The sequence below is a fragment of the Athene cunicularia genome, assembly GCF_003259725.1.
Source record: "Athene cunicularia isolate RWA chromosome 1 unlocalized genomic scaffold, athCun1 chr1_part2, whole genome shotgun sequence".
Taxonomy (NCBI): domain Eukaryota; kingdom Metazoa; phylum Chordata; class Aves; order Strigiformes; family Strigidae; genus Athene; species Athene cunicularia.
This window is the reverse complement of record NW_020799092.1, coordinates 58,915,505-58,987,593: the sequence shown is the minus strand read 5'-3', so window position 1 is coordinate 58,987,593 and position 72,089 is coordinate 58,915,505. Positions and strand designations below refer to the sequence as shown.

General features: G+C 39.9%; 1 protein-coding gene and 1 pseudogene across 1 annotated transcript; both read right to left on the bottom strand.

Annotated features, from left to right (window-relative positions):
* Positions 1 to 14,504: 14,504 nt before the first annotated feature.
* On the bottom strand, positions 14,505 to 20,058 carry LOC113491528 (annotated as a pseudogene).
* Positions 20,059 to 32,463: 12,405 nt separating this feature from the next.
* Positions 32,464 to 54,375, bottom strand: LOC113491527 (hyaluronidase-1-like). Its single transcript, XM_026868509.1, has 4 exons — positions 54,003 to 54,375; positions 42,654 to 43,607; positions 35,864 to 35,953; positions 32,464 to 34,712 (listed from the first exon to the last, which is right to left on the bottom strand). Exons 2-4 carry the CDS (start codon positions 43,569 to 43,571, stop codon positions 34,284 to 34,286), a joined length of 1,437 nt encoding a protein of 478 aa, XP_026724310.1. The 5' UTR covers positions 43,572 to 43,607; positions 54,003 to 54,375; the 3' UTR covers positions 32,464 to 34,283.
* Between the last annotated feature and the right edge of the window lie 17,714 nt (positions 54,376 to 72,089).

The window sequence follows — 72,089 nt, the reverse complement described above, 5'->3', positions numbered from 1 at the left end:
CTGGGTTGTATTATCTGAATCCTTTGGAAATAAGAGAACATAATTTCTGGAAAATGCACTTGAAAATTAAGATCTCTCATAGCTATTCCGAATATTTTCTTTTTTTTCCCCAAGCCTTGCCTTTTGCCTGCAGGTTTCTTTCAGAAGCCCTGATGCTGGCCTGGCTCCGAGGGTCAAACCTGGCCCAGGGCACCGGCACCTCACCCTTAGCAGAAGGAGGATGAACTCTTCCTCTGGGTTACACCTCTGCAGCTGGTGGGTGCCCTGAGCTGGGGTCATGCCATGGCCAGAGCCTTTCACTTCAGGGCATTAATCCAAGGGAAAAGAGACAGAATTCCTAACCCATTGCCTGCATTTCTACCTTACCTGTTGCACTTTTATCTTTTTTCTACATAATCTCCCTAGGAAAAGGAGGAGGTATATTTTGATAAGTGACACTTCATTTATGATTTAATTAAAAAAACCCAAAACCCTTTCATTCTCATTTCTATGATCTTGTTTTGTTGATTCATCTTATGGGCTGCTTTGTGTTGAACTAATGGTAAAAACAGATTTATCATAACCTACACCCCCACCAATGTATTGATAAACAGAAAGACAGCAAGCCCTGCTCAGGCTGTAAGGTGTTTTCTTATGTCAAAACCAGGTTTTGTTTTAACAGCCGAAAAATTCTATTTCATACATTGTTCAACTGCATAAAAGATGATTGTAGTACCTTGATATAAATACTTGCAAATGACAGCACTTTCTTTATTGCCATTAACATGTGCAAACACAATGAGCTGGCAAAGATTAACAGGCTCTAACATTTTGTACCAACAGAGTTTGTCTACCTGCCAGCATCATGTTCTTTCATTAATTGTGTCTCTCTAGGAGAAGAACATGACTTTTTGAAATCTCACTACCATTACTATTGTCATTAATTTAGTAGGAAGACACCATCTTGACTATGTGTCAATTCTGAGAGTTATTTTTGGTTTTGTATCCCCTACTTATGGTCTCTTAAATAGATATTTTAATGCATACAGTGCCAGACTGGTGGGAATTAATGTACACAATAAAACTCAAACACAGTCTTGTTATCAACACTAACACTGTTAAGAGCAGTAACCAGTGCTGTAATGTTTATAGCAGGCCTGGCTGTGTACATGTAAGTAAATTTGACAGACTGAGCAATATATTTGTGAAATGATGCTCAGTATCCTCCAGAACATCTTTTAGTAGATATTCCTCACATAGTTCAGCTATTTTTTTCCAAAGGAAACAATTTATTTTCAGTTGCTTGCCATATCTGTGCGTAAAGCTCTTGATTTTTTTTTTTTTCTGGCTGTTTAGAATATTAGAAGCTTTGTGCTAAAATGTGCTAAAAATGAGGGGACTGTACATTAAAAAAGTGGAATTTCATGGGTTTTAGATGCTAAGTGATTTGGAGGGTTTTCCAAACTTGTCAGCAGAGAATCTGTGTGGTAGAGCTACTCTCTTCCTTCGTTTCACTTGTTACTGAAGGAAGTTCCCTCAAATCTATTTTCATTTTCCTTGTACTTCTATTTCTCTACATTCCTGACCTCTCTCTGTGCAGTCCTAAGGTTTAATGAGGCAGACAATGCTTTAATAAATATGTAAATTCCAGTCAGAAAAATAAATTGTATTAGGAGTAATTGGTGCTAATATTTCCAAATCAGATCTTATGAAGATGATGAATTAAGAAAATTTTTGAAGGTCAAAAATAATCATAGACTTTTGTATGCCTACAAAATATGTTAAGGACTGAAGCAGTTTCCAAGATGTTTTAATCCAGCACTTCATCCATGGTCTGCAGAGCTCTCACCTTACAAGAAGGTACTTGGTCTTGAATTTATTATTTATAAGCTTCAAAAAAATCTTGCCCTGCCTTTCTTAAAATAAACACCCAGTTAGGGCACACTGCTGGGAATTCAGGGAATTTGAGCCTTTTTCCTGCTGCACCAAGGTGTTAGCAAAAGTACTTATGTCACAGTGTCCAAAGCTTCTCACGGATATGGCTCATCTCATGCCTGGAGCCCTTATCTTCCACGTTTTGGTAATCACAAAAAAAGGTGTAATAACAAAAAAAGGTGTTCAAACAGATCTCTGTCATGGCCCAGAAGGCACTGATGGCCTTTCCATCCCTGCTCAGTCCCCTGGGGCCTCCATCCTCCCCAGCCCATGGCCCAGGAGCCCCATTTCAGCTCAGCCTGGGGCCCTTGGCCCTTGCCCCAGAAACATTGCAGGGGTGCCCAGCTCCATCCCTGTCCGGAGACGTCTCCAGGATCTAAAGATTTGTTAGAAGTTGCAGGAGGCCTGGGTTTAAGTCTCTGCTCCCAAACAGGATCAACAAAAGGTCTTTCAAACACATTTCCTACAATACTAGCCTGTTGAATAAAATGAGATAGAGTTGGGGTTTATCAGTATTAGCTGACTCTCCCTCAGATGTCCTGGAGATACGTTTTAAGGACACCTATCAAATCACCCTTTGGCAGTCAGACAGATGAGACTTCCAGAGAACCCCACCAAGACGCAAGCATGAAATAGATCTCCAGGTAACCAGGCTGCAAGAGAGGTCAGGTGATGATGATACATTACTAGGAAAGCCTCATGTGCTGAAGGAATGTAGAGGTCTAGAGACTGCTAGGAAATACCTGAGCAGAGGTTTTTTAGTTCAGTAACATCTGCATGCTAAATGTCAGCATCTTAGGGCACTGTAGTTGCTACCAGTGCACATCTATTAGTAAGCATAGCAAAACAAACCACCTTTGTGAGTGTCCCTATGCATTAGGACATATTTTTATTTTCTAAATGCAAATTTATGCAGGCTAACACCCACCCCCACCCCCCCCAAACAGCGGAAACAGTTGTAAAAACACTTGGTGATGATTCACTTGTCTATATATAGTACATTATAACTGCCCTGTTCTTTCACAGGTTATCTCCATGGGGTTGGCAGGTATGACACAGGATGCACAGGAGTCCCGTGTCCCTCTGGGACAGCAGCTGGAGGCCATGTGGGATATACCTGAATCCCACCCTTAGCTTAGGAATGACCCAGCTTGAATAGTAGCAGGCTTAAACTAAAATAAGCAAATTCATGCAGAGTTTTTTTTTTTTACCTGATTCTGATGAGATCTGCTGCTTACAAGGCTCTACAGGAGAGAGCTACCAGAACTGCCTGTTCCCAGGCTACCTTACCTTTATACTGGCTGGCAGAAATCCAGTTCGTCCAGTCCTTCCCTAAGTGGCACAGAGTGAAGTTTGTGGCACACCACTTGTGCCCGCATTCACTTGTTACAGCATGTACTCTTTGGCACAGTAAACAAAGCGATCCCAACGTCCTCCCAGTGTTTGAAATCAGGAGGGGTGAGGGCTCTTGGTATGCAGACGGAAGCATTCAGTGCTTTGTAAAAACTCAAGTCCCTGATCAGAGATGTAAAGAGAATGAAAACAGGCCACTGGAAAAGCTGCAAGCTTCTGAAATGCTGGCATGCATCAGAGGTGTGACAGACAGCTGGAGACTTGAAGTGAGTGTGTTTGTACCTTTTACCAGACTCTTCTTGAACTAGTGCACCAGGCCTCCTTAGTCAAGTAAGACATAGCTCACTAGTAAGCAATGCTATGTAGCAGCGGGCGATGGGGATGCTTGGGCAGCCAGAGCACATTTATGAAAGCCATGCCCGAATGCCAGTGTGCTGCTGCAGACCCAGAGATGTTCTTTTCTGGTTACGCTGAAACCCCGTCCAGCAGAAGCAGGGCAAAGTTGCAGAGAACCTGCACAAATCCTGCTCTTCACAAGCAGGAGTGAAGCAAACGGGTGCCCATGTCTGGCAGTGTAAATGGCCTGCATTTCTGATTCCCTCACCCTGTGTGGCCAGGCTAATTGCATGGAGGAGTTTGGTTTGTTGACCCTGTTGCTGTGTGGCTTCACCAGGACCCAGGCTCCTGCTCACAGCACTGTAGCACAGGAAGGGACTTGGAACCATTCAGAAAGCAGAGCCCTGGAAACCAGAAATGGGACACAGAGTTACCAAGGCAAATACAGTCAGAATTTTTTTTTTTTTTTTTTCCTATCCCTTGAGTCATCCTGGAAAAAGATTTGGATTGCTTTGTCTAAAAATACATACTCAATAGTGAAGTCTGGAATAAGGAAAGGCAATGTCACTCTTCTATTTTCAATCACCAGAAAAGGTTGCCTTATTTTGGAAGTGGTCCTTTCCCAGGAAATAATATTAAAAAGTCATAACTCTCGCTATATTTGTTCATTTCTATACCATCAAATCTTCTGCTGAGCAAAGAGAAGATAAGAAATGTTATCTTGCCATGTTTTTCAAAGCAATGAATTGATCAGTGCTACAAAGTCTATTTGAGAAACTAGGTAATCACATTCCTCTAGGCAGATTTCAATAGATATGTGACTCTGTTCATGACCCTTTTCTGTCTGTTTCCAATTAATATTTTAATGAGAAATTTTTCTTTTAACAACCTCTTGAGGAAACCACAAATTTTATTTGAAAGGAGAGAAAATTTCTAAAAAGTAAATTTTACATTTTTGCCCATTAACAATTGCCTTGAAGCTTGATTGAAGGAATTTGATTGATCTAGTCAGAGAGATCAGGTCACTCAGATATGATAAAATTGTGGCTATTGTTCATTAATCTCTCCCAAAAAAGGACAGAACATAAAAATATAAAGATTTTAATGTAAAATTCAGGTACTGAATTATATTCAAGACGTAGGCAAACCATGTAAATAAAGCTAATCTACTGCAGCTAAAGGAGATTTCTATTTCATAGGTTTTGTGGCAACATAAAGAAGTACCTTTTCACAGGCTGTAGTTCCTTTATGTTGAATTTGGTATATGCAGTAACATTTTCAGCAAGTAGACAAGACAGTTCCCAGAGTGCTTCCATGTCTGTAACTCTGTTTTAATACTGTGAACGAAATAAATACGTTAACCAGACACCACACAGGAGGTTCATGGCTCTCCTCCCAGTGGTGCCATACTCCCAAAGGTTTGTGCCCAGGGAGGTTTTGTTCCCACCACTGGCGAGCACGCTGTACAAGAGCAGCGCTGGTCCGTGAACAGCCTGTGGCAGTGAGACTGGTCACCAGAGCTGCTCCTTTACAGAGATTTTAGAGATGCTTTTCAGTTAAGTTCCTTCTTGCTTTCTAGATCTTGAGCCTGGGGACCATCTTTTGCAGCTTGCTTCCACAGGCTTGGGATTTAGTAATTTAGGACTTTTCTATTCAGCAGCTGAAACTGGGAGCAGGCAGACAAGGAGAGCTGGGAATGGTGCTGTGAACTAGGCAAAGGTGTGCATTTAAAGTGAGTGGGACTGACTGTATTGAAACCCTCATGGAGCACTTTTATTTAAAAGTAAAGGGCCCTTGCTCAAGTTGGTTTAAGAGTAAAGGGAGACTGGATGAATTAAAGCTACTTTACAAATTAAAAAGCATTCAAGAAAGGGTATGATCTTTATTTAAACCAGTTAAGACAGATAAACTGCTCAGAGCTTCACTTGGCAAACTCTGAAAACCCTTGCTGATTGGAATTTGCCTTTTTAGTTCTTTTTATTCAAGTCTGTTTGTTTTTTTTTTTTTTTTTTTTTTTTTTAAAATGCATGAAAATACCAAGGAGAGATAGACCATAGGTCATTTCTGGTACCATTCCTCATGTTTACTTGCTTTTGCTGGGAACAGATAGCATCAGGAGTTCAAGAGATGTACACTGCCATAACAGCACTGACTTGGCAAGAACTATGCCAGTGATTTTAACTTCAAGCACTGAAAAAAAGCATGAGAAAGACCCCAGAGGAATCATAGGTTTCTGAAGCAAAGAAAGGACCACTTGTCCATTGGGACCTGCCTGTGCTGTTCTTTGGGATGTCTTCTTTTGCAGGACATACAGTCGCAATAGTTTGTGGTAAGGTGGGATTCTGTTCATCCTTTGGCTTTGGGGGTAGCATGTTCATCTGGCATCCAGGGACTCTTGTCCTGTTCTTGACTCAACCATCAGCCAGCTGCAAGATTGTCTCTTTGGACTACAGTTTGACTATCTATAAAATGGTTGTTTATGACCTTTGTAAAGCATTTCAAGATTCACAGGCTGGACATGCTATAAAAGAACAGGTATTTACTGTAATAATTATGCAAGTGACTTACAAGCCTCCAACTATTAAAAACAATAGGCATTAAACTCTTATTGACATTTGGCTTTATGAGTTTTCAGTCATTTCTCCACACCACATAGGTTAAACCTAGTGTGGCTTGAGCAGTGGTCCAGCACTTCTAAGAGATGTTGGCTTTCTGGGACAAAATTTTTATAGCTTATCTGCAGAGAACTTCTGCTGTGTTTGAGATAGATACATCGGATCTGCAGCATGCACAAAATAGACATGCTGTTTCTTGACAGGGTCAGATTCAATGCTCAGATGTTACTTATCTGATCTCATCTGTAGCTATGAACATGAATAGAAATGCCAGACAAAATTTTCAGTCAGAAAAGATGGGCATGCTTGGAGAAACCAACTACAAGCTAACCCCAGCCAAATGCTCTCCTTCAGAAATGAAAACCATTATTTCTTCTGTACTCTATATTTTGCCAGCCAGCACTGGAGGAAATCCTTCAGGTATTGAAAAGCAGTGGTAAATGTGCAGGGGTTAGTTAGCAATGCTGGCCAAGCCAAGGAGTTAGCTGATGGCAACCAACAAGCAGCCTAGCAAATCACCTACCAGTGCTTCACCCCACTGCAGAGCACATGCGGCCCCAGAGCCCAGAAGCCACATCTCACCCTCACCTTCCCCTTTCCTCCAGAGCTTTGTTCACTTCAGACATTCTTTGTGGACACAGCTCGGATGCATGCCATGGCCATTCCGTTCCCTGCCCAGGAGCTCACTGGCACATGGAGGGTGGCAGTGTCATGGGCCAGGGTGCAGGCAGCCCAGGGTGCAGGCAGCCCCGGAGAACATGACCTGCTTGCAGCACTGCACCCAAGGCCTGGCTCCACAGTGGTGTTCATCTCTGCCCTTGCTGCTCTGCCTTCAAATGCCACCACAGATTACAGTCCCAGCAGTACAGAGCTGAGAAGTGAATGTGTTCCTCTAAAACTCTGTCTGCCATCATTGCACAGGGCCAGTCATGCTGATAATTAATTTTAAAGCTCTAATATGTATTTAATGACACCAAATTTTCTGCAATGCCAGTTGGTATGTTAATATCCTTAATAACAGCACATATCAGTAGCAGTATTACTTGTTTGTGTAACACTCCACCTTCACTGTGCTATGCTAGCAGTAACTAAAGAATGCACATTCTAGGAAATTCATCCATCTGAAGCTGATTTTTCTGAATAAAGCTTTAACTTCAGGGAAATGGATGTGAGCTCAGTGTGGGAGTGGGTGTAAGAGAGATTTCATGATCTTTCGGAGTTACAGACCAGCTTCCAATTTCTGCTAAGGCAGAAATCAGTTTAAAAATAGATAATTACACCTGGGCCATTTGTGTGTGTGCTGCTCCAGACCCAGCCAAGAACAGCAGACCCGTTGCACAAGCCAAAGCTGCCAGGAGGTAGGAATCCAAGATGGGGAGATGCCAATGTACCATCTTTCAAACAGTCTTCTCCATCCATCCTTCCCATGAGTACAAAATTATTATCAAGAACAGATTAAATTAACAATATTTCTGGGTTACTAGATCAGGGTGTCTGATGAGAGCAGCCTCTTACATGCAGATGCTGGGGAAAAGTAGAAAAACAGGCCTAAGATTATTTTAGGTCTTCTGTTTGGCCTTGAACATTCTGCTTTACTCAAAATACCATGCAATCATAGGCCTAATCTATCAAGTCAGAAAGACAAAAAGTTAGGACTACAGCCAACAGAAGCAAGAAGAAAGCTAAATTCTACAGCTTGCTGCTGAAATTGGCCCCAGCCCTGGGCAAATGCTGTAACTATTTACAGCAAATGCTACAGATGCTTTTGAGGCGATTACTAAAAGGTGGTTGGCAGCGCTTCTAATAGGAGCCTGTACCTCGGGTGGTGCTGTGGACCCTCAGTGGGGGTAGATGTTAGCCAGACTTGTGCTGAGTACTTGTCCAGGCCGGGTAGTTGACTTTTGTTATCTATTCGTTATATACTTGGTCCACACACTGAGCATCAATACCTCGACATCCTACACAGATCATCTTTTACCAACACCGCCCTTCTTCCTGTGCCTATTTAGGAATCTGGTTAGCATCAGAGAGCTGGTGCTAATTTAGACACACTGTTATGCTAAGCAAGACCTGTTTTGTCTCATAGCTGCTCCCAGGATGACGTGTATGGGATTTCAGTTTGACACAGTCACCTGGGGTCCTTCCTTTGGCTCCACATTGATAGCCAATCCTTTGCCTTTCCCTACCCATCTGCTGAGAGAAATGATCCCATCACACAAGTCCCATAAGGCTGTATTCACATTTCACCCCCTTTCACATACTTCCTGGCTACTTCCCTCCCTGCCCCAAATTCATGTGAGGCCATAGCAGCTGCTTTGAGAAGAACCTGTAACTGCTACCTGGGCAGCCACTAAAAATGTTGAGACAATTTTCTTTGCAAAAAATTCCACCATAAAGGCCAAGGACTGAATTGGCAGTTGAATGGGTTTTTTCACATCCTGACTGAAAGTTTTTCCTATTGATTGGCAATTAGCCTGTTCTAAAAGACTCAGGGTCAAATTCCCAGCTGGTGTAAATCAGAGAAGTGTCACTGAAGTCTCTGATTTATTTTCCAAATAGTTTAAAAATTCAGCAGGAGCTTTAAACTGCCAATGTTATACATCAAACAGCTGGCTAAAATTCAGAAAGACGGCACATTTTCTGTAATGCTCTTTGACATTAAGTATTCCTAATGGACAAGAAAGATATAAGTGCTAGGGCAAACATTTTGAAGGTTTAAAAAATAAAAATTAAAACCAAAACAAAACAAAACAAAAAACCACTAAAAACCCCCAAAACAACAACAACAACAACAAAACAACTGTGGACCTGAGCAACATAAGTTTTAGGAATGTGAGTTAAAATGTTGAAACAAATTTTACATTTTGAGCTTTTGCTAGCCTTTACAGATGTATTTAAGTTATCATAATTAATAAAACTTAAGTTTTAAGAGTCTCACACTTCTCTTGGATGGAAGTTTGACACTCCTGTCAAGTGACTGGAAGGATTTTACTAGCTTTTAGTGGGAGTGGATTGCATCCCTTGTGAAGTCTAGTTCCCCAGCAGGTGTAGATACCGACTATGTACATAGCACAGTTGTTGCTTTTTTGTTTCCTTTCTCTTTTCAGTTCTACTTTTCAAAACCTTTAACGTGTTCCAGACAAAACTTCTAATGAAACTGAAGGCCTGGGATCTGAAAGGCCTTGAGAGAACTAGGCAAAAAAAGGCAAGGGAAGCTCCAGAATCTGCCTTTTATCTGGTAACAGACAAAAACTTTGTCTCAGGAGATAATAGACATTGCCTGGACTTGTTTCATAACTTCTGGGAGGTCTACTGTCAAGCCTGCCTCTAACATCTATATATTTTAGGAAACTTTTGTAAACCTGGTAATTCTGACTGCAGTTTGTTTCCTTCAGTTGCTCAACGAACCAGAACTGGTTTGGGGCTACTGTTCTTCAGTGTACATGTCTTATTTCTGGACATAAGTACAGCCATACTGTTTTCTCCATTTGCTCCACATTGTTGAAGCAAGCTGCTGCTACTGAAGTCTATATTGTATCAAGGTAAGATCATGATATATGTGATATAGGGTGGTGATATTTCATTTTACCAGACAGAAACTCTAATAACCGTTTAGATAAAGGCAAGACCAGGCTGTAAATTACACTTTTTTTTTTTCTACCCTGAATTTATTTAAAACATAACCAAAGTGTTTCCTGGCTATAATAGAATCAGATCCTTTTGTATATTTAAATACAATAAATTACAATGCAGAATACAAAAAAGTGTAAGGAAATGTGTGTTATTAAAATAAAAGCAATATACTCAGAAAGTAGAGAAAAGGATTTTACCACCTATAGAAATCCCCACTTCTTCCCTCCCAGCAGTTACAAGTAAATTTTTGTATTCGTGTTGCCTGAACTGAATGCTAGTTAAGTCTGTGTTGCTTTCTGATAAAGAGTGGTTTTCTTGGTAGCAGAGATGTGTAGTAGTCTTTATTTCAGAAAGCCAGTCTTTTAATCAAAAATGCTCGGCTGCCATCCCTTCTCCCACTCTCTGGGAGAAACAAGCCAGAGTCCTGTTTGTTTAATGTAGATGGCTAATATCGCACTTTTAAATACTGAGAAAGCCAAGTGTAGCTTAGACTTCATTTTCTGTAGGGAGTTCATAGGGTATATTAGTCTGTGAACAGTGATCTGAGTAAGGAATCCCGTTGCCTATGTTCACATAGCAGAGGAAAACCACAACACCTCTGAACATTTTTTTAAAGACAGACCTGTTCAGAAAAAGCTGCATTGAAGTGGGAGCCCAGTAGAAAATTCAGGGACTAATTCATCAGGTTAGGATTCAAGATAAATAAATATTTAAATGTAATTCTGAAATTTTTAGAAAATTACATAGCTCAGACTTTCACCAGTGGAGTACAAGGTGGAAGTATTTATGTAAGAAGATACAAGAGATCTGTAATTTGTTCTACTATTCTCAATACAATGATTAAATTATTCAATATAAGCATAAAATAATCTGTCATAACTGAGAGTACTAGAGCTCAGATAGGTAGTTACTCTTTAGTGTTGTCTACATGAAAATGAGAATAGAAACAAACTACTAATTTGATTCATTAAGTGTATTTAGGAGCCATATTCCCATCAATTTCAGAACAGAATACAATTAAAAATGAATGTGGAATGCAATCTGTACCATGTTTAAAATGCTGTATTTAACAGTGATATTGCAGAGTTTAGCCATCATCTGAAGGAGTTATGCACCTGAATTATGCCAAAGCAAATCTATTCTGCACTTGACTGTCAAACTGATTTGCAGCAAAGCCCAAACCTGGGATTAAGATCAGCATTCAGACATCTGGAACTGGTTGAGTGATAAAGAAAAATCCCTGTCTGTAAAGCCAAGCAGTAGAAATGGGCAAGAAGATGCAGCATTACCCTCCAGCTACAAGGCTAATGGGAGGGAAATAGTTTAGTACTAAGTTAGGATGACTGGCACAAGGACTGCCTATACCAGATCAGAATTTCTGGTTTTGTTTGAAACACTACTTTAACTTGTTGTCACTTGGATCTGTACCTCCTAACTGGCTACACATTCAGATGGGGTTTGCCTGGCTGGATCTAGATGAAGGAACAAGGCCACAAATTTCACTGCCACTTGACGGTATGACTACAACCAGGTGCCAGCTTCAAACATTTGTCCTTTGCCAGGATGACAGTAAATAGAAGCAAAAAGAGAAGATATCTTTGTCAACATAAAGCCAGTGCGAAATGTGGTAAAACATGCCAATGCCAGAGGATTACTACAAATGGATGTTCCAAATAACCTGAAATTCAGAATTAGTATCAGTTTTCCCATTTCAAAGCGACTCATAAAAGAGCCTGGGAGGGAGATCAGAAGGTAATAATGTCAGATCAGTTTTCTGTTTGTCCTGTTCTCATTCACAGCTGCAAACCCATTTCAATAACTTTGGTTGCTTCTGCTAAAAGACTAAATGTACTGAAAATTGTACATGGTTTCAATTATTAGTGAGATGAATGCAGATATTTAGCTGACTTAATATTTTGGCTAGGCAAAAGAACGCGAGGTTATTCTCACGCCTTATACCAATAACTATTGTTAAGTAGCAAATCACATAGGGTATTTATTGGTTATCTAAATGTTTAGTAGCTTATAAAAACCTTTAACAAATTAGATAAACTCTTTTAGATGCTCTTTAGAAATCTTTGGTATTTAGGTGCTGCTTCAAAATTTGGTTTTGCTTGTAATGCATGCCTTCTGACCTATCTTAGGAATGTTCTAGCATGGAAGACACACCTATCAAGGTCTCAAGACCCTTGTGGTGTAATTCGCTGGGAGACACCCCAGCTTGATGCAAGGCCTACTGAAACCAAGGGAAGCTTACCATTGGTTTCCTATGGCTTTGGGTCAGGCCACCAAAAGCACTGACTAAAATATTTCTGTGCTGATCATCTGTCCTCTGATTTTTATTTTCATATATTGTTATTTTCACATGATATTACTAAGAAATGTTTAGCCTCATAAAACATGAAAGGAAGAATCAAAATTTGTACTATTATAAGAGAAAATATGTTTATTATACTTAAAAGCATCCATTCTCAGGGATGTACAGAGATTAGTTCATTTTATCATTACCAGTTAGTAGGTATAATAACGCAAATTGAACTTTAATCCTCTGCAGAGAAAAGTTCTACATCCAGAATAATTTTTTCAACTGTCAGTTTTATTATGACATACTGCACTGCATGCTACATCCCACATGCAACAGTTTTAACCATGCAGCTGCTGAGAGTCCTGGTGCAGATTTTCAGGCCTGTTTAAGTGTCTAAATGCTACTGAAAGCTGTAAAATAATTTAGTCACCATAATGCTCAGTTCCAGCATACCTAAATCTTAAGGGTATGGACACTGAGAGGAACCCACAGTCTGAAGTTTAAGCAGTTTGATTCTTTATAGGAAGCTCTATGACAGTTAGATCCCAGGAGAAAAATTTGCAAATGCCAGCACATCAGTTGAGGATTGCAAAATATAGCCAACAGGAAACACAAAGAGAAGAAAACAGAAATCCAAAAAGTCGTAAAACTGGAAATCAGAAGTGCTCCTCACAGAAGAGAGCAGAATAAAGTGGTTTGATCTTAGACGTGCAGCTAATACATATTTATACCAGATCTCACAATGCCTGAGTGTCCAGCCTCAAAAGGAGAGGGATGCTAGCAGAGGAGACAGAAGGGACACCTGGCTCATCTTTCCCTGTGAAAATAGACTGTGTATGTGAGGTACCCTGATGTGGGGTTAACCTGCTATGTCCTCAGTGTACTGTCCTGCAGGTTATTGCTGCCACACAGGTCTTGGCTACTTGAACCTCACAGGATCATCTGGCCTGCCAATACTGCTGACAGAGATGCCAGCTCCAACAACAGCTGCCCAAGGACTACTTACCTCCAAACCAGCTAAACCCCACTGCACCTGAATTTGTCCTCAGGAGGTGCCCTTCCCCCTGATGGGTTAGCTTCTAATTTAGTTGTCTCACTTCAGCGGATATATTGGGTGGGAGAAATCTGGGCCTGTGTACCTGGATGCACATTTGGATACCAAGGAATATCATAACATTTATATAAAATACATTAATGTATTACACACAGTTGCTAATTTAACACATTCACAGAAGAGATTTAAATTTGATTTTATAAAACACTGGTTCTCTTTCCCATTGTTTAGTTACTATGAGCAATAAGATGTGACCTTAATGAAGACAGCAAGAAGAGTCAAAGCTAATATCTGACACAATGCTGCTCAGAAAACACTGACATTTTGTTTCCAATTAGCATGTACTTCAGTTCTACAGCAAAGCAGAATATCAAATGAATCATTTTACACCTTTTCCTTAAAAAATCCACCACAATCATCACTTTGATTTTAACAAACTGCATTTTTCTGAGAAAACTGTTCCATAAAAAAAAAAAATCAACCAAAGTAACTCTAGTTTTCTTCACTATAAAAAATATGCTTTAGAAGATTTTTAGTGGATCTTCTGCATTTATTTTTTTTTAAAAAACCAGCCAGTATTAAATTTATATTTTGTTGGGGGTTTTTTTGGTTTTTTGTTTTGTTTTGTTTTGTTTTGGTTTTGGTGGGTTTTTTTTGCTTGGGTTTTTGTTTGTTTTTTTTTAAGAAGGATCATTCTAAACTCAGTTCATTTCTTATTGATTGGCTCTGGTTTAGTCAAAGTCTCCCCTAACTTAAATGGAATTTAAAATATTTCTTTTTACAATAAAATTCTGTCATAAAAATTAATGAAAGTTCTTCTCACTTGCCTTCAAGAGCTTTATTAACATAGTGTTTGTTCACCTTACAATTATTTGTTTAACATAGTTATTATGGCAATAACTCACTGAGGCTAGATATGAGGATAATAGCATATGTTTGAAGAATGAAAAGCTGCTAAGAGGTGCAAAATCACCAAGGTCTGAACCTGATGGAATCGTTAAGGTTCTGGTACAAAAGGAATAATGGAGGCCAGTGGGAGTTGCATAGCATGTTTCAAATGTTTGCCTCAGTCAAACACAAAGAAAACAGGGAACTCAGCATAGGGCTCATAGATTCCTCATGGCTATTTGTCTATTCTTTTTCCAGCTACAGATGAACTTATATAAAGACACAATTATTTCACATATATATGTGTGCATATGCATCTTTTCATGTATATTAATAATAACCACATGGTTTGCAATTGTTTCATTCAAGTAAATTCTCTTTCAGGAATACTTAACCCCTGGGAAGCTGAGAAGCTGGCGGTTCACAGAGTGCCTGGAGCCATGCCAGTTATGCTTTCTGCTCATGGTAATCTCTAGAACATTCTTTTCCCTGCTGACTGGAAGAAGAGCCCTGGGAGCTTTTCTACCCCTCCAGAGGACAGATCTTACAATGGCACTTGGGACATAAATAAGTTTCTTGTCAAAGATGGTAAACTTGCCTGATCCTTGTTGATTGCATCTCTGTAGTAGCCATGGGGTGCTTTCATTAGCTTTAAATTTAAAAGTCATTGGAACATTATCATAGATTTGGGATGGAAGTAGACCTGGCTGAGATGGACCGCTGCTCCCAGAATTACTTATTAATTTTATTTTGAATTGTCCTGGCATTAAAAAAATTTAAAACAGGGAGACCTTTTGGATTACAATGTATACATTCCTTTCTCATTAAATATACTGATCAGCAGATTGTGGCTTGTCTTTTTCTTCCTGATCTCCTGACTCTTTTATTCCTTTCTACTCATGGGGGGGCTCAAAGCATGAACTTCTCCATCACATGGGATGTGAAAGAGGAAAATGGGGGCTTGAATTCCCTCAAAGGGAAAAGAAACTAGAAACCTCCCCTCATCTTTCATTTTCCGGGAGGATGCTCTATCCAGTATGCCACCCAGTATGAGGCAGATATGGGTATACTTTTTCTCTCTTTGCAAAGGGAGAAAGCGAACCTCACACTATTTTTTTCAGTAGTAGCAGGCTTCTGCTGTCCTGGTTGTAGCTGTCAGATGGGCAAAAACCTGGCTTCTAGCCTCCTAAACAGCCTAATCTCAGAGAATGGGATTGAGAGCCAGACATATTCCTACGACTTGTGTGGTTTTTGACTCAACCTTCAAGATGCCCCACTCTCTCCATGCCTTACAGGCATTAAAGCTTAGGGCACAGCTGCAGGGTTTGAATTACGTCTGGAACCATGACATGTCCAGTTCCCAGATGCGGAACACGTGAGACCTTTTGTTGGATCCACTCTATCATCCTTCTTGACGGACTGAAACCAGCCATTTGACTAAGCAGTAGTTAGAGAAGACTCATCAAAGGCAAAGGAAGCAATCAGATTGCTGCAAATCTCCTGGGTGAGACAGAGTCTGCAAAGCTCACTGGATGGTCATCAGCAACTTCAACTTTGCCACAGTCAGTTCCTTCATAACCCTGATAACAGTGGCAAACAAGTGTCTCTGCCATTATATCCAGATCTTCATTTGATGCATTTCCTCTCCCAATAAACCCTTGGTCCTCCAAGGCATCTATCCAGAAGCTCTTAGGTTTCAAATGTAGATCTGTCAAGGCTCTCCAGGTTCTTTGCACATGTCATCCATTGTCCTGACAAAGATGCCTGATGCACACCTCAGCTGCTGCTGTGACATGATAATGTAGGGCCTTAATTCATAATCAACAGATTCTTACACTTCTGTGCAGTTGCCCTGTTAGTGGTAGAAAAAAAAAAATTAGCTTGGGTGAAAGTAACCTCTCTATTTTTTTCTTTTACATCTGGAAAAATATGCAATATGTAAGCAGCCTGCATTAATTAATTCATTCAGGATAACTTAAATTTGACAAATTTAAAGAATTATTAGTAAGTTTCATACAGAAAATATAACCCAGTTAAGGTGCAAAGAGTTTTAACAATTTCTACTCCCCATAAAACACCACAGTCTGTAGATCTACAAAGAAGCCATGATGTATGCTAGAAACACAGGTGATGACAGCATGGTTGTGACAAGACTGTGGGGGTCTAGAGCTGATGGAGATGCTCCAGGGCTTGCCTTTGTCACTTGACCGAGTTGGAAGGAAGTTCACCCTCCTAATCACATTGACTCTGACAGAAACCACAACTGAATATTTACAAAAACTTGCTGAAGTAATTGAATTTGCTGTGGACAACTGAACACTTATTTTCAGCCATTCATTCTCATACTGTCTGTGTTTTCTATACTATCTGCCAGGAGAAAGGCAGCCCAGAACACTCATTTCACAGAGCTTTAGGGACAAAGTCTTTTCTCATGACAAAGTTTGATGTGCAGCTCTCTGAAAGGTCCAGGACATGACAGAACCTCAGAAATGAATCATTGATTTTAATGTGACTAGGTCTGATATCACATAATACAAAGCCTCTCCATTTGCTCTCAACAGCCTGCTTTATTTTACTTGCCCACACAGAGGCACAAATAGAGTTCCCATAACCTGAAAAATTGCTGGGCACCATGGGTACACCTAATCTGGCCTGACTGATGTGCTTATCAGGATCTAGATGCTTTCCTGGTGTTTTATCCAGCTGGAAAGAAATCTGACCAGGATGATAACTATTGAGGAACTGTCTTCCAAAATGCCTGATGTTAGCCATTGGCTTCCTTCCTTACCACTGGTTGCCTGTAAGTCTCACAGGACCTTGCTAGGCCAGGAAGAATTGACCATATTCCATCATCCTGACTGGGGGACAGCAAAGACTGCTTAAGCAGTCAGCTCTGCTGGTATTGAGTACTCAGGACTGTGGTGCAGTCAGACAGCGTCTATTAATAGGGTAAAATGAGGATCTTACACATTGCATTTAAATCAGGCACAGGCTTACCTTTGAAGAAGTTAAATTCATATCTCACCAAATAACAATGCCTGCAGTTCCCTGGCCACTCTCTCCAATAGTGTTAATAAGATCTTGTTACACTGAAGAGTAAAGACATCACTGTCAGGCTAATGCAGCGTTTTGAAACCTTTCTAAAGTAATCTAATGGTTTGTTATGTAGCTGTGCCTCAGACTATATTTTCATTCTGGTCCTTATGAACTATATTTTATTGTGGCTAAAGGTTTGCTGTCAAGAGTACAAAGACTATTAAACAAAAGTTGCCATGTTAGGTACTGCCTGAGATGTTGGTAATAAGCAAGTGAACAAACACTGGGAAAAAAAGCATTTTAATTTTCTTTGAAGCAAAATTTAATTATAGGTATTTGAAATCTCATTAATTACTAGAAGCAACTAAAATATTTTCATTAAAGTGGGATTTTTAACATGAAAATTCCCCCAAGCATTCTCTCAGTTCTGTTTTTGCTGATAAGGGGAAGGAGAGAGACATTCTGCTATGTCAGTCAGCTGCTTTCCACTCCCTCTCCTATTTGAAAGCTGTGATTCCAAAGGCATGCATTGTTCTAGCTGCTTTCCCTAAGATCTCAGTCAGATTCTTATAAAAATGTTAGAAAAAGTGACTGTAAATAGGCACACCCTATACGAGGCAGAATGTTGGCATTGTGCAACCTTAAATGAAAGAGAAAATGCAACACTTGGACAAACTTAAGAATTTCAGATTCAGTTTTCATGCTCTTTCTAGGTTTGTTTCAGAGAGATGTCTTTCACTCTACCTTTTCCTCATCACAGGCTGTAAGGAGAGAGTATTTGGTCCTTGGATGTTTATCCTTAATTTGAGCAGTGATTAAGGATCAGCAACAAGTGAATTATTATGCCACAAGCACTGAAGATGACAGACCATTGTTATGCAAGAAACTCCCTGGACAACATCATCCATCTAAGGGAGATTGAGGGGCACAGCACATCAAGAATAAAATTAGAAAAACTTCACAAGAATTAGTTGCCTGAAGGGGAAAAGAGGCAGAAACTGGGCATAAAATGGCAAAGAGAATGCACATCAGCTTGCAGCAGTTACTGATGTCCACCTATGCTCTTGCAAAGCTAAGGAAGGGCAATCTGGATAAAACCACCAAAGCAGGTGTCTGCACCTCTTTTAATGTCTAAGAATAGGCGTTTGCCTTCAAGGTGGAGAGAAGTGCAGCTCCTTACTGAGAAGTGTAGCGAGTGATGGCAGTTCTAGGGGAGTAGTAGGACCTAGTAAAAGAGAGAGCTCCTTCCCAGACAAGGTGCCAGCTTCAGACTCTGTACCTGGGCCTGAAAGACTGAACATAGACTTTAATAAGTGAATGCAGCTCACTTGCTAAACTCTGAAACAGAAATTGAGACCTGCTGGTAGTTCAGTCACTGTCTACAGGGGAGAATGAAGCCAGGGTTGTGACAGATAAGTTATGTTGCTTTGTCACAGGAAACCTACTGTCTTCATCCAGTTTCTGGGAGGATGTCCAAAATCACATAAAGAAGGACTAGGGTAAGATACTTATCCTGAAAATACTTGTGTGTGTGTGTGTGTGTGTGTGTTCAGGTGATGTGAACAGTTCTCCTCAGTTCTGGTGAACCTTTTGCTTGCTCCAAGGGAGGTATGGGACTAAATTAAATGTTTTTGAGATGGAGACATGCAGAAACACCACTGGTTTCAATTTCTGATTCTTATGTAACACAGAGCATGTTCCTAACATCTCTGCCTCAGTTTCCCTTGTATAGAAGGGGCAGCTATCTGGGGATTAGTGACTGCATACCTGAGCAGAAGAAAGTACATCAGGGAGGATTAATGTATTAACTGCCTCCTATGTACTACCTCAAATTGCTGAAAACCTTTTAATCCATTCAAATGCATGTTGGAGTACAGCTTAGTGATGAATTAACACAAAAAACCCCAAGTATTTGAGATCGATTTTTTCTTCAGAACATTGAGCTCTTTAAAGCATGTGGACAATTAACATGAACCAGCAGAGTTGGCCAAGTAGGAGGTTTTCCATCCTGATGCACCATCTGCAAGAATGGTTAAAGCATAAATGCAGCCCACATTGTTCCAGCAAAAGCTTACCATAGAGATAAATAGTAAAGGTTCATCTCTATAACCTAGTCAAGTATACACAAATATGAGCAAATAATCTTAGGATGTCATGGAGGAAATCCTTATGGATTCATTCAATTTAAACTGAGAAAAGTACAAAATGTTTTTGACTATTTCCAAGGGGTTTCTTAATGTAAGTGGGAGGGTACAGGGCTGCACTGATATCCCAGAGCCAGGAGAGATCATTGTTCCTCAAAACTTCACTTTTGGGGCAGGAAGCAGTGTAGTTCTGATCACAGAAACTGTAATTATGACAGCCAGGTTATAAATAGTATCACTGCAGGCCCTTCGGTCTGCTTTTTATTCCTAATGCAATTGTTTCCTTCATAAAAGCTTTTGCACTTTCTTCAAAGGAAACTGGGTAAATGTTCAATATAATTTACTGAAATATTGCCTTCCATTTCAGTTATGAGTTTTCTGGACTTTCTTCTGTAGACATCTTTTGCATCCCAGTTGTGGTCCCACTGAGGTTTCCAGTGCTCCCAGGCTATGAGAGCTAAACCACTGAAGTCCTCAGCTAGGATGTAATAGTTAATGTCATAGCCATTTTTTTCCAGATGAGTTTGCAAACTGTCGTTCTAGGGTAGGCCACCATTAACAAGGACTTCCTGTGATGTGTACCAAGGATAGTAGCTGAGCCTATTAAAATAAAACATTGTCACATTGTGCCCTCTTACGTTAGTTAATGGGCTTCCAATCATACGGAACATTTTCAGGTCCAGTACAGTGTCGCATCTCTTAAGGAGCACAGGTCTGCCAGTCATTCCAGGTGGCTACAAATGCCTTCATATCCCAAACTGGTGTTTGGGCTGGTTTCATAGCAAGGAAAGTCCAGATGAGTGCTATGTGCAGGCATGCCAGGGGCTGAAAGGTGAACAATGCATAACAGTGTCCCATTTTCAGGCTGTACTTTCACAATTAAGAGAAAACATTAGGCAGATCTCCCAGTCTGTCTGTAAAATGTAACAGAAGAGGCATTACCACTTATTTCATATATAGCTATATGAATTGGTATCAACCACTTCTAAGGCATCTATCATGCTAACACTGAAGAAACAAAGTCGGCACAATCTAACCCAGAAGGCAGGAGGAAAATTCCCAGCTGAAGTAAATCAGTGGGTCTGTGGAAGTCAGCATAACCGCAGTTCCTTGTCTCATCAATCCAGGTCTGACTGAAATCGCCAAGGATGATCCCATCACTTCAGTGGGCCCCAGGGTGTATTAGTGGCTGTGGCTGTTGCAGTTGGAAAGGTTGATGAAGAAATGGTTTCCTTACTCTCAAGCTTTCTCAATAGTAACAAAGGTAACTATAAAACCAAACCTTGGGTTTTATCACCATTTTCACAGCTTCATGAACATCCCTGACCTGTCTAGTACAGTGCCAGCCGGAGGTAGTCCAAATAGCTCTAAACAAGCACACGTATTTCACTGTCATTGTGCAGTACCATAAAGGGATACAAGTTCAGACCCCTGACAGCAATAAAGCAGATCCATGAAAGCTTGCTCTGAGCTATTTATTAGACTGGCTGCACTATCACATAGAACTAGCACCTCCCAGACCAGCTCCAATAGCTCTGCACAGGCACTACATTGTGCAACATGGACTTTGATGATAAGGCCTATGGCCACTGCTATGAGCAAAATCATTAGTTACAAGGTCCCTGCCGATTATGAGCGTATTAAGCAGAAAAGAAACCAGATATACCGCAAAACTTACACACTTATATGTAAGAGAGAGAGTCTTAACCATCCTCCAACTTCAGGCTCCCCCCTGCATTCAAAACCCCGGGGAAATCACACACAGCTGTACAATGAACCATCAGGGATGATCATGGATTTGTATTTGAGTCCTACTTGTTGTTCTTCTTCCTCAGTCCTTACTTACTTATCTCTCCTGGGACTGTGACCTACTGGAGATGAGGGTCATGGGTGTCATGTGCGCAGCCAGACCATTACATATGCCAATGAGTATAGCGCATCTGTGTTATCCTTCCTTTCTCTCAAAACAGAATGGTCAGGAATATCTATGCACATGAGGTACTTTTATGGACCTCCCCACACCCCCATTTCTTTGCTATTTTAGGGTGGAACTAGCATGGCCTAATTTCAGATACACGCAGCAAAAACATCAACATCCAAGGTAGCCAATCTAGGTACTTTTAATAAGACATGGATGCTTTTAGGATGCAGTAATCTGATAGTTTGAGACACCAGAGTACTCTGAAGTGTCCAAGATGTGCCCATTCCTCCTGCTGACCAGGCAGGCAGTCCACAGGACCGATGCACTATGGTGTAGACACTAGAGAACTCAATGTTTCATCAGAGAAATCTAACCCTATGAGACTCACAATACTTTGTGTTTAATGGAGGCCCAGGTTTTCAAAACTACTATTCACATATCCATAAGTTCCATACTGGCATTAATGAGCCTTTTAGAAAATGTTGTTAATGAAAATTAGCCTGATTTGCTGAGTATCTCTCAGAAAGCATATACCATACCAAGAAATCAAATTCAGCAAAGCCACTCAGGGCTTGTCAGCATTAGTGGCCAAACTGAATTTTCTCTCTAGAAGGCTGTACAGCTGGAGCTGGAAGATGGTGGACTTGCTCTTGTGAGGAGACCACCAAGAAAAGGACGAGCTTTAGAGTCAAGCTTCCTGCCCTGTTGCCCCAGAGAGATGGAGAGAAGGGACAGAGCATTCCTTCCAGCTCAACAGCTCTGTCCCTGACACCAGCCCTGTCTGGGATCTGCATGTGCTTTCCAGGAGAGCTGCAGGGAAGCTGCAGCAGCGGTGCCCAGCAGTTTGCTCTGCTTTGCTGACAACCAACGGGAAAATGCAGACACCTTGCTGTGCTGGAGGATCACCACTGAGCACTTCTCTTGCAGTTCACAGAGAATCAGAGCTGTAAGAAAATCCTGCCAGAGGGCAGCAAATCCCTACAATTTATTGGTTTTTTATATTGCAGAATGTGATTTTAAATTGTGGCATGTTGTGTTCCCCCTGTGAGAGCTGTACCACCATCCTGCCTCTCTGCTCCTGTGCCTGTCACAGTCTGGTTCAGGGAGGTGTCACTCGCTGGCCTGGGCACATCCCTTGGGTGATTTGCCCCAGGTTTCAGGGAGCACTTCCCAGACAGGACCTATGTCACTGGGCACAAGCATGACAGTGGCATGCACCTCTGGCCACCCGTGCCCTGGGGCACCTCACAATATCGCTCCCTGGGGCAGGCAGGGCCAGCACTGCCGTCTAGTCCATACAAAACCCCATGGGTCTTGCCAGATGCTGCTCTCACTGGGGTCTGCCTGCTGGTGAGAAGCGGTGTGAAGAAGGTGAGAAGCTCAGCACTGCCATGGATCTGTGCGTCCCTCCTCTGGCACGGCTGGGGTGTAATTATCCTACACTTTACTGCATACTGGATATAATGATTTGCTGCACCAAGTCCCTCTGATCTGACACATGGGAAAAGCAGCATCAGCAAGCTGAAAATAGTAATAATCATAATAATAACAATAACAACTACTAACAATATCAACAACAACAATAATATCACTATAGATTATTGAAGACTGCAGGGAAGTGGCAAACCACCCTTCCCCCTGAGAAAAACTTGTCATGGGGGACTTAACACAGAAAGGTATTTATAGTTGCTCTACTGTTAATGAGGAAACAGTTACCATTTTATATTCTGTATGAGGGCAAATCACTGAGGTTTCCTGATGTCTGATTTTATTCTATCTGATGTATTTAGCCACCACACAAACACAAACATGCTCCAAGTGGGAACAGGCTCTAAAGTCACTTATTTGCAGCATTAAGAAAGGATGTCCCATGCCCAAGCTCTGCTCAATATTTTTCCCTTTCCCCAGGATTTTCAAATTTTCTTTCAGTTGTGCAGCATCGTACTATGCCAAAAAATCCTCCCCCTCTTTTTGTAGGTTTTTTCATTTGTACCTGTCATAGTTGACAAAACCCAGAACGGATGTATTCAGTTATACCCCTCTCACTAATTATATTTTTCACTGTAAACCAAGGCAACAGGAAAACAGCCCATCTTGGTGTCCAGCTGACAGTGAAAATGCACAGTGGGCAGCAGTTCCCCACAGAGAGAAAGTAGAAACCATATATCTTTATTAAACAGCAAACAACTCTAGCTAAGACTAAGCAAAATCAGCTTAAAACAGGTAGTTCTGAATTGAATAAACACAGAGAGAAGTACCTGAACCAGATCACAGGATACTGCTGAAACAAATAGCTGGCTAAATGATAAGAAAATGACTAAGCATTTATCAGATGGTATAAACCCTGTCTCCCTCTCCCCCAATTAATCTAGAGCTGAGGAATGCACTTTCAAGCTTTGTCATTTATCTTGTAACAAAAATCCTACTCCAGTGTTGTTACACTATTCATGTCAATGAATTAGAAAAATTACAAATGATGACAATGTTCTTTTCTCCTTTCTGGTTAACATTTTTACAACAGTATGACATTGATGCAGCACAACCTTGATGGGCTTAAACCAGCCTGTCTCAACAGGCAAACCGATCGCTAAATACCCTTATCAAAGACATGCATGGCTTTTGAAACAAGAATTTTCACACCCACATAGATCCAGTAAAATCCCTGGATTTTTACAGAATAATCCTTTTGTTGACTTTTTATCAGCAAAGCTAAAGCTGATACACATGGAAGTCCGATGGGCTGGAATAAGTTTTGTCCGGTTGCAGTCATGCTGTTCGCAGCAAATCTTGCTCTTTGTGCCAGATCTGGATTTAGAGGCAATATGGTTGGAGTCTGGTGACAGAGAAGACCCCAAGAGCTACAGGCCTTGCAGAAGCCTCAGGGAGGACAGTATGTGAGTATGTGTTGCTGCTGTCCTTTACCTTCCCTCATATGGATGGAGGCTTATTAGACCAGGGCATCCTTTTACGATTGGCCTCAATGAGATTCTGCAAAGTATCTCTCTTATGTTAGTAAATGCAGAGGACTGAATATGCAACATAATGGATAAAAAAATATTGAGCAGGACATCACCTCACAATTATGTGACTGACCCAGTGACATTGAGGGCTTATTATAGTCAAGATTCAAATCTCTTCAGTACAGTGCTTCACTGATACTGATGAAGATGCTAGAAATCCTGCTCATCATGAACTGCCAAGAGACATTTTAGGGTAGGGCACCCTCAAAATGCTAGAAATTAAAGCATGAAATTGGTGCAGCAAAGATATTTCACATAGCACCTGGAAGGAATAAGCTAAATAAAGCATCAAAAACTATAATTCAGAATTTTAACACACGTGTGGCAGGTTGGAAGGCGGGTACTGTTAGCAATTTTGTAGTAAAATTTAACTTATTATGATGAAAAATTCAGACTGCAGAACAGAGGAGAGCAGTTTTTAGCAGACGAGCTACAAGTCTGTGTGGAGTTAATCAGGACTGTCATCTGGCATCTATAATCTCAACTCCTTTTGTCATCATAATGGACTTTTCTTATTTTGTATGTGAGAACACTTTCATTCTAGTGGCCCACTAGATAGCTGGACTCCTGAATATGGAAAATGAAGAAAAGTGATTATGTCCTTACACTATTTACTTCTCCTCTGCTTCATGCTGCATAGATGTCTCTCATCTGTAGACAATTACACCTGACAGTGGTCCAGCCTGGGAAATTAGGCTCATGCTTAGTCCTAGCAAAAAGGTGGTTTGATTGACTGATTTAATGGCCCACAGAAACATCCATAAAATCAGTCTTTATGCTTAGCTTGTACTCCCTTGATGCTTTTGATGCTAGTGACTGGGTCATTTTCTGACTTACATTGAAATAGTGTTCCATACCACAATTCTTCCCTTTTTAAGCTTAAATTTTTACAGTACCCTCCTTTTCCAAAGAGGGTAGCCTTTGGACTAGGAGCTATATTTTGGATGCTTATACTATAGAATCAGCATAATGGCCTGAATCCTGGAATAGCATGAGTGGTCCACATTGCTACTACATTGTCTTCATGTGAATGCATATTAGAAAATTATATGGATTATACCATGTGCAAAGCAAGAAGACTCACATTCTTTGAGGGTATGTCAACCTCAAGATAAGAAGACTTCCTTCTGGAGTGGGCTCAGACTGACTCCCAGGATGCCCAGGTTTCCTGCCACACTGCTTGTTTACGTGTAGTTCAAAATACCCACACTGCAAAGAGCCATGTTTAGGATGTGCTTAGAGGACCACAATACAGTGTAGCCAGCCACCTGACTTCAGGCTGCATTAGAAAAAAGTTGGAGTCCATTTTAAGGCATCAGGATTGCTTGGACACCCCCTCTCCAGGGAGCTCCTGAGCACATGGTGCATCTATCCAGCATGGATGGAGCACATTTTTGGACCAGAAATGGCTTCATGGCATGCCATTACCACCCTTTTTTTTCCTGAATTTCTGAGGCTGAAGGAAAAAAACAAACACCAACAGATTAGTGCTGACTAGCTCTTATTCTTCATAGCATTTTAAATTGCATTGAACTGATTCTTTTAAGAAGTAGCTTTCCTCTCTGTCCACTTTCCCAATTCAATTGTATGGTAAATCTTAACTGAAAACTGAATAAGTGATGCTTGATATTCTGAGCATATTCTTCTCACAGAAATTAAACAAAAGTTTAGCCCTGCACAATAGAAAGGAGCTGTCTCTCCTCCCACTAACTTTACTGGGAGTCCAGCAGAGTTACTTTGTGTTTGCACTAGGGTAAGATTGTGCCCCCAAACTGTGCAGAAAAACACCCACACGCACACTGGAGTGATTACAGCTTGCACCCAGTACCAGCAGATTCTGGTGACATTCCTTTCTTCTTACTCCTACAGAACTTCTGTAACACAACAACAAAAAAGAATTTGATTTCACCGCCCCACCAGCTGAGTATTACATTAGAACTAAATGTTATTGTTGGAGGAAGTACAACAATTCAGTCTTGTCAGTCTAAGGGATTACTGCAATTATTTTAAGCCAGGAGTCATGTAAACCTTGGTCAGCCTCATGTATGGATGGAGACTTTGAACAAACCTAATGAGCCTTGCTCAGTGGCTATGCCCAGCGTGGCCTCTCTGTCTAGCTCTTGTCAGCTGTCATAGGACCTGCTGCTTTACTGGGGGAACAGAGGGGATATTTTGAGGAACTACTGCTTGCTGTCCTGGCAGCAGCTGGTGAGTGCTGGGAACTAATGGACTAATGCCAGCCTAAAAGGAAAAAATCCAAGGGTGAACAAAGCAAACATGAATATTTCATGCCTGCTTTTCAGCTACTGCAAATCAATAGATACACTGTTTTACAACAGATGAGGTTGTGCCCCTTTAAGAGCAGAGAAATCACAACAAAATTAAAATAGGAGATTGCATTCTGGAAAATCAGAAATCAAGTGCTTTAAGTCAAAAGTGAGGTAACCCTACCACTCAAGTCAGCATCTTCAGTGTGATCAGGTCTGTTTATTACTGGGTTATAATCCAAGAATATTCAGAGCTGAGTATTGCTGCTGAGATATGAATGAATCAGTGGTGCTTACACATCACTCTATTCATTCTAAATTAAGGAACATCAGTACCTGAATTCCTACAGAGGTCCAGGGAGAGCTTGTCTTGTTCTTTCTTACTTCTACGTTTAGAAAAATTTTTATTTGTTCAAATTCCACCAAAAAAAAATTGATGCTGAGACTTAAGAAAAGAGTAGTGGTCCATGGAGCATTCCAAAGTTTCTGAAAGGCTTTAGATCATGCTTGTGTTAATTAACCCCATGTGTTCAGCATCACTTACCATTGTAGGTACTCAAGGACTTTGCGGGATTGTTGTTCATGATTTGGTTTCACCAAGCTTGAAGAAGTTCCTGTGATAGAGGAGTAGAGTGACATGCACTGGCCCTGCCTCCATCCTGTCCGCCACAAGGCCAACTTGCATGTCACCTGGGGGCAGTACTTCCCCATCCTCGGATCTCACTGCAGTGCACTAAGGGTAAGGAGGGGTAGGAGGAAGATCAGCATCACAACCAGGGCCTGTGCTCTCCCCTGTAGGGGAGTCCTGTACCAAACAGCCCCCACCAGTGCCTTGGGTCCTTCCCGCACCCGTGGAGCCAAGGCAGCCCAGCACAGGGGAGGCAATACCTGGCATGAGCCTGTTTTAACATCCCCTTTGGGAGCCCTGTGCAGAAATGGAGACCCAGATTCAGTGAGTTAAAATGCTCATACTAAAGCTCACTTCCACTCCCTATGGGGAGAGGCATGAGCAGCCATACACACAAGGCAAAGGTAACGACACAAGGTGAATGCAAGTGTCACCTTATGAAAACCCAGCTGCCCACACCACAGTCCAGTCAAGGAGGCGCCGGTCCCATAGGGTTTCCATAGCACATTGGGCAAGTGGACACAAAGACAAGGAGTAGCTTCAGGAAAAGGAAAAACAAAATGTTTTTTGTTTTGCCCTGGAAATCCGGCATCTGAAGGAGCAGTATAAAAAATGCTCATAATAATCTGCTGTCTAATTGATGGAGAAGGTTATTACTAGCATGAAAACAAACATGATTTTTCCAAAATCTAACCACAAATGTCAGACTTCTTGACTGAGGAGAAAAAGCAGGACTGATATTCTAGGCTAATTTGCTTCTCGCAGATATTGGAGAGCACCTTAACTAAAAGCCAAGAGAGTTCTTGCTGTAATGGAAAAATAAGAAAGGAGCTCTGACTCTCTCTGAGAAAACAGGCTGCCAGCATGTTAAAATATCATCCTAGTCCAAAAACAAATAAAATGTCTGAAGAGGCCACATCTATTGTTGAAATAGGAGCAGCCACATGAGAGAAATTTAAAATATTGTCCTTTGAAATTATAGAAGTCTGCTTATTTTTAGCTTGTTAGATGCTGTTAGCTTCCTGTATAAACGTGGTTACATAATAGACATAATCTGCACGGCAGCAGAGGCTATACATGCCAGGCTATAAGGTTACGCAACTGCCGCTGAGCTTGCTCCTACCAGGCAGAAAACAAAGCCTCATGCCCCTCATAATTGTTCTGTGGCTTCTGGATCAAACTTAGAGACACATGTATTACAATATACACATGCATATGCTCATGCATATATACACATACATGTAGACACGTATGTATATTAACAGACACACATATCCCTTTCTTATTACAGCTTAAACAAGGTATTCATTGAATCAGAAAAATACTACCTTGGAATTACTCTGGTGACAATAAAGGGATAAACTGGTTTGTTGTAACTATTGAAAGCAGCCCAGTTAAATCTCAGATGCACACTTACTGTGGGAAGCTACCAAAACAGTTCTCCCTTCTTTTCTAGTGTGACCTCTAGCTGCTCCATACTGCTGCATGCTGTGGTATGTGGGAAGCATGCAGTGCCATTGTGGAAAAAGAACAATTTACAGGCTTTAATTTTATGAAGTGGTGTGTGACAGCACTGGTTTTCCTTGGTTTTTTTTTTAAGGATCAAACTTTTGTCTCTGAGAATCTGTACCTTTCCCAGCCACTATCATTCTTCGAAGTGTACAAAACTATCATTTCTGACTTATTTTTAGAGTAACCTGTGTTTGCAAATACTCCCACTTTTTGAGTCTGACTCAGATTGAGAGGAAATTACTTTTCCTGAAACGTACACAAGAAAGAGGTTGTGGCTGCCTCCGAGTCTTAAGCATATCAAAGTTTCTTCTGTAAAAAACTTTCATGTCTTCTTATTATGCATGATTTGTAGTTTTAATTCACTATCTACAACAAATGCTTTCAGTGCAAAACCAAAGTAAATTTTAATTTAAGCAATATTTTTAACTTAGCAAGGAGTTTTAACAGGAGAAATGTACACATGCATATTTGTGCACAGTGTTACAAATCCAAATTTATCTGAGATTTGATTCTGTTGGTTTTGTCTGTGAGGCCTGTTAGTACTTTTTTTTTCTCACAGTATCATTCCAATTTTTACAAAGCCACTGACACTAGCAGAGAACATTTGGGAAAAGCTGATGAAACACAAAAATGCCAGAATGTTTATGTTCAGCCAGTGAGCCTTTCTCATCTTTTTTCACTTTAAAGACTCGGTGGCAAAAGGGGACTCAGAAATATTTCAGATATCCACATCCCCGAGTTGGATCACTCCAGACAAGATTTACCTGCCCCAGCTTTGGCATGTGAGGAGGCACCGAGGTCTGGGCTGGTTATCACAAGGAGCCCTCAGTGTTGGGGGAGTCCAGCGGGTGCTGTGGCACAGCAGTACCCCCCCTCCTTGGACTGACGTGCTGCCCGCTGTCCCCCATGGAGGCACAGAGGAGGGCAGAAGCTGCTGGATGATGCCTCTCCACTGTCACAGAGACCTGGGGGATGGCTTGGGTGAGCCATGACTGGTGCTGCCAACTATTATATACCAAAGCTGCTTACTCATGATGTATTGCCTTGAGTGGCAATACTCACAACTTTGTTACCACTTCCCTATGGGTTTTGCCCACTTCCTTAGCCCTGGCTCAGTTGTGTGAGCAGCACGGTGTGAGTCAGATAGAGGAATTAATGTGACTTTAGAAAAAAAGCCCTGGAGGGAGGAACCTTTTTTTTAACAGGGAAACTTTCAACCTGGATGGTTTTCCAGTTCAGATCAGCACAAGCACACCTGAACAGCCATGCCAGCACAAGGAGGGGACAGCACACCACAGTACAGGCATGGGAGTGAGAGGAAAGGTTGGGAGTGGCACCAAAAGCTGGTCAAACTGGGACCACAGCCCCACACATCTACCTGTTGGACTGAAGTGGAACAAAATGAGTCCTAGCCTTTCCATACATTTATGAGTTGCTCAGAACATACAACATTTTATTAAGTGCAGCACCCAGCAGTGGTGACAGAGAAAAAGGAAATGAGCATGACTTTGTCCCAAATTTCAAAGTTTTGGAATTCTAAATCAGCAAATCTGAGAAAAGTTGGAAACCTATCAGTCATGCTTCTGTTGGTATTGTTTACCCTCTGACAAAAAACAGAGGATTAGAGCATTCTACAGTTCAGCATTTAGGAAGAGTAAAGATATGGGGTCTGAGTCTATTATCATCTTGAAGCAGAGGTGGTTCAGATTAAATACAGAAAATCCTTGTTCCTATTACCTCTGGAAATCAATGACCACTTCCCAGGATCACCTATGTTTTAGGAGCTGGTTCTAGCTAAGGATGTCATCATAAAGGTTAAAGCATGGTTCTCTGCTGATTCAAACTCTCTCTCATCCAGACAATTCTACCACACATAGAAACTAGGTCTTGTGTCTCCAAAGACTGGACCATACAACCTGCCTGTGAGGATCAATTAAAAAAAAAACAAAACAAACAAGAAAAGACATATTTTCCCTGCCTTCAAGTTAGCTGGGCTTTTCAAAAAAGCCTATTCACCTGAATTTAATTTCAGTATTGAGACCTGGATTAAGTGAATCAGTTCATTGCTTATTTTGAAGACTGGTATTAATTTAATGGTAACAGAAGATTTTAAAAATGCTTGTTTCCAAGGTTTTGACTGTATTTCACATTTCTCCACAGGGAAGATTAAAAAAACCCAAAACATCAGGATACCAGATAAGCCCTCCACTGGAAGGGTGACGAGTCTCCTAGTGAGGGCAAAGCACCCACAAAACAAGGGAAAGGAGCAGAGGAGCCTTTGGCCTCCTTTGCTTTCATGGCAGCTGGCCAGCTGGCCCTGCAGGGTGGTGCATGCTCCTGCTGAGCATCAGGCTCAAGACAACTTGCATGATCCCATCCTGCATCCACGCTGGTACAGGGCACTGATGCAACATCACACTATGACCCTATCCTGATAGGTGACCTAGGGCATAGTCACCTGTGGAGATAAAGGGATCAAATGCAACCTGACTTCAGTACTGCTTGGGGGAGTCAGTGGTCCCACATGGGAGCCCACAAGATGTGGGAGCCCTTATATTCATCTGTGCAACCTCTGCCTGCCCTCAGTCAGCAGCATAGCTGCCTCCAACCCCACCACTGGCAGCTATAGTTGTAAAGAACTTCCAGGAACATTTTCTAACTGTTAATCTTATTTTCTTTGCAATAGAAAGGCCTCTAATCAGCTGAAATAGAAAAAATCTGTAAAATTACAGTCACTTAGGTACTTGGTTCCTTCAATAATTATTAAGAAGCTAACCAATTTATAGTTTTGGTCTTCTACCTAAGACAACCTGGTGATGATCATGAAGAACTCTGCTTGTGGTTCTTCACAGAAATATATGAGCAAAATTTTAAAAACCTTTGTTTCCAGGCAGATGTACTACCATAGACACTCATACATTCTTCTGTGTGAAGTGGTAATCTAGACTAAAGAGCCATTGGGCAAATTTACACCTGACATAAACTGACAGAGCCCTAAGGACTTTAATAGGGCTCTGCCAGTGTATCTAATAGAGAATATACATCACAGGCTGAATCAGGAATATTGCCACTTCAACTACAGCATTTGTATAGTTTGTATACACTTCCCACAAAGTACCAGAACTTTAGCTGATGAAGACCTTATGTCAGTTTATTTGAATTATGCTATCCAAATAAATTGTTTAAGTCACAACACAGTTTATTCTTACAAGCCTACAGAAATAATGGAAACACTTTACAGAGACACATGACATTTCACTGACACAGTGCATGAGGATTACAGCATGAGAATTCACCTCTGGTTTCAGAACACAAGACAGCATTACACAAAGCAGGAGTATCCAGTTTAAATACAGACTTGCACTGGTGACAGGTGTTTAGCAAAACTGGACTAATAGTTTCTATGCTCTCAATACCCTAAAGTATGTGTAAGTTACCCCTGAAGTTTAGCAAACTCTGAACTGAATAAAGGAGATAATGAAGAATGTATATAATCAATAAAAAATATCTGAAAAGGTAAACACCCTAGCTGCAGTCTAAAGGCATAGTTCTTAAAAACTGTCAGCTTATCTAAACTTTAATTTTAATCCTTTCTCTCCAACACCATATTAATGACATTTTTTACCTTCACCTTTGCTGTCATCCATTGCTGTTTCACACTACAAAGCAAAAGGTCAGCAGCAAAGCTCTCCTGTAGCTTCCCAGCAGAACATATCAATACAGAGTGACTCACTAAGTAGCACTAAGTCTCTATTCAGCTGAAGTCTGTCCCATTTCAGTGTCTAGGTTTAAAGGGATCATTGCAGCCTTCACATATCCACTGCAGATCTGTTATGAGCTCAAGTGAATCAGTGCATCACAGTTCACACCAGCTGTGAATCTGGTCCTGACAACCCAAAGAAAGTATTTTGGTGGGGTTACCATGAAGAAAATTTTAGAGATAACAGGTCAATACAGAGAACATAGGACACCCCAGCAGATTAAAATGCATAGAGGCATGTTAATGTTTAAAGTAATTTAGGGCAGTATCAAGAAGGTGGCCTGCCTAAGGGCCAGATTCAGACTTCTTTACTCAGTTGAGTATCCTCTCCACATAGCCTTGCTGATTGACCAAACTGCTACTGTGTAATGTGAGCAATAAAGTCTGGTCACAAATAATCAATACAGACACTAGTCAGGGTAAAAAAAAAAAAAAAGTTTTAGACCCACATGTGGGTTTCTTACTAATTTCTGTGCCCATGCTCTGGAATGGTACTCAGTTCAATCCATCATACAAAAGCCTCAAAAGATAATTATTCTAGTATGTTCCCTAAGCCAGAGAGATGTAGGGAATTTCTTGTGTTTTAGTTCAGTGAAGGCATTCATTGTTACATTGAAAACCTGTGGGAAAGACAGGTAGGTCTTTGATGAAATATGTTTGTTCACACATGAACATGGACCAGTGAAAAACTGCAGATGGACATGCCACAGCCTGACAGGATGGTGTGTTGTGGATGCTAAATTAACCAGTAACCAGTAGTTCATAAAGCTATACCACCTTCAAAGAGGTCTCCATAAGAAGCCAAGGGCTGCAAGCCAAAATGTTGCCAGTGAGTAGAGTTCTTCATCTCCACCCCTGCATGAGGGAGATGCACGCTGTCACTGGGATCTGTCAGCCTGTTCCCATTTCTCATTTGCTGACTGCTCAAGAGCAGTAGGAGAGCAGAGTTACCAGACCCATGCAGTTAGCAGAGCAGAAAGCAAAGACACATAGTGGCCCCAAAGGCAGCCACGATGCCAAGCAGCAAGGCTGCCTGCTTCCCAAGGGGTCAGAGCGAGAGAAGTGCTCTGCCATCGCCTGCCCAGGCAGGAGCACTGCAGGGTGCCAGCTGCAAGCAATTCTCTCAGAGCTCAGGGTCCCTCATCTAAACATATATATGTTCTGCTGCTTGGCTGGTATGGTGGGAAAATGAACATTTGTCACAATGACTGGCAATTGCAGAGATTTTCAGTCAGACAGTACCTTTGAAACTGATGACACAAAATTGCCACTGGAAATACTGATAACTCTAGAAGTAATATGAATCAAATTAGTCCTTGAAATACTGAAATATGCATTTTTTACAGTGTGCACTGATGTATAACTCTATAGTCTTCACATCGTCCATGCAGAAGCAGTAGGATCAGTGAGTTGCAGTGGATGTGGCTCTGGGCACAGTGCTGCTGCTGCTCACACAAAGTGCCATTTGACTTCAGCAAGAGCTACAGCGAATGGTTTGCAATCCCTGGTCCATGTGAAGACTTTCCTCATCACTATATGTTACATCATCCATCCCTGAAACAAAAAGGCTGTGTCCTTTTTTAAGCCTCTGCATGGATGAATCTTTGTACAAGTTTATTCAACTTTTTACTCAGGTAAAGCTTCCACTGACACAGCAGAAAATTTATCTGTTGAACATATGAGTAAAACACAAGTTAAGAGTAAAGGAACTTGTAAAAAAGGAGGGGGCTGCTTTCAAAATGTTTAATGTCTGAAGCAATTCCAGGAGTGGGAGATGAAGAAAATAGAATAGAACTATTTAATCAACAATGCCTTTTCCCTATGCAATAAAAACTTGCTAAGGAACAGAACTCTAAGTGGCACCATTTCTTACTTCCTTGCACTGCCTCAGAAGACTTTAGTGTGTGGTACAAAGCAGAAGAATCTGCACAGCTCCTAAGAGGAAGACATAAAGCTTTTGCTTTCTTGATCTACTGAACAAAACATGAACCCAGTGCTCCATTATCCTTTGGTCAGGCAATTCACAAAATATTCCTGTCCAGCCCTGGTAACACTGACACATGAATCTCTGTCTCATGACCTCAATACTCTCCAGACTGGGTTCACCAGTCGCCTGGAACATGGGGCCCCTCTCTGAGTGACTGGCTTGGATCTTAAAATTAGTGGGTGATAAATGGAGGTAAGCAGAAGAGTCACTGTTTTTGCGGATGCATCTTCCATTCTTCTTGCACAGGACTTTGCTACAGAGTTTGGCTGCCGAGGTCACATTAATGACATAATGTCCTAAGGGTCCATCAATGTATCGTTTCACAGTTGAACAGCTTTCCTGTAGATAATAAAAGGCCATGACACATTTCTCAGTGACTTGCATTATGTCCATATTTATTATATATAAGAAGATGCTAGCACAAAACTCTTCTTGGCTGTAGTAACCTGTTGAGATAAATCTTGTTGGATTTATATACTCGAGTAATCTATTGGGCTTAAGTGATCTTACTTCCATGGGTAAGATTAGCAAAATATTGACATTTATTGCCTGTATTGTCTATTTGGGTGCTTGGTAAAAATACATACTATTAGACTAGAGAGGAGTCCCAGCAAACAGAAGGAGACTTTATATGCTGATCTGAGACTAAGTAGTTTCTTTAGAAGCGATTTCTGGTAACTGCTTACAAGGAGCAGGGCATGGGATTAATGGGTTTTAAAGCACATATTGAGTCACGACTTTGGTCCTGATCTTTCCAACTCCTTCAGTTTACAAGGAGACACATAATTTTCAGAAAACAGAACAGAAGTTGCTGTAATTGTGGCTGGAAAGTTTCAGTTCAGATTTCCCTCTTCCTTTGCCCAAGTCAGTGGTGCTTTGCCAGAGGCTTCAGGAGGAGAGTAGGCTGCATGAAAAGCAGAGTGGGCACCAAAGCCCAGCCCAGGTTTAGGAGAGGGCTAGCCTGCTGTGTCTCCTGTGAAACCTCAGTGCAGCCTCCTGCCTCCTCCATCACTTCAAGAAGGATTATTTGTGAAATCCTGAAGAACCTGGGAGGAGGAACTAGGCCTTTTCTTGTAGTAACATTATTTTTCATGTGTTATTTCAACACTGGTGACCAAAGAAAATGACCCACCTCCAGGCTCCGTTCTTTCTCTGTGGATCTGTACAAACTGCCACAGATACAAAGTAGAACACTATAACACAAGCTGTGCTTATATTTGTATGTTATTGCTTTAAATCATGCCTCTTCTAACCTGGATTAATTATTCCACAATACTGCAAATGACCTACCCAAAGCAGTGTGCTCTGAAGCAACAGGACTTCTCAGCCTAATGAAAGTATAGAATTAACAAGACCTGAAATTAATACTAAGCCATCATCCTCAGTCACTGGCTGATGACATCAATAAAGATAGATAGGTGCTATGGAGTGTGGTGTCAGGGAAGAGGCATTGAAGTGATTCCTAAATACTAATAAACGATACAACCTACCTTTGAGCTGGCATATTGCATACTGCCCCAGAGGACAACTCCAGCTGCTCCCAAAGCTGCACTTTCACCAATGGTATTGACCAGATCCGTCTGAAAAAGAAGGCCAAAACCAGACATCGGGAAACTAAAGACATAAAAATAAAATTTAAAAAAGACTAGGATATCGGCATCTTTTTTTTTTTTTTTTTTTTTTTTTTTTTTTACCCACAAAGGAGACATCGGTCCTGTGGTATATTCTTCACAATAAACTTGCTGTTTAGTTTAGAAAGCTCTTTTGTGTATCTCCACAGGTCTGCACAGGTTGCATTCATGAGTGTAACTAATAAATAACAAAATCATTATAGTTTATTCACAAGGTGTCCTCCAGCCAAGCTGGTCAAGTAAGAATTGAATGATCTATTTTATCTATCAGTCTTTGAAGTGATTGCTATACCTACGTAGGCATAATTTTTGGCAAGTGATTTTATAAACATAAGTATGATCCCATGTCATTAGATCACCCTTATAGTGTCTAATTTCAGTTGATAGGCTTTAGGCAGGGGTCTATGCTTTAGCCATGCCAATACTGTTACAAAGCTGCTGTTCCTACTAGCATGAATGCTGATATTCCAGAAAACATATCTTTGAAAAACAAGCCTCTCCCGGTGATAGATAGTGCCAAATGAGGAAAAAAAAAAAAAAAAGCATGCATGTTAGCATACTGACTTAACCACATCCACTTTTAGAGATGCACCGATAAGCGGTCAAGTTGTAGAGATAGTATCACAGCTTTACCGGAGCACAGACCATGTGTAGAACAGGAGTTACTAGTGCTTTGCCAACAACATAGCAATATACCCTGCGCGTGTCTTAAAGCCATTCCCTAAGACCATGAATACTGTGTCTAGAGAAATGCAATTAAATCTTAGCAGATATGGAGGAAGAATCTTCTTCCACTCCTAAATTTCAAGGCACTATCAATTACATCTAAATCCATTTCCATCTACAATAATTGATTGAAAAGTAATTCCTGATCAGTGTTTGTAATGACAGATATTACAATATGTCTCAATGTGATGAAGACACAAAAAATTCCTTTAAAATCTCAATGGTAGTCTTTGATACAGTCTTTTCACTTCTTTTAGGAGAAAACAATCCAAAAGACCAGCCAAATTATCACAGTATGGTGATGTCACCTTAGAAGTGCAAAATTATAGTGGAAGAACCATATTATTATTGTTAATTACTACTAAATAATTTATTTCACTATGTAAGTGGTCCTGTTGGTTTAAAAATGCATACTTAAGGACTTCCCATTCCTGAAACATTTATGGCCCAAGAGATATAAAAGAAGCACAGATAAATGCTTTGGAAAAGGGAGAATCCACTGAAGAATTGAAGACAATTACAGAGAAGTCAGAGTGAGCAGTGACTTTGACCCTTAACTAAAGGTTGGACAAAGCAGTGCAGGAAAACCTGCAGAAGTCTGAAAGAGTAGAGCTTGCCTACTGGCTTTTAGTGTAAGGTGCAGAGTGATATAAAGTATAATTGGTCTCACCTTAAGTTTGTGTTTCTGCTGATCATCCAAGCAGTCTTTTAGAGAATGTGATTTCTCTTACAAGTATATAGTCTGGTGTTAGTTTTATAAAAGGATAGTGGTGTGGGCTGAAGGTGTTACTTCCATGTGGGAAACAGTGAGGGTTTTTTTTCCCATGGGAATTAATTTATCAGTAAAAAATAAAAAAAAAATAGTACGTGAATTAAAGATCAAAATACCAAATGTTAAGAGAATGTGAAGTACAGCCTGACCTCTTGGTAATGAGGGTTCTCATGCTTTCCTCATCTGCAAAGCATTTTAAGAAGATTACCCAGATACAAAGGCTAGACTGTAGTTCTAGATTATCCATATGATGACTGAGTGATGTACCACTAACACAGTTCAGATCTAATTAATAAATTGACACCTTTTCAGAGAGCTGATATAAAAAATCAATAGATATTTAACATTGCTGGATTAATTAAGACCTGAGCAAACCCTGAAATACATATTTTTGTAAGTAATATGCTTTAGGATTTAGTGTGCTTGACCAAGTCAGTAAATCTAGTTTTTATTCCCTCATATCCCACACCTTTCTTTTGTTACTTTTAGAGACCATTTAGATTCAGATCCACAAAGGGATTTCAGCACTTCACCTCTAATTCATATGGATATAAAATATTCAAAACCAAGAGCATCACCCTTAAAGCTCACCTAGTCCTCTGGGTGTGTGAAGACCAATGGCACTGATAATTTCACAACTGAAACTCCCAAGGCAACTACGCTTCCAGTTTCCCACACACCTAGAATTACCACCTTAGCAATGCTGAGAAACCCAGCACTTTTCTCAGGCTAAGGCCAAAATCTGGCATTTGATTGGAAGGTATAGTATTCTAGGGCTGCTTAAGGGACTTTGGATGCTGGTAAAAACAGCAGTTCACTACAAAAAAAAATGTATGTGACTTCATTTAAACAATCTCCTTCCACCTTACATCTCCTCTTTTTGTATTCTTTAAAACAAACATGGAAAGCTAAGAGTCCTCCCCAGGAAGAAAGAGAATTAGAATGACATGGGCTGAATTTTTCTCTCTTCCCCCAAAGATTAAAAGATACATCATCTCCAGCTAATCCTGGAGAGGGTTATCTTCATCGTGAGGTTACAGATCACATTTAGAGGGGTGCCATTTCTGTTTCTGATGCCATTTCACTCTACACCAATTCAATGAAGATTAAAAGAAGCGCAAGAGAAACAAGTGGGAACCTGACTACACCTTATGATTAATTCAGCTTAATAATTGGGTAACTTACAAGGAAAGAAGTAAGATTTCTGACTGTCATTTCTAGGCATAGTTCCATCTTTTACTGAATGACTGACTCATGTTCAGTACCTCAAAAGCCATCAGCATAGAAGACTCTTGCCTTAATAACCTATGAACAGAAGGTTGCACCCTCTCTATTTTTGCTCTCTCATACACTTTTTCTTTTATCTGGTGATTCCCTAACTCCTTCTTGGTGTCTAACACAGGGTACTGGATTCATCCTGAGCAGGCTGGGAAGAGAACTGAGCCAAGAATTCCCACACCAGAGGTGGGTGCTCTGGCCACCAGACAGTCACACAAAGAGGCAGGGTTAGAAAATACGTTTCACTCCCCATTTAGGTATTTTGAGAAAAGGAAAGGTAAGTGCCTCTCATAATGGCTAAGAGTGGCAATTCAGGAACAGAGATAGGGAGGTGCCTCCCTGAAGCCCTGAGTGAACCACGAGCTCCACCAGTGGCCTCAGACACAGCAGTCCTGCTTTGGGGACTGAACCTAGTGCTGCTTCTCACATAGCACAGCATGGCATTAGTGGGGGCTCACTGGCATGACTCTTCTGTGTGAGTGTTAAGAAGTACCTCATAGGGAAGAAAACATGCAAGTTTAAAAAATTTTAGGTATCATTTTAATTATGAGCATCTTGGCATTTGTCTACATGGGGAATCCTATTTTACTCCTTGTATCAGACCCTCATCTTACCATGTTAGAGGACTGTCCTGAAGAGGCAACTTTAAGGGTCAGGTGACACTTAGGCTTCTGGTATTTCTCAAAGTGATAAACAAAGGCTCTTTCCTTCTGATGCTCATTCTCATTCAAGTTTTTTGGGGCAGTGTGAGATAATCAAAGATCCTCAAGATTATGCTGGGCTATTTCCGAGTGGACAGCTGATTTGGCAGAGAGGAGGAGGGTCTAGTTTCTATCGATGCTCCTCCATATTTTGATCAGCCAAGTCACTGCACTGGACACTAAAAAAAATAGAAGGTGAGCTAAATCGTTTCAGTTTTGCAGCCTGAGAAGAAACAGGACAGTCAGTTCTAGTTACATGTTGCGGAAAGAAAAATAAGTACATCTGGAATCTTTCCTTTAAATTTTGGAGAGTCTTAATTACAGACATGCTTTTTCTGTATTTAGGAACGGTAGTGCAAGCCTGGCATGGTTGCAGAGAATGGTCTCTGTACACATACACACCTGGTCATCAGATAAAACTATCTATAGGTGAACGAGAGAATTGTTATCCATTATTCATCACTTGCTAGTTGTCCTCCTGCTTTATTAATGACTTCAGCCATCTAGTCAGGAAGCACAGATGCTACTCTGTAACTTCGCTCTCCCACACGCTTAGTAGTGAATTGTCAAGGCAGATAGTTTTTAAACACCCAACAGATGGCAAACTGCTTACACGCATTTCCAGCAAATACAGAAACCTTTCATAATGATTGGGATCCCAATTCAGAATTTATAAATTGTTTCCAAGAAAAAAAGCAGGATTTATTTCTCAGATATCTTATGTACAACTCACCTGATTTCCAGGTGCAGTCAGAGTGGAAGGTACAGCATACATAGCTACAGCAACCATTTGGGACCTGGGTCTTTTGTCTTTCTGAAGGTCTGCTAGACCTCTGTCTCTACCTCAGTGACTGACTGCCAACCATTCTTTCTATTTTCTTCCACTGTGATGTTTACTGTGTACAGAAGGGCTTACACGCTAGGCTGGGATGTGTCAACAATTATTTCTGTCGGACTAGAATGTCACAGCTTTTGCACAGCTTAATGGAGCAGGACAGTGGTTCTCCTGGCCCAGTCTCTGTTCAGAGCCCAGGTATCTATTGGCCTGCTATGTCAATTTTTTCTACGGCCATTTAGCCTGGATGTCATTGTACTACAGTGGCTCCTTTCCTTGTCATAGTCATGCACATTACTGTTGGATCCCAGAGGTTTCATGCCTTGTTTGAAGGTTTGAAAGCATCACTTAAGGGCATGTCATGGGTCAAGTGAGAAGCTCCAGTGCAATCTAAAATCTGAACACATGAACCATATTTAAAATATCTTCTGGGTGGCTTCTGGGCTATGAAGGGAAACAAGAACATTATTTTCTTGATCGTTCCTATTTATAGTTTTCTTAAGTGCAACCCTGCAAGTTCCTGGTAGTCCCCAAGATGTTTGCACAAATAATGTGTATAGTCTGGAGACACGTCAAGCCCTGTCCCCATGGCTGCCTGCAGATCTGGGTACTGTCCTTATTGGAAAATATGTAGTGGAGCATAACCCAAAGATGTTTTTCTGGCTGTGCAGGGACCTTCCCTGGCTGCAGAACTGTAAAGTGATCTTTAAAGAATCCAAAAGTAAATGGCTACATGCAATTGAAAAACAAGACAGTGAGGTAAAGAGTGTAACTTAAGAGGAATGTCACTCCAAAGTACCACTGTACTTAAGCTGAAAATAGCTTAAGGTAAAACAGTAACTTTATACTGGCACAGATTTTGATCTCGTGCATAACTGGTAACAACATGTTTTCATAGCTTTCAGTAACATTCATGGCTATTTTATATCAATCTATTAATTTCTATTATAAAAATGTATTATTGCATCCTGCATCTGAAAAGTGCTTATTTATTTCATAGCCTGAGTTCTTCAGTGAAGGTGTTCTGGGTAAAATCCTGCCTGTATCAACCTCAGTGGCTGCTTGCCTTCAGTGGACCCAGCCTGGCCTATTTATCCACAATTTCTGAGTCAGCTAGGACCTGCAGTTTCCACGTCACACAGAAAACAGCTCCAAAGAGTCCCTGATTACTAAAAATGAGGCAGACAGGATTCATGATTGCTTCTGTGTACCATTTGCTTCCTGGGGGCAGCCTGAAACACTTCTAAGGATGTAAAGGTTCCACTGCACCTCCCCAGCCCCAGCTCCAGGCTGAAGCCACATGTAGTCTGTGGTTTGCTGGACTGACCATTACCTTTCCCCTTGCCCCTTCTCTCCCTTTTTCTGTTCTGGTTTGAACTTGTCTCTGACAGCAGGAGAAGTGAGCTGTCATTCAGCTCTCTGTAAACCAAAAAGAGAAAGCAGCCCCAGACACCCTTGGCTGTTGAGGGATTGTTTCCATGAGCTCCCTGCCCCAGATTTCCTCCCCTCCCATGGAATTGATAGTGATCAAAGAAAAACTTCTGTCAATTTGGACAACTGCTAGAGAAATGAATAAGCATGTGCGCCTCTCCATTACATGCATAAACAAAAAGTTAGAGCCACAATCGTTATTCCGTATCCAGAAAGTCTGGGATTTGTACACTATATTTTTACCATCAATGATGTGGCCACTATATATTTATTGCACTTGATCATTGGTTGAAGGAACATTACATGACTCAAAAGCTTGGTTTCTTTATTAAAAGAACTCCACAGTGTCAGCACTAAATGTTGGATCATGAAGGTATTTGAACTTGTTGCACCTCTGAAAAGTGAGATGGCCAGTGCTCATCTTGCAGGAGTTGGGAACTCCAAGCCAGACTAGTTTACTTGACTGGTTTATTTCTATGCTGAATGAATTTACATTTGGATAAAGAAACAAAAAAACCCCTGAGGCTCCTTTCTCATGAAAGTTTATCTTTCCATTACACTAATTAGTCCACAAAAATTTGTCAAGTTCCTTTCACAAGCTGTCCTGAAGAATTAAAATATCAGAATGAATCACTTCCTTAAGGAAATAATTTCTTTGTACATTCTTTCTAAATTACCCTCATTAAACATATACAATGTTATCCTACAGTAGACCAAAGCACTGCAATATTAACTCTTGAATGGTGCATAGTTTTGCACTGTCACTACAGTATTTCCTTTTACAGGGCCTGCCTTAAACATGAAAAAAATAATGCATAAGTGCTTTTATACAAGGAAGACTTTTAGACAGTATTTTTTCTGAGAGGCTGCTTCTAATCTCTAAATTTCTAAAGGCTCTCTGCTTACCTCTGTTAAAACATGAAAAGTATAGGCATAAAATGGTCTGGAGTAAACAAACACAGGCAAAACGTAGTCTTTTCTAGCAATTGAGGCAACACGTATTGCCTCCTTAACCCGATAGTGAACAAATTTTAGTGCGTTTGGACTTGACTTCAGTATATAATCCAGGTATATAGAAGGGTAGAGAGCAGTGCTTTCCTTCCACAGCCAAAGCAGGAGGTCATTGCGGAAAGACTCAATGGCTGGGCATTTCCCCGTGTATGTTTGGGGGTGTTCTTTGTAATCATAATTGTAGCAGTCTGGGTAAAGATAGTAACCCCACAAACCATTTGGCCTCATGTGCTCAGCCAGAAGGATGGTGGTGTTCATAAAACTCTTGCCAGCATTTTCAAATTCCTCTTTAGCCACTTTCCTAATTTTGTCCTCTGACCATTGAGGATGCCGTCTCCTAACCATCTCAAGAGATTTATTTCTATAAATGCTTTTATTGCCCCAGTTCCTATCCCACTGGGGTCTCCAGTTTTCCCAGTCAATTACTGCAAGTCCCTGAAATTTCTTCATGGGTATGCAATAGTCTATGTCAGACTTTGCTTTATTAAGGTGTTTGATAAGACTTTCATTCTGGGGAACCCCTCCATTGACAGGATCTCCGTTATCTGAGTAGTAGGGATAGTATCCCAAATGAGTGTGATAGAAGATTGTCACATTGGACCCACTCAAAGTCTCATTGGTGTTGGATACAATGTCAAAAACACTGAGATCCAGGTCCACCTTGTACCGCAGCCTGCACTGCTCAGTCGGTGCATTCCAAACAACCACGAAAGGCTTGTGCAGAACCAGAGGGGCCCGTGCTGGCTTCAGCAGCTGAGCATCAACCGTAGTAAGCAATGCCATCACTGCTAACCATTTGACCCAAACATCCATGGTAAGTTTTTTTCTGGGAAATTGTTATTATGTATCCTTGAAAACAAAAATGAGAGAAGACATGTTAGAAGGGCAGTGCGCCACCCCAGAGGCAGATAGGATGACAAAGGGATGTCTTTTGGTTGCTTTTGTTAACATTATACCCAGCGCAAACGGAGAAAAATGCAAAACTGTGATCCTGTAAAAATGAAGTCTAGTTTCAAATGCTTTGAAAGACTTTTTGATAGACTTTGCTGCCCAGAAATATGTTCTGATGCTCAGATTTTTTTTGCTTTCCTTCTCACTCAGACACCTCCCACAGTTGATTCAGACCTTTCCTTAACAATTATTTGGTCCCTGATGTCTACAAAAAATGAGTTAATAAAAGAATAACTTAAAACAACAGTATAAAAAAGAATCTGCTGCTCATTTGGGTTTTCAGCTTCCAAGTATGCTCTGCTATGGTCAGTCTGACTTGCCTAGAACATCATCACAGTGGGACTAATGCCTTCTTTACTATTTATATATGGTAATGGTTACAATACGAAAGGTAATTTAAACAAAGAGTGGACACTTCTATCTCACACAGATTAAACACGAGAACTCAGAAACACTGCAATTTTCAGTATATCTGAAAAAAGTATATTGTTATCTACCCCTGAATTTAATTTTAATTTTCTAAATGAATAGATGCAAGAGTGATAATTAATCTGCAGGCTAGAAGGGTGATATTATTAATAACTTAATGGTTTAAGCTACTTATTATACTGAAAGCAAATTAGATATCAATACGTTAAAGAAAATTAATTACATTAAGTGTATCTGAACTAGCTGGAAAAGCATGTGGTATCTTTGAAAAAGGGACCTAGTCTGTAGAAGTGGGCTTTTACTAGTATTATTTTTTCCTTTAAGGTCTGATGTTTTCCCTGACAGTCACACTGGCCTGGGGAATACTACTACTCTGAGACCCATGAGGGCTGCAGGGCTGCTGGCATCCTGGGCACCCTGGCATCCTGGGCACCCACATCCCCACTTTGCACGCCATGGGGCAGCTATTCACCTGCTGCCCACAGTTGGCTTCTCTGGAATTTGCCCCTGCTACTACCTCTTTCCCAAGAAGCACAGCTCAACTCTGTCCTGGGTTTGTCATTCAGGTCTCTTTGCTGGGGAATACAGTACCTATTGTTGGTGCTGATGAGCAAACACTACATGGTGGGGTCCAGCTGATATATCAGCTTTATGAACATTACCGCATCTATAATATGACATGGTTTATCCTCTCAGTTGTTATCTTCTACCATTCATCTGTCAAGTTTCTCCGTTTTAGTCACATGTTAAATCGCTGCAATCACTGTCTGCATTGCAGGTTCAATTCATGCACTACACATTTGAGTTTTAAATGTCCTGAAACTGGATATTTCCCTATTCTTACATCAATTTTTAATTATTTCTTTCCTTACCTGTAAAGTTAGACCCAAGTTATCATATTGTATTTTTTCAGTTAACATCAGTTAATCACTTAACTCCTTTCCTAGACAAGGAGAACGCTTCACCTCTATCCATCCATTAATTCACAGCTAGGATCCCTTAGGTTTCTTACTTTCCAAACCAATGCAGTCAACACACCACTCTAAAAACTAGATTTTGTAGTACTGCTTGGATATTACCTTTTAATCTGTAATAGGATGCCAAATCTACAGGAAGGCTACATGTACACCTATCTAAATCTGCCAGCAGGCTTATTAAAGAAAAAAAAAATTTCCACTCTTTGAAAATTTGCTGTCTCTCATAAGTGATATAATCCAAGATTTCTCTCTCTAACATTTGTCCTTCCTTTACATTCTTCCACCCTCTGGGATGTTTGGTGTTCCTTTTCCTATCTGCCAATGCTGTCCAGATTTTCTGCCTTTCTGTTACATCTCTACTTTGTCTTTTTATCTCCTACAGAACAGCCTTTCTTTCCTCTGTCACCAGTCTTGTGTTTTTGTGTCCTCAGTCCCAGAAAAGCATTGAGTCCCCGCAACCAGTGGTCTGGTACAAAGAGCACTTTCCCAAGAGGTGGAGGAAGGCAATTTGCATTAAGCAATGGCTCAGGGCAGCGAGTGTAGAGCAGACTGCAAGAAGCCATAAGGCAGGACTCCCCAGGAGTAAGCCCTCATTAGCAAAATAGAGATTTATGTTCCTGTTATTTCCTCACTGTCTCTCTGGATGCCTAAATATAGGTTTAGCACCCAAGTTTTAAAACTTTGCTCACATCCTTGAGCAAAATGGGCCATTGCTGGAGGCCATCAAGCTGGCCATACAAGCATGCCTATTGGAAAGGGATGCCAGGTTATTTTCACTCCACTGATCTGTTGGAAGGAAGTCTTATGTTTGCAACTGGTATTTCTTTCTCTGTTTTCCTGCAGAGTCTTGCATAATCATCTAAGTAATGTCATAGGCTGGGGAAAAAAAAAAACACAAAAACCCCCAAAACAAACAAAAAAAACCAACCAAACAAACAAAGCCACAAAAAACGCCTTTCTCTTCCTCTTTTATAGAAACTGATGAATGTATCACACAGAGTACTTTGCACTTCTTTGATGCAGCAAACTGACAGTACATTTGTAAGTGCTTTTTCATGATTTGGACTGGATTGCTTTGCCGTACATGAGAACAAGCCCATAATATAAACAAATATTTTCTCAAAAAGTGGTAGCTCAGATGAAATGGGAAGAGCACCAGGAGAGAAAGAAAATATCTTTAGTGAATTTCTGTGTAAGAAAAGCTTTGGGAAAAGATCCCAGCTGCCTCTTCCCACAATCCAAATGCTGATATTGTTCAGCCTTGTGTTATTATGTACATATAATTAAATCATTTTGTCAGGTATTAATGATTAATATAGTACAGTTCTTGTCTAGATCTGACAGCTCTAGGCATTGCAACATTGCAGATAATAAATCATACTAGAGATAGGCCAGGAAATAACAATGCAGGATAATTTTAATTTATATTTTTAGTTCCTGGCCAATTCTTGTTGCTGTCCCTGACAAGGCTTTCAATCACAGAATCACAGAAGGGTTGAGGTTGGCAGGGATCTCTGGAGGTCATCTGGTCCAACCCCTGCTGAAGCAGGATCACCTAGAGCTGGTCGCTTGGAACCATGTACAAAACACTAGTGAGAAAAGGAAAATGTTGATCTCAGGACATGTCGAATAATTCTTGAGGGTCTTTTGACTGGATTAACCAAGTCTTCATTGAAGTTGTGAAGAAGCCTAAGCACCTTGATCAGCTGTAGGCATGTAGGAGTCTGCATCTCCAAGCTGAATCTCACACAAAAAAGGCAAGAATCTGTCTAAACCTGTTCAAGCTCTTTAGAAGTTAGGGGTCTGGTCAAGGACAGTCATTCAGAGCCCTCCAGTGGATACTGGACACTTCCCAAAGCCACTATAAATTCCACATTTAAAGCTATATGGAATTAGTCATCCATCTCCATTAACTAGAAAAATAGGTGATAAGTGCCTAGGTAACATACCTGCCTTTTTAGATGGCTAAAGTATCTCACTGCAAATCATCTCACTTTTCTTGCTACTTTCTATTACACACAGGAGACATTGCCATATACACAATTTCTTAAAGAGGAGACAATTCCAAAATATTGTCCTTTGAGAAAGTTCCAATCCAGTTGCATTAATCTGCAATTAATTCGGATGTTATGTGCACATGGGAATTCAATCACAGATGCTTACTTTTTCTTTAAAAAGCCATCTGAAGCCAAGTGAAAAAAGTTTTTAAAGAAACATATAGACCTATAGTTCTGAAAGGGGAAAATAATTTATCTGTTGTTTCACAAATGTACAAAAGAACCTTTAAACAACACATCTTTTATTATAATTTCCACTGCTGTATCTTTGGACTATGGCCTTTTCAGTCTCATGCATGGGCACTAATTGGACTGCTTTAATCCCTATTTTTTAATGAGCAGAGAAACTAACCATCTCTCCTTGAAGCTCATTATCAACCTTGATTGAAATTCTCCTGTTTTTCTGATTCAGTGACATATTATCATGGTTAATTAAACTTTCCAAAGATGTACATAGCTTTCTGAGGCACTACAGTGTTTTCAGAGTAGAATCTGTTCTCAGTGTTTCTGCTCTATATTCTAAATACAAAAATGAATTCTTCGTAAGTGAAAGAAGTGGGGCTTGATCACAAATCCATTGAAGTTGATGAGAATTTTTTTATTGTATTCAGGAAACTTGGATCATGTTCTTACTGCACAATATAACATGTTGTTTTCTATTTGCATCGGTTTCTACTATGCAGTTTAGGATGAAGCGGGTTATGGCTGGATTTCAATACATCCTTTAATAACTGTGGTGAAACTCACCATCTCTAGAATAGAAAAAGCAAGTTAATTTCTTCATCATTTTTTGTAAGAAAGAAATAAGGGAATGTTTGCTTTTCCCAAGCAAATGCAGTTAACTTAGGCCAAACTTTATTTCAACTGTATTTATTGGTCAGAATCCCACTATATTTCCAAGTAGTTACTAACAGCTGAAATAGACATCTTAATTTCACACTTTGATTACAAAGTAAACAGCTTAAAATCAGTAAAAATATAGACTCTCACCCTGAAGAAACCTATTTGCACGTGATGTGTTCCAATACAGCCCAATGGTGTTCTCCAGATTGTCAGTCCTGGTTTTTATTGATCATCCCAGTGTTCTTTGCACTGTAACATATGATGTTACAGCTGGTACTTTTGATTATGATCCATATGTTGGTCATACAGCCAGCCAGCAAAACTTCATAATGGTCAGCAAATGCATCCTCTCATTTCATACTCATCCTTACGCTGACTTTTCAAGGAAGTATAATCCATACAATTAGCTATAATACTATTCTGTGTTTTCACCTTCTGCTGAGTTTAATTGTTCTTGATGCCCAAGGTTATAATCTCTTCTGGATGAGCAGCTCATTTGTATGGACATACTCGCTATTCAGATTTATCTTGCAGGAGTGGGACATTTTAATTGTTTTGACTACCTATGCAGTTTAATGTCAATGGGCAACACGATAAGAATTGTTCTTCAATTAAATAAGCATTTCATAAAACTTATAAATCATTTACTGTATACTTTGGTTAACAGTTGATGTTCTGGAGACTTCATTTTTTTATCATTCTTTACCTGTCAGGTGCAAAACTTACAGGATTACTATGTCATTTTGTACTAATTTTGAAGAAATCACTGTCATTTCTCCAGAGCTACAATAGCAAAGTATGATATAAGGGGAAAGAGATTTTGTGCAGAAGTTGAAATGAAGCACAGAGAGTATGTAGATTTAGACCTAATTTGAAGTAGTATTAAAAAAGATGGTTTATTTGACATTTCAGTATTTCTGAAACATTGTAAAGATGGCCTTAAAAACTAAATTATATTAAAACTCTAACATCTAGAAGCCCATATCCTATGACTAAGTTGGGTTTATCGATCTCACTCCTTCAGTTCCGACAGGGAAGGGAAAAACTATACCCTCAGTTTTAAAACTGTTGAAATACATGCAATGTCGTGTGCAGTAGGAAAGTAAGAACTCATAGACATGTGGTTTTACCTGTGAAGTATGTGTTAGGCTGCACATCTTTCACTGAATTCTGTAATTATTTTAAAATTCAGAAACACACTTTGGAAAAAAAAAAAATCTGGAGTTCCTACAGTAACAGCCACTCCAGATTTCTTCATTAATTGGTATCTGACTAACATAATTTAAAATCCATAATAGGAAGGATGTACAGTTAAATTCTACAGGAAAGGCATTTTTTTCCAAGAGAAAGGAGTCATGCTTTGTGGCCTAAACTAGATTTGCAACACTTTAACAAACTCGCTTTCAGCCTATCATATGTACGATTGACTCCTGTCTTGCAACAGCTGGATGTAGCACTGTACTTTCTTTCATTGTATACACACATTCATTTTAACTAGCATTTCTCATATCTGTAAATAAGCATTTTGCCTGGAAAAGAAATTAAATATGATTGCACTAAAAAAGGAAATTAATGTGACTGAATTGTTTGCATTCCACTGAAGAATGTGCAAAATTGGCAGCTAAAAAATGTCCTTTTTTCAACATAGGCTGACCACGTTTGGGGTAGAAATTATTATTGTGTCTAAGAAATATCGACATTTCAACTGTATTTAAACATTTTTTTCCACCATAAAATCACATTTGAAAGTACCTTGTAAATAACTTGAAAAATCTTGTGCATTGATATGTTATTCTCTATGACCTAGGTATGATTTATATGCACACAATACTCATTTACAAGATACCATGTATTTATCTACACATGTATGAATATTTCTCTGTCTTCTTGGGAAACAAGGGAAAGACCAAATCTGTCCATCCTGTCTCTGTCTTGCTCCCTCTCTGCTGTTATTTTTTTGTTTCAAAATTATGTAAAAAGTCTTACTTTTTCTGGTTCTGTTGAAAAATGACGTGCATTAGACAAGTTGGTAAGATGGACACAGACTGCCTCTCTATCCTGAATCCTTCTATGGTCCAATAGTGTAAAACTGCATTAGAGGGAGATTATCATAGAATCATAGAATACCAGGCTGGAAGGGACCTCAAGGATCATCCGGTCCAACCTTTTTGGCAAAAGCCTGGTCTAGACAAGATGGCCCAGCACCCTGTCCAGCTGAGTCCTAAAACTGTCCAATGTTGGGGAATCCACCACTTCCCTGGGGAGATTCCAGTGGCTGATTGTTCTCATTGTGAAAAATTTTCCTTTTGTGTCCAGTTGGAATCTCCCTAGGAGTAACTTGTACCTATTATCCCTTGTCTTTTCAATATTCACTGTATCCTCACAACTACTGGTTTTGAGTCTCTTAACTCACATTTCTTCCTAATTCTTAAGCTCTATTTCTCAGACTAGATTCCAAGTTAAAAACTGAACAGAAAAATAACACTAAAATGTGTTCAGTCTTCCTTACAGATCACTAAAAGTACAAAAATGAACATATAATTGACTTTTTCCTTTGTAATTCATATTACAGTTCACTTCCAATAGGTGAACAGAGATACCAGGTTGCAAGGCACAAAGTAGCATCCCTTTATTTTTGTGGTTTTGTTTTATGTGAGAAGAAATCCAAAGAGTGAGGAGATGGGGATTCAGGCCTATGCTATCACTGCTGACATTTTTGTGAACTGTGGATTATTCATTTTAAAGCAAATGGAAAATGCCAGAGGACATTCTTGCATGCATATCACAGTTCTACAGTAAGTCATGTTTGGGCCAGAGATCTGCTTAGGCATTTCCTGTTTAGCTTTATTATTTCTGTTATGTGAAGCTTGTGTCATGCCTCAAACTAGAGAAAAGACTGCAAGGAAGCATGGGAATAAAAAGGAAAAGAATTGGTATTGAAAAGATATTAAATTCTTCTATTAAAAACAATGATTCTAGTACTTCATGTGTCCTGGTCTATCCTAATCTACCTGTAACATCTTTGACGGATAGTCATTAGAGGCCACACTCTTACATCTTCACACGCATTGTTTCTTATGCCAAGTCATTGCATGAGTACCAAGATAACTGAGGGCTACTCAGCACGATAAATGGTGATGGCGTTTCACCCCACCCTTGGCTGTAGGACTGGTTTCATAGAAATATAAATCACTCCTTAAACTATTTTCACCCAGTTATAAACCTTAATAAAACCAAGAGACTCGTAACTTTTAATTTCAGTGTGACTTTTCATTTCCAGAATGAAAAACAGAGGTTTTGGTTGTTTTTAAAAGCGAGAAATAACAGTGCAGATTAGTGAGGGGCAGAAACATGGGGCTATCCCAGCTCCCTTGCACCAGTGCCAAACCTGTGGTGTAGTCTGTAGCCAGCTGCATTCATTCTGCTGGGCTTTGCCATCAAAAGTGCTTTTTGTCCATGCAGTTAAGGCTTGGGCTCTGGTCACTTCCAGATCTCACAGAGACGCTTAAAGACACCTGCAGCCGAGTGTCACCAAAGCACCACTGGTAAAACATTTGACCTTTTCCCTTCCACATGTGTAGCTTAGGCAGCCTAAACATCTACTGGTCCAAAGCTCCTGTGCTGCAACAACTCTGTAAATTGTCCCAAATGCCTTCACATCCCATTTTTGGAACCTTTTTTTTTTGGATCTGGCCGTTCAAGGCTGCATACAGCCTGCTCAATCACAAATGGGTGTGTCGCAGTCAGCTTGTCCTTGTTTTGTGCTCGCATGCACGCAGTGGAGACTGCCAGGGCTAGGGATTTCCTTCCCCCCTGGCTCTTCTCCCTGACTGCCCTACTGCCTTTAAGACAGGGACCCAAAACTGTTTTTCAAACATTAATTCTGCCTGCTGGAGAGAAAAACGTTCCCGATTGGGATACCGAAACTTTTCAGTGATTTATTAGAAAAACAGTGACAGAAGGAGAATTAAGATACAGGTCGTGGCTCCCGGTACTGTGTCAGTTAAAAGACTGCCCTGTCATTTTAAATCACTGCAGATTATTGGTGACACTTTGAATACCAGAGAAAGATAAAGTAATATGGTTTAAATCTGTCTGTGCAGTAGAGGGAGATTAAACATATATGTGTCACAAACAATTTTTCAATTGCTAAAGGATTGAGGAAAAGAAGTATTTTTTGAGTGGTTGAAACTATATAAAATCTGGAGTATTATACCAATTTAGGTATCTAATACATGAATTTGGAATGCATTTTATAGAAAAGCTTGATGTATTGTTATTTGCAGTTCCATTCCATCTGCTTCTATTGCATTATAAATTGGAGACAAAAATATTTTAGAAAAAAATATTCTCAATATTTAAAGTTGTAAAGTTTATGTTAAAAGTATTTATATGCAATTTTAGTATTTCTTTCTTCCCAGTATGCAAATAATAAAGCGGAAAAAATAAATTGGCATTTTTTGCTTTCTCAAGGAGCCATATTGTCAGAGCTGCTAAAGCTTTAATTCCCTGAATAATTAAGACTAATATCTTCAGCATCACTGTTCTTCTGGCTCTGGCCCTTGATGGGTGAAAATAAAAGTGCCTACCAACTGTATTCTGAAAAGAAGTTCCTACTGGTTTATAGATTTTTCCTTTGAATTTATTACTAAACACTTTTAACTGAAGATCATGAACATTAATTGGCACTAACAGAATATATCCTACCTTCTAGCATGTAATTTTAATAGCTTCTAAGAATGTATGAATAGGTAATACTGTATAATATATAATGCATGAGTTTACATTGTTGTGGAACAATTAAAATAGTTTAGCTTCTTTCACACCATCTGCTTAATGCACATATTCATTTTCTGAAAGTTTTATTGTTATTAGGGGCACTTCTAAAAGAGAAAATTAAGTTGAATTGATAACATAGAGAATCCTTACAATCAGGCCTTGGCTTTTTCATGAGAAAATGCTGTAAGCTAAATTAACTTTAGCTCTCTTGAAAATAAATTCTGCTTTCAGATGGTGTAATTCAAGAAAATTCAATTGAAATTAATTGAGGGATGTATATCTGGAAATATTCCAGCTGAATTAATAGAGTTATTAAGCATTTACAATCTTGTGAGAGGAAAATGTGTCCTTTAGTCAGCTAAAAACCCCTAATATGTTTGCAAATGCTTAAATCAGTTGTGTATTTCCACTGTAAATCTCTGCTTGCAGTAAATAATTCCTATTCTTTGGATAACACAAAAGGAAATATTACACTTTGCCGAACAGAAACTCAGGGCAATTTGGAAAATATGCGTAAAGCATTTGAGGTGAAGTTAACTTCAGACTTCATTTGCATGCCAATACACAGCTTGTCTGGCATCTACATTGTCTCATATAAATGAATTAAATTAATCTCTAGCTCTAAAAATAGCCAGCACAATATATTAACACAAATCATTAATAAACAGAACTCACTGACAAACAAGTAACTTCATCTTCTTTTGGGGTCCTTTTGAGATAATTTAAAAACACACTGCTTGTAGGTGATTGACTACCTTACTGTGAGTCATCTTGAAACAATTACCCGGAATGTTTTGCTTCTAATGAAAGAAGGTTTTTTTATTTTTCATACAGGATTAAATACATGACCAACATATGAGTACTTTCTAGGTGTGTAGCGTTGCATACACAGCCCAGTGCATTTAACTATTAAATTCATTAATTAAACTCTGAAATACCTTTAAAGTCAAAACAATACTCTTGGTTTTCAAACGTGAATTTTATTCACAGAGAGCATTTCAAAATCAGTTTTCTAATTTAAAATGGCTGTTACACATTGGAGTGTAAAGCACCAAATAGCTATTTGACAGAAAAAAAAAAAAAATCTAGTCCAGAACTGACATGCTACAGAAAATAACACAGAAATCCTTTCTAATCAGTAGACTACACGCAGATGTGAAAACTTTATCTTTATTGATTATTAATTAAGTAAATAACATGGCACTTACCTCTATGAAATCAGTGAACAGCAGAAAACTTTGGTGGAACAATTTACAGCAGCTGATGTGTTTGCCCACGGAATGTGCTCTTCCTAATGAGTGGGCTTTTAACTAATGAGAAACTGAGGGCATCTGAAGATAAGGGCAGAATTTTACCTCAACACTGATCATGTCATTGCAAAATAAGTAAATAAATTCATTTAAAAGTTAGCGGTATTGCTTGTAAGCAGCCTGGCTCTTGCTATAATAATTTTGTATCACCTACTTTTATGGCCTGATAAGGGAACAACTAGACTGCTGTTTGAGAAGAATTGTTGTGTTTTGAGAGTTACATGCTCTGGACTCAGCAGCAACAGACATTAACAGAAGGGACAGCTCAGTCACCGTGGCACAGGGAGAAGCAGGGATGTTTGCAAAAACGAGTAAATAAGACACTTCAAGAAGAGTTATTTTAAAGAACTGGCTGGACTCAAAGAGTTGTGGTGAATGGACTTAAACCCAGTTGGCAGCCGGTCACAGGTGGTGTTCCCCAGGTCTCAGTGTTGGGCACAGTTCTGTTTAATATCTTTATCAATGACCCGGATGGGGTTATCGAGTGCACGCTCAGTACATTTACAGATGACGCCAAGCTAATCTGGGCTTGATCTGTTTAAGGGTAGGACGGCTCCACAGGGGGATTTGAACAGGCTGCATCAATGGGCTGAGGCCAATTGTATGAGGTTCAACAAGGCCAAGTGCCAGGTCCTGCACTTGGGTCACAACAACCACATGCAATGCTACAGGCTTGGGAAAGAGTGGCTGGAGAGCTGCCCAGTGAAAAAAGACCTGGGAGTGTTGGTCGACAACCAGCTGAATATGAGCCGGCAGTGTGCCCAGGTGGTCAAGAAGGCCAATAGCATCCTGGCTTGTATCAGAAATAGTGTGGCCAGCAGGGACAGGGAAGTGATTGTCCCTCTGTGCTCAGGACTGGTGAGACCACATCTCAAATATTCTGTTCAGTTTTGGGCCCCTCACTACAAGAAAAACACTGAGATGCTGGACCCTGTCCAAAGAAGGGCAACAAGATTGGTGAAGGGTCTAGAGCACAAGTCTTATGAGGAGCAGCTGAGGGAATTGGGGTTGTTTAGCCTGGAGAACAGGATGCTGAGGGGAGACCTTATTGATCTTTACAGCTACCTGAAAGGAGGTTGTAGCAAGGTGAGAGTTCATCTCTTTTCCCAAGTAACAAGTGATAGGATGAGAGGAAATAGCCTCAAGTTGTGCCAGGGAAGGTTTAGATTACAGAATTACGGAATTGTCTAGGTTGGAAAAGACCTTGAAGATCATCCAGTCCAACCCTCAACCTAACACTGACAGTTCCCAACTACACCATATCCCTCAGCGCTATGTTGACCTGACTCTTAAACACCTCCAGGGATGGGGACTCCACCACCTCCCTGGGCAGCCCATTCCAACACCTAACAACCCCTTCTGGAAAGAAATGCTTCCTCATATCTAGCCTAAACCTTCCTTGCCGCAATTTGAGGTCATTACCTCTTGTCGTATCACTTACTATGTGTTAAAGAGACTCACCCCCAGCTCTCCGCACCCTCCTTTCAGGTAGCTGTAGAGGGCGATGAGGTCTCCCCTCAGCCTCCTCTTCTCCAGACTAAACACCCCCAGTTCCCTCAGCTACTCCTTGTATGACATTTGTTTCAGACTTTTCACCAGCTTCATTGCCCTTGATTGGATATTATGATAATTTCTTCACTAAAGGGTTGTCAAGCACTGGAACAGGCTGTCCAGGGAAGTGGTTGAGTCCCCATCCATGAAGATATTTAAAAGACATGTATATGTGGCGCCTAAGGACATGGTTTATTGTGGTGGACTTGGCAGTGTTAGATTATCAGTTGGACTCGATGCTCATAAGGGTCTTTTCCAAACTAAGTTATTCTAGGATTCTATGATTTGGGCATAAACCTCCCTAAAACTTAACCTGAAGCGTTCAGTCTTTACTATTCCCTGGACAGGACACCTGCAAGCGGACCCCAGGGACTGCCAGTTCTTGATTCCAGCAGCTGAGTGCCATGGGATGGTGTGAGTGACCAAAGCAAGGTAGGAGGGACCAGCATTATCGCAGCACCCTTGTGTGCTCCTCAGAGCCAAAGAGGCTGTTAAAATGACTCAGCATGACAACAGCTTAAACAGCTACATCTTACTTCAGTGATCAGTCAACCCCCCATCACAAATATAGGGATGGATAAAAGGAATCCCTGCATACAGATGTATGATGGTCAAGGGCATTTGTGTATCATAACAGTGTGGACAAGGAGGTCAGAAATGTCCACATTCCCATGTGGAAACTGTGAAGTGTAAAACAAGGAAACCCCAGGTTTCCTCATCTTGTCAAGAATGACTGTTGCCAGTTAAGTATTAAATTTGAAATAAATACAGGAAACAAGTACAGAGAATTACTGGAACAACTACAGACATTTTTGTTGTTGTTGTTGCCACATTTGCCTCCAAACCTGCACAGCTATTTGAATTAAATAGGAAACAAGTAGCTCCCTGAGCCCTGGAAATAATAAAGGCAAGTTTCCTATGGGCCTGTGTCTCATCCTTGACTGGGCTCCAAACTAAGCTTTCCCAAGGCTGAGGCATGTACAGAAGATCTCTCCTGCATTGGTTCTCTGGCTTACAGCCTGACTACTTATTTTCTTGCCTTTTATTCAGCAGATGGTTTCCACCAATGAATAGAGATGAGATGGTCTCTGAGACCTGAGCCCCTCCTGAGTGTCTGGCTGATGGTTGCTGTCAGGGAAGGACATGCAATTGCAGAGACAGACAGACTTGTTCCCACATCTACACGCCTTGCGAGGGCTTTAGCATCCCTTCTACAATGGGAAAGTCTGAAATAACTTCTCATTACTGACTGTTGTCCAATACTTTCAGTAGATATGCTAGAGGATGCATTTAGCAGTTCTTCCAGCCATGCCACAGGTCAGACTGTGTACCCCTGTAATGCTTCTGAGGTGCCCCTGAGCACCCATCCGCAGTCTGGCAGCTTCCCATCCCGGAGCATAGCAAGCGGGCTCACTTGGCCAGAACGGCTTTTCCTGAGCATATGCCAGGACTCAGCAACAGCTTATTCAAAACAAAGTGCAATTTGTTTGTCTAAAATAGAACATAGGACACAGGGTAAAATTAAACGGACAACTTTTCGTATTTGGCCTTATATCCATCTTCCTTTTTAAGCTGTTAGAAAGGTCTCTTCAGCACAATTATTTCAGCCTGTAGGCTCAGGAGTAGACACCAGTCTGACACATGTGTGCAATATCTCTTTCTCAATGTGTTTCTAGGTGTATCTTTCACTTGGATGGTGGCTGCTAACCTAGGTGTTGCACACCTCTCCCTTACTACACCCTTACCCTATTTGTAAGGGTTAGCATCCCCTTAGAGCCTCAGCTCTAAACAGCTCAGCTTTGCCAGCCCTGCAGTGAACCCCCACCTTTCCTTTCATTCTTGTCCTGGGTCTCATCTCATTCCACTAAAACGTTTTTCTTTTTCTTATCCTGCACTCAGGAGGAACAATATGAAGCAAACTGAGGCACAACTGATGAGGAATTGATTTCTATTATTCTCTTTGTTCTATCTGTTCAAATATATCATGTGAAGAATAACTTTCCAATTAAATGTTAACAGAAATAATCAGTGTGTAAGCGTAAAATATATACATGCTGTGCACATGTATTTGGTTTACACGGATATGTAGGTAAAATCTTTGGTATAGTCAGAAACTAAACCTGAACACAATTAAAATAGAGTAGTGGGGTGGAAAAAAACAGCTCAGATAAACCAGTAGAAAGTATCACATTTCTTGTGGGAAAGAACAACAAATTTGAAATAAACAGCTAACACCTACCAAGATACTACACATTCCAGGGTTTTACTCAGAACCCCACAGAAAAGTGAATCCTGCAGGATAAACAGAAGACAAAGACAAGAACTTGCTTCTTCAAGGCATCATAAGTCATCAGACAGTGCTCTGAGCTGCTGGAGCAAGAGAAATCCCTCCAACCACTAGGGAAAAAAAAGCCAGCAAGAGCAAAAAACGTGTTCAGGATAATAAAACAACCCCAAACAACCCGGAATGGAAGAAGCAGCTTTGAGAACAAGTAGTTTATGTTTTACAATGCTACTTGATGGCAATACTAATACTTAGTAAAAGTCAGTGTAACACTCCAACCAACCAACCAACCAAAGGTTTGGGGTTTTCACCTTTCTTTCCACCTGCACTTGTGTGGGCACTAAGATCTCAGGGTGTTTCACTGCTGTTGTTATTTTGACTTGATATTGCAGTTACATTTGATATTTGAGAACTAGATATCGCAAGGGAGGTGCAACAGTTGCCACGAGTCAGGAGTTACTGGTTCCTGCCCTTTGTCAGAAGGGATGCCTGTGCATGCATATATATAATTCTAACAGAGAGGAGGAGAATGACACCAGGATCTGCAGTCTAGCTCCTGCCACCCCCACCGGTGCTGTACAAAGCTTCTGCTAAATCTGAAAGCCCCGAGCAGCCTTTTTGTGCCTCCCTGAATTAAGGTGGAGGGCATCTACATCAGGATCCCAAGTTCTGCTGCTTCTCAGCAGCCAGACCTCATCCCTAGCCATGCAGAAAATGTCCTGTGGGACAGAAGGAATGACAGGCTGCAGCAAGAGAGAGGGAACTGTAGGGAGAGATTGTTGGAGGAAGAATTCAGAGGGACATTTATGCTTTGGTTTTATTTGAATTACAAATGAAACCAAGATCTTTAATGGAGGAACTTGAGGAAGAAAGCTGCACTTTCTGTAGAGCAGTATTTGTTTAGAGCTGGAGAGGAAGCTCAGCTGTTCTCAGTCTCTTATTACCTGTCTGAAAATAATGATGTTTTTATTTCAAAGTTTCATTCCTGATAAATATAATCCAGCTTCCTATGTATCAAGAGAGAAATGCCTCAGGAAATCACAATAGGAATATGGTTTGCTATTTGAATAAAATATAGTCTGTTCTCAAATACAGAATTGGTTGATTAGGTTTTATTCAGATAACAGACAACATATTAAGAATGTATGTTTCCTAAGTAACTACCAAGTAGTTATTAATATTCGTGTTTAAAGAAAATTTTAAAAAAATGAAGTCCTGATATATATTAAAATCCAGGTTCCACACCTTGTCACAAATTCATTCTGAACAATAAATGCTTCTAAAACCCTCACAATTGGACTAATTCAGCAATTCTATGAATAATATTCACTTAATAACAAAATTTATTGTAAGAGTTTCAGAAAAAAAATAAATTCAACACTGCCTACAGAATAACTCCTTATGATCCATAGCCAGGAAAAAGAGGCTGAGAAGGGGTATGGGAATAATCCGGTATTAGACTGGTTTTAATAACAATTTTAAAAATAAATGTCAAGTTGATTAGAGATGTGGGCTATAGGCTTCATTTCAAGCCCATACATGTACCTAGAACAGAATTCCACTCCTATTTTATTTAAAGTTAGTGTGAAGTAAGAGTGCTCATGCCCCTGTGGTCATAGTTCAAAGTCACATCATCGCCTAAAGATGCAAACAGGCATTTACTGACATTGTTAAAAGCAGTTGAATGGATTGGGCTTCATAGGACTAAGGGCTCATATATTTCAAATTATTCAAATATTTAATTCCTGTTTATTGGTGATTTCAGTGCAGTCGGGCACCTAGCTATCTTTGGGCATAAGACTGATAGCACTGAACCATGTTTGCTGCTTTTGAAAATATTATTAGATAGTTATCTGCACTTTAAGCCCTTACATAATTTTATAAATCTATCCCTTCAAGGGTTAGAGGGTTAAAGGATTAGATCCCTCTTGCATTTCTGAATACATTTAATCATAAATACTGGGCATTTGGCTTTATGGCTAGATAAATTAAAACTAAAACACACCCTAAAAATATCTAGCTAACCATGAGACAGAGTAAGCTGCCACTCCCAACTCTGTTTGGACAGGGACAGGTTTGAGATGCTGGTACCGACTGTTAGCTGCCTTTTCGTTAATGCTTATCATCGACACCTTTTTGGAGAACAGCTTCTCATTGTGACAGGCTTTAGGTGAATCTTAGCTGAAGTTAAGGATGCTCAGGTCACCTCTTCCAGAAAAGTGCTTGGTCCCTGTTGCCAGCACTCAGCCTCCAACCCAACGTCACATCCACCTCCTTCAAGCTGCTTGACCAAATCCAACCTACCGCACTTATTTTGCTGGGAGGCATTAGACTGCCTGCTGCTGAACTGCCAATACAACCCACAGATGCCAAACCATATATATATATATATATATATATATATATATATATATACACATATATAAAATATATACACGCACACATAAAAACTCTTTCCAGAAGGAGTGTCTCTGAATAACATATGTATAACCTGCCACACAGAAAAGGACAGTGGGTGTGCACAGGTTTAGGGTGAAATAAAGTCCACACCTGTAAATACCAAGGCAATTACAAATCAGCCAATATGAATGCAAAGTTTGGGCTAGCGATCTGATTTCATGAGGAGAAAGATAAGGGATTCAACAGTGTTAGAAGGAAATTTTGCAATAAGGTTGGAGATTCTGGTCAAGGAACATCTAACATTCCTTCATAGCCTAACGCAAAATGTAAGAAATTAAAGATAACCTCCCTTCACTTTCCTTATGTTTTCTAGAGAACCTAAAAATCCGTTTAAGACAGAACCTCTTACAGAAATATCTCTCATAAATATTGAATCCTGTGGGTAAATGAACAAGTGTGCATTTTAATAACATTATCTGGATATATCCAGTGGCTTGGTCAATCTTGGGGTTTAGGTACTATTGCAAGGAGGCCCTGAGAGTACACCCAGCATACTCGGCCTTTGCACTTAGCTGAGATCTTACTCTGGCAATGATTATCTTTACAATACAAAGATAGAAAATGTTTAAGGCTCAAGGCCTGAAAACATTTATAAGTTTATCACACTGAGAACATAGTTTTGGAGACATAAATGTTTTATTAACAACTCTTACAAAATCACATCTGTGGCTCCCCAACTCTTGGCACATCTATCGGAGAAAAGTCAGGCTGACTCGCTGAACCCATTTCCCCAAAGATAAGACTCACCAGGTCTGAGATGCTGTTGTCTGAAGACATACTTGACTCAAAGACCTTTTCATATTATTTTTCTGCAATATTGCCATTGTTTCCTTTAGAAAAAAAGAAAAAAAAAAAAAGGTGCATAAAGTGCATTCCCTTTTTTTCAGAACACAGGTGAATTTTCATTGTCACACAAAAGGGAGTTGGTAATCTCATCATACAGGAAGAGAATAAGTAACAGACCTTGTTCCTGGTTGAACAGAGAAATGAAGTTATATTTAAACTGCAAGGAGGAAGAAATGGAATTTATTGTTCAGCTTCATGCAGAGAGGTGCCTGACTCACAGGCCAGTACTGCTGACGGTACTTTCAAGCAACAGCAGGAGATAAATGAATAAGGAGAAAAAAATGTCAATTTGTGTTGACTAAAGAGGAAGTTAAAGAACAGCCATGACTTCCCACATACTTCTGCAAGGCAACTTTCTTCTGTTTCTATTGTATAGCCAGAAAGCAGAAGCTGGGGCCTGTGGCTAAACTGTATCTCCATAATTTTCGTACATTTTCTAACATGGTATGAAAACAAGCAGAATCATAGAAAACTCATGAGATCAGGTTATTCCTCCATATTGAAGAAGAAGATTTTTCACTTCCACAATAAAAGCCTTTGGATGCTAATAAAAAAGAATTAGACAGCACTTGAGAAAAAAACTTTTTGTGGAAAGTAAGTCTTATTTATATACATATGTATATACAGAAATCACAGTCAGAAACCCACTGCTCACAAAATGCACTTCACATTTTAGACTCACTTTCTAAAGTCTGTGCTATAAACTAGAATTTGGATAAGTGGGGAGGGTAACAGTAAGCTAATGATAAAACCAAGAGATTTGTTTTTCTGAAATTATTTAGCCTTTTTCTTTGTTGAACACTCAGGCTCATGATATGTTGTCAAAAAGTTGTTTGTCAGCTATCAGAAGTATGATAAATATAGGTATTTGCGGAAGGGTTTGCTTTGGTCATGCCGCTTGGCCGTTTAAAAGCCCTTTTTGTGGGAGAAGTGAAAGAGGAAAGACTCTAAGAAGTGCTGAAGATGAAACAGGGTGAGGGAACCATGAACAAGCACCCCGACTCCACTGGCGTTGCACACTTTTGTTACACCACGCTCAAACAGAGAGCAAATGGGCAATGTTCATAGCACTCTGGGGCAGCTGTGTCTGCAGGGGTGGAGATGTTCAGGCACCGAAAGGGCAGCAGCAATCAGTTGTGGGGAGAGAGCCATCTCATGCCTCTGACACAAGCCCTTTCTAATAACCATCTTTCTAGTGCATTCCTTTCCAGCTTCTTTTCCTTCTTTGCATTACTTTGTCTCAATCCTTTCTGGTTTTTGGCTGAATGAGAACCCATCTTAATCAGGCAGATCACCTTAACCCTGCAAATTTAGCTTAGCACAGCAAGATAAAAAACAGTTCCAAACAATCAGATCTAATTCTAAAAAAATAAGTTTTCCATGAATTGTAGAGAGGAAAATAAGGGTATAAAGGCAAATGTTTTTCCTGGCCCAAAGAACACAGTTTGGATCATGTGCTCAAAAAGCTACCCAGATACAGAAGCTATATTTTCCTGCTTTTGCTATTCCTTCCTCCTTCCCCTTCTTACCAGAAGGCTTTGTTTTGCTTTACAAAGAGATATGATTCAATTTTAACTGTGAAACACAAAAGCAACTGTATGAAATAAACATTTTTTTTTCCACAGAAAAGGCATTAATTAGTACTTTAAAGACTACCAAATGAGAGAGCTTTTTTCCTCTAAAAATAAGGTATCATATAAAACCCATATTATAAAGTGGAACTATTTAGAAATATGGTGCACTGAGGCTTCTAATAAAATGTAATCCAAAATATATACACTTCTTTGAAAATTTTAACCTTGATTTTTAAGCTTTTTCTGTTTTCTTTCTCCCTTCTTTCTATTCACCTTCATTTTTTCAGCATTTTAATGCCAAATAAAAATTAAATGTAATTTTAATTCTTACATAATTAGTAAAAACCAAGAGCCTTGTAGCATAACCTCAAATCCAGATTTTTGTGCAAATCAAGGAAGTAGTACAGTCATTTTCCATAAGAAGTTGTGTCTCATCTTGAAACTAATTTTCATTTTTCAAGTACAGGCTGCATATGCACATGGGGAACTCCCATAAGGAACCAGATTACTTAGGCATTGGAGAAACACCCTGCATGATTTAGGCTGAGACACATCCTTAGCTTGTAGGTTGCCTAAACAAACTAGGAATGGAGCCATCATACTACCCTGAGTCATGCAAAATCATATACTTACGCAATTTGAAGTAAACTATCCCTTTTGACCCCCTTGGGATGATAATGTGCTTCAGGTGGTGAATAACCTGTTCCTTCCAGAATTAGGGATTACCATAGGGATGATACTCTATCACCTGAGCCAGGCAGAAGCTGGACGTGTGTGAGGATTAACCTTGAGACAATGACTTGCTTCATGATTGGGAGGCAAATTCATGCTTTGTCAAACAGCTACCTGTATTAGGGTTTCTGTATTTCAGAAGAGTTTGTTGGGCAATAAAAACACTTGAAACCATTTCAGACATTCACCCGGCTGTTCCTAACCATGTAAATCGAAACAGTTTTGGATTAGAAACCCAAATAAAACTCACACGACTGCCTAAGAGATGTAGGACCCTATGGGTCCTGACTTTCAGTAGGAACCATGCACACAATTCATTTGAATAAAAAGGCTGATTTACCACCTTAAATACAGATTAGGATTTCCATGATAGAACACAAAATTGTTCCTCTATTCTTAGTAAATTAAAACATGTTTTCCTCATGTGTTGGACTGACAATTCATGCACATGGTCAAGTTTTTCCAACGTTTTTGCATCACTAGACACTATTTTTGGGGGTACTTGAACCCCAAATAAAAGCAGGGAGATCCTCTACACTGTTTTGCTCCCCTGCACTTTTTTGGGTGCCCTACAGAGGAAGCAGCTACTAAATCAGTGTGAGGGGAAGCAGAGAGGGGAAGCAACCAGGGAAACAGGTAGGAGATGTTGCTTTATGGATAGGGGAAGGTCTGGGCAAAGTCCAGGGCATCCAGAGATACCTGAAGGGGAAGAGGAAAGAGGAGCTTAGAATAGGGACAGACAGCGACCAAGGGGCTGACTCTTTTGCCATATCCTACTCTTTCAGTATCTGACTTCAGGATAATTTTACCAGTGAAGTGATATATAAGACCATACTTTTGTTTCTTACTCTTTCAATTTTTCACCTGTAATGAGGTACAAATAATAATAAACAGCAGTTACCATCCCAAAAGGTATTCTTGTCATCTGACTATAAAAACAATATTGTGAATGTTCTACTTTTTTACTCTTTCTATGAATTGAGTTTAAAAGTTAGAAGTGTTTTGTCTTCTTTTTCCTACTGTCAATTTAGTAAACCCAGCAGCAACTTAAAGGAAAGCTGATGGCCGGTAGCTTTCCATCCAATTAATCATTTCTGGCAAGAAGGTTCTCAGATGTGTTCTCATCCACACACTGGCAACCCCATTCCTTTTAAACTGCAGTTATATCGCTGCAGATGAACCATCTTCAGTACATTTCCTTAGATATAACGCTTTGAAATTTGCTAATTAATTGTTTTTATGGTGCACAGAAAGAAACAGAAACCCACTCAGAAAAAGTGCTGTGACTGAAGTGCTATCAGTGACAATATGGAGTAAAAGGCTCTTTCTGTCATGCAGATTAGCAATATGTCCCTGAATTCATGCAGGATGTATCTGACTTTTGCGCAGAGGGCCAGCACAAGGACCATATGTCATTTAAATACCATTTAAACATTATTTTAAAGGCACTAGTAGGATTTCCGCGCTCCATCACACTTTTCATGGGTATTAACTAGGTAAGTTTAATTTTTACACCATTTTCAAAGGAAAATTTTACTTTAAATTGGGGAAGTGGCACCATCTTGTGGGTAAAAATGGAAGTGTTTTCTTCTCTAGCAAATTTAGTTGGGTTTTGGTTTTCTCATTCTACACCCCCCACCCCCCCCTTTGCTTCTTATAATTCTACAGAGTAGCTTTTTGAATCTAAAAAATAATAATTTCAGAATATTTTAGAGCAAATCTGTTCTCTATTGTGCAAAAAGTGCACAATACTTTGATAACTTACCATGCTACACAGATTTCTGAGATATCAGCTAATGTTTATGAATTATTTTTGAAAAGCTGTTTTGAGGCCAGAAAATTAAAAAATAAATAAATGAGCAAGCTAAAAAATATTTATCAAGAAAATAATGGCTACATTTTCAGTAGCAATGTCTTATTCCCAGAAATGAGTCGAAATTGTTCAAATCCACATATAAAGGATTTCAGTTTGGCTAAAAACTGAGACCTGTGCCTTCACTGAGAATTATCAAAATGCAGGCTAATTTTTCTCAGTCTTTTTTTTTTTTTTTTTTTGATTTCGCCTACTTTTAAAGGACTAGTCAGACTTGTCAGCAGCTTACTGTGGAGACAGAAAAGAGAAGACTGAGAATATTGTTGATGATAGAGTATTACTGGCTTATTTAATATGCAAAGAGCTGCAGGGCTAAGAGTAAAATGTGTAGTGCTTGAGCTCGTTTATTTAAGGTATGCCCATAATTACTGTCAGTCATCTCACTGGAATTCACCTCTCTTTAGATATCACCAGTACAAATGTCTATACCTGAACTGGTCACCAAAGCTCTTTCTGAAGTCACTAGGGACTAACAGTTGCTTTAAGGTGCAGTTCACCTCATTGTATACCAGATATCTGAAATAGATCAGCTGACTCATACTGTTGAAGTGCTTATTTGTCTTCTTTGGTTATAAAGGGAAAAATATGTGATTAGAATAGATTTAAGATAGCTCCTGGAGCGATCTGCACACAGTCAAATGAATCCCACCCCTTGTGCCTCATATAAATGAAATTATCAAGATTTTTGAGCCCTGTGGATGATATTTAATTTAGCACTCCAAATTACTTATTACAGACTTTCTTAAATATGGATTTCAAGAACTCTATCAAAACTGAATTAAGTGCCATTAAAATAGCTTAATATAGGGCTGTACACACTGCGTCAAGAGGTTGGTGTGATCCTTTGTGGTGAACCTATGAGAGAAACTGTGTATTTTAGCACTGATAGCTTTACATTCAGAGGTGGGTTTAGTTCTTTCTGCCTGTGGTAAATATATGTATAAAGTGGCATTCACAAAAGTTAATATGAGAAGTAACAATAACTGTTCTTTTTAATCACTGAAAGACAAGTTAACCCTGAAATATTTCTTGTTAATTGCAGCTATTTTCAAAAATCAAAGTGCCAGAATATGAACTGGGCTGTAAAGCAAAACCTAGCTCAGGAGTATCCTCCTTCCAAAATCAGAAACTCATGCAAAGAATATGGTCCTGCATTGGCATTAACCCTTGTGAGCGAAGCTCAGAGGCCATTTCCCCATTGCTGAATAGAAGGCTGAAATTCACAGCGCCTGTGTACAGCTCCTTCCCTTGACTCCACTGCAAGACAAGGTCCTTGCAAAAGCATGGGTAGAAAATGAGCAGGCTGGTCGGTTTTGCTACCCAGCAGTTCCCCTACACCTGCAAGGTGTGGAGATCCTCTCTGGTGAGATGAAGAGGTGAGTCAGGTCCTGCCAATCCTCCTGGCATAGCACGCGACAGCAGTCCAGAGCCTTCTGCTGCCCCGGGGTCATACAAGAAAACAGACACATCCAAGTACTTCTACCTTCACCTCCCTGGCTGGACACACCTGGCAACCACGTGTTTCTGAACAAGGCTCTCAGAGTTTCCAGTTCTTGAAGGTTAAACTGCTAGGAGATTATTCATCTGGGCTTTATGCTGCACCTTACCCTCAAGGAGATGAAGGTCTCCATTTTGGAACTGTTGACTCAGGAAATACCTATAGGGATTCCAGATGGAATATATCCTGAGATCTCCTTCCCGTGATCCTCTCTTCTCTTAAGGGATATTCCAGGCCACTACATGGATACATGTTGTAAAATAATGGCAGCACTTAATCATGAGAAAGCAAAAGAATATAAAGTTATATATATATATATATATATATATATATATATATATATATATAAAGTGGCAAAGGCAAATCATAAGAAAATGCCTCCCGAAAATCTTACTTAGCTAGGCCATATATTAGCTACCTGTGAATTTGTAGAGATTAAGCAAAAGAGATTAAAAGTGCATATAGAAACCCAACCCAATTATTCACTCAATGAGGAAAGACATCAGAACCTCATACAGTAAAATGAGAACATGTATTAGAAAATCAGAAAGTTACAGAAATACAGTACAGACATAATTTGGGTAAGATACACTGTCTAGAAGTTAATTGTCCAGTGTTTAAAGGAAGAGGACAATCCCTAACCCAACACAAAGCCCTTGGCAAATTTGGGAGTTTGCCTAGGCTCCCTGTATCCCCATTTGTACTAAACATTTACTCAAACCAAAATCGTTATGGAAATACTGCCTTAGGCAAGGCAAGAATCTGTTTGACCCTTTGGCCAATTCTTGGACTGAATCTCTTTTGATCTTAGAAGCAGTCTGGCTCATTTAAATGCTAGCCACCCCACCCACCTTTTCATCTCCTGTTGTATTTTGTGGGTTGAAAATGTCACTGAGAGTAGAAGCTGTTCCTGCAGCACTCCAGGCCTGACAGCAAGTGTAATACAGCTGGAACCTTCACTCAAATCTCTTCTCATGTCATTTGTAGCCCATTGGGGCCAATGAAAGACAGGCATGTAATTTCAGTGGAAAATCCTCTAAACTTTAAACTTTGCCCCGTCAGTTTGAACAAAATTTGGAGTGAGACTGAAAGAACCCAGAGCTGGTTTTATAATTACAGAAAGCTTGGCCACCACCATTTGTCATACTGATTGCCATGTTGTCATGTTCTCTGCACTTCCTTGATCTGCCTGTATTAGAAAGGGCAACACCTGAATACAGGTTCTTGTTTTCAGCATTTGTGACTGGGCACAATGAGGGATCATTAGAAACACTGGAAATAATTGTTATGAAGTGGAAGACATCAAGAGGTTTATCCACATTTATTGTCAACAAGATTTATCAGTCAAAAAAGATTTATTAACATTCAGCTAATAACACAAGACTCAAACATTCTGGAATTTCTTAATTCAATCATGCTGTATTAAAAAAATCTTAGTATTTGTTATCAGGCCTCCATACCTTTACTGCCTTCCATTCAGCTCAAGATGGGCAGAAGTCTTTTCACTAATATATCAGAAAGGACTTTAATAGAATAGTTTAGGATTTTAAGTCTTAAACCAGGTAGTAGCTGAAAAGAGAATACACAAGGGTTGAGCACTGAGCTGAGGTTTGGGGGTCCAGTATTATTCCCACACTTTTCATTAGTAAAAATCTCACTTATCTCACTGCAGATAAGACTGGAGAACCAGTGAGGTTCACAGTGCACTGAAATTCTCACACTTCTATTGAGCTCATCTTGCACCCACTACAAATCTCTTTGGTTCAGTGTAAATGTTTACCATAGGAGGAGGTTTACATTTACATGACAGCTGCTTACAAAACCTTCAAACACATCAGCACTTTGAGAGCAGGAGGTTTTTCATATGATTTTGTATCCAAATTATCTTGGATGGCCAGCAGCAACTTCAGAAACACATGTGAGGAAGCAGAGCTATTAAAAACTTTCTAAGAAAAAGCTCTACCTTCTTGCAAGTCCTTCCTGTCTTCAGGCCCTAGGATACAAAACCTCATCCAGACAGTACAGCCACATTAAAAGCTCAGTTACAGCCTTAGCTGGTGCAAAAGTTCCAATATAATAGGCATTTGTAAAGCCAAAGACAACCAATGTGCGTCAAGATTGTTGAAGGCAAATGGTTCTTCTCTGGTGAGTTTTCCTTTACTCAAGTGGCTAGGATGCATCCCTGTTGGGAGAGCAGTGCAGGACAAGAAAAATCAGTGAAGATATATGTATTAATACTTATATATATATATATATACACACTCATAAATGCTCCCATCTCTGCAATGCATGGCAGATTTAATGAAACCAACTGTAGTTGAGCATGCTGCTTTCCAGATTGTGGGCTGAGACATGACCTACTGATGCATTACAGACTGGTAAAGTGCCTGTTTTGCTGGGGGCAGAGGTGTTACCCACTGGTGCAAAAGTACTGCTAATCTTTAGAGAGTATATTACAGCTTATTAACTTTATGGATTGCATTGGTTAATGGACGGTTTTGCTTCCAAACATTTTAAACCTCTGCTTGCTGGCTCAGAAGCATGTGTTGAAACATAACACACTTGTGTAGATTGTTTACTGGGTTTTATTTGTTGACTTGTTAAAACTTTTGGCATAACTTTAGCTATTCAGTTTCATCAAGAGACAAACAAGTACAGCAAAGCACAAACTTTGAACTTCTATTAGTAACTGTGCTTTTGAGAGAGAAGGGAATGTTAGATCAGCTGACCACTAACAGTAAGCAACTGTTTGCTTTAAATGAACAAAGAAATAACACATGTAAGTGGAGACAGTAAACAAAATTATTGCTACAATACAGAAGGTATTGATAGTATACTCTGTAACAGTGGAAGGGACTCACTCCATTTCTCTTTTGGCACTTCTCTCTTCTGATAAGCACAGTGCCAAGCTGTACAGGGTTTGTATCTACACGTATAGCTTGCAGTCACTTTGAGATGCCCTTCCCCAGGAAGCTAATACCAGTGCCATATCTTAAATGATCTAGAGGTTGTGATAGCAGAAGAGTGAAAACAAGAAATGACTTATACAGCATGGTGTGCATGACCAACAGAAAGGATTACGTTGGGAGTGCTGAGCTTTATGCTCATGTATCTCTATAGACTTTGAGAACTGCTTAGAGAATTGCCCACCACCATGGAGGCTGTGTCCGAAGACTTCACCACGAGTCCAGTCCAGTGACTAGGGGCAGCTTCACAGAAGGTGTGATCTTGCGCTGGGACTTGTGAGTGCTGGGGTTCAGTCAGAACAGGAAAATCACTCACTCAGCCTGCTGGTATTGTCTTCTCTGCTGTTCCAGAAAGCTGCCCAGCATTTTCACATCTCCTTTTTTCAGTATTCTTCCTTTGCACCAGTACATCATCTGTGACCTCTCTAGTTTTCTCCTCAGTGTGTATGCTCAGCACCCTGAGTGAGTGACTGGCCTTTACATTCGCAAAACTATTCTTTTTAATATTGGAAGAACTAATTTCCCCTATGCATATCTTATTTTTCTGTGTCAAGAATGGTATTTGCAATTTTTAATAATTTTTAGCACAACTACATTTTTCATTTATCAGTTAGCCAGATGGTTATAAGGGTGAAACCTGTGGCCAAATTCTGCAGTTGCAAGAAAGTGAACTCAAGATGAAGCCAAAATCATAGTTACAGGAGACAGAGCAAATGTTGATAAATTCATAGAGTAAATTTAGAGGAAATTATTATTTCTAAATTTTGTATGCTTAAAATATATGCCAGGAAGTACTGTGATAGTTATTTGAATTTTATTGATATACTTGTTTCAAATGGTGCTTGCAAGAACAATATCCAGCTGTAATGGAATATTGAAAGAAAACTTAACAATTTTTTATTTATGTGGTTGGTTGCTTTATTCCTGTGGGCAAACACCATTTAGCTAATTGCTGCTGGCTGGTGGGTCCTGTACCATTAGATAGCCCATCTTCTTGATGGGGTGCCAGAGATGTTCCAGCCCCACAGTTCCCGGCATTACTGCTTTTGCATAGGTACATGAATTCTCTACAAGCTGTTCGCTGAGATACTGCAGCTTAGTGTCCCCACACCCAGTGAAAGAAATCTATCCTTCAGCCTTTATAGAAGTGTATTGTTTAATAGGATTGCATTTAAATTTCTATAAAGGTTGTCAATCCAGTACTTACAACTCAGAATGAAAATCCTCCCAGAGAGAATTTTCTTGATACAGACAGTGAACAGTACGCTGTAAAGAGAGGTTACAAAACTTTTTCTGTTTTAAATGATCCAGCAGTAAGTTCTGGCTTCAGCAGTTTTATTACTTTTTATTAAATGAAGTAGTGATTGTCTGTTATTGGAAAGCACTAAATAGAATGAGAAAGCTTTCTGATAAGACCTGTTAGATATATTTTATCATGTATTTTATATTCAGAACAATTTCACCGCTTCAGACTAAACAGAGACTTAAATTAAGATTTGACAGATTTGTTTAGAAGCTACTGTTCTCCAACAGACCCCAAATAATTTTTTTTTTTTTGCACAACTTAAGACAGAAGGATACTGAATTCCTTCCGTAACAGTGACTGGTTTTATTATTACTTTTTATATGGTAAGATACCTAAAAGACAAACATGAAGTGAAAAACTAAAGGGGTTTTCTGAATTATTGAGTCCTGTACTTTGGTGCTAAAGCAACACCTTACAGAATCACTTTGATAAATGTCTTGAGCTCCAGCTTAAAAGCAGCTCAATTTTTTGCCCCCACTCAATCCTACTGAAGACACCTTACAGACTATCCTCACAATTAGGAACCTCTAAATTTCTGTCCAAATCTATCCATTATTAATTTCTAAACATTTTTCTTGAACCAATGTTGTCCTTTAAAAACACATATTTGTTCTCTGATGTGTTCCTCATAAAGACCCTTATCATCTGATAAACAAGGATGCAGTCATTGTAGATTGTTTAGAAATTATATATATGCACAGAAAATATATCTATTCAGCATAAATTCTATCTATTCAGGGATCAGGAAGAACACTATATTTGAACAGTTATATCTTTTCTCAGGTCTTCCATCATTTTATTTTGCCATGATACCTCATCTCCTCTTTTCTGTTCTCCCAGACATGCTATCTTTCCTCTGAACCTGTTCCCATCTAAATTAACCTTCTAGAAAACA

Coding starts and splice junctions, on each gene's coding strand:
- LOC113491527 (XM_026868509.1), bottom strand. CDS start 43,571: ATGGATGTTTGGGTCAAATGGTTAGCAGTGATGGCATTGCTTACTACG. Junction 35,954..42,653: donor CTTTTCATGTTTTAACAGAG/GTAAGCAGAGAG, acceptor CTTCTTTTTCAG/ACGGATCTGGTCAATACCAT. Junction 34,713..35,863: donor TGCAATATGCCAGCTCAAAG/GTAGGTTGTATC, acceptor TATTATCTACAG/GAAAGCTGTTCAACTGTGAA.